This window comes from Coffea arabica, chromosome 10c (genome assembly GCF_036785885.1).
Source record: "Coffea arabica cultivar ET-39 chromosome 10c, Coffea Arabica ET-39 HiFi, whole genome shotgun sequence".
Classification (NCBI taxonomy): Eukaryota; Viridiplantae; Streptophyta; class Magnoliopsida; order Gentianales; family Rubiaceae; genus Coffea; species Coffea arabica.
The window spans coordinates 22,899,443-22,971,531 of record NC_092329.1 but is presented as its reverse complement, the minus strand read 5'-3'; the positions used below and the strand labels follow the sequence as shown (position 1 = coordinate 22,971,531).

The following is a 72,089-nucleotide window of genomic DNA, read 5'->3' as shown; positions in this document are numbered from 1 at the left end:
AATGCCAAAAGGTGAGAGGGACTTGAAAATGAAGGGGAAGGGGCTGACCGAATTTGGCTGTCTTGTTTCCCTGCTTTAATTTCTAATTTTGCAGCTCAAATGGCTGAAAAAATGCTTGTTTTATGTTGTATTGTGTGGGTAAAAATTATCTTTCAAAAATCATTTCAATTGGTTGGGTAAAACTTAAGTTTTGAAGAAAGAAAGAAAACTGGAAAAAGTAGCCCAGGTCAGCCGACCAGGGGCTCTTTAATTGCACATAAATCCTTGTACAAAGGTCAAAATCCAATGCCATTTGCGGCATTTCAAACTAGATACCAAGAGCTTTCCAATGGTATAAAATTTCCCTACTAATTCGTTTTGAGTGAGCCGTAGCGAACCGGCAAAGTGGACTGATTTACTTCACCTGTTTACCCGAGAAAATCATACAGCAGCATCTTGTGGCTCAATTTTGTCCCTCTTGTGAAAAGAGTTTGAACACGATGGTAATGAGCCATTGCAGATGCGCCATCCGGTGGTCTGTTATCGAGAGGGGCCTGGGGGTGCTCGTTGGAGTTGGAACCCAATTCGTCAAACTAGACCTCCGTGTGACTGTCGGAGAATTTACTCGTATCCTAATCATATGGTGCTAGGAGTAATCGATGATCAAAGGCGGGTATCCGAGGAGAATAGGGTAGTTCGAGAGGATAATCGAGAATTGAGGGCAACTGTAGATGCCCAGACTGCTAGAATTCATGAACTAGAGACGGATGTACTTGAGGAGCGGAAAAAGGCTAAGCCTCGTCGTGAGCAACTTCAAGAGGCTAAGAGCCGACTTACTAGGATAGTATATGAGATTAGAGACCAGACTGAGGGGCTGATGGCTGAGTGTGTTACTTTGGTCGACCAAGTAATGGATGGCAAGATACTCGACGAGAAAAATGAAGAAGAAACTCCTAGTGCTAAAGAGGAAGATGATCCTACTGAAGTAGCAGAGACTTCTGACTCCGCCAATCACTAAGCTAGTGATTTAGTCTACTTTAGTAATTTTTGTCTAGAATCGTCAGGGTGGTACTTGCTCAAAGGCCATTGTATTTTGCTTAACTGTGCTACCTACCTTTTGAAGCACTTGAACGTTACTTATGATATGCTTGACTTTGTTGCTCTATGACTTCTAATCTATGTTATAGATTGTGCATAATTGCAATTATTTTGGTCTCTCCCTTACTTATTTTTCGTCTTGTACAATTAAAGTGTCATTTTAAACTCCGCTTATGCATATTTATCTTACGTTTATGCCTTTAGAAAATTACTAAAACTATGGAAGGCCGAAAAAGTGATAGGGGCCGTAGACGTGGGGTTAGGCAACCCCAAACTCAAGGAGACGATTAAGAATCGACAACTGGACCGAGTCAAGGGCAAGTAAACGAAGAGGATAACCAAGTAGCTACTGCTATTAACTATATGATTGATATCTTAGAACGGTTAGTAGAGTGTCAAGATCCAGGACCTGTTAATCAGCTTGGGGCTCAGGAGAGAAGGGATGATAGAGTCTTGGAGCGATTTTTGAAATTTGCCCAGCCTAAATTTCTTGGGGGACTTGATCCCGAAATAGTGGAGAATTGGTTGGAGAGAGTGACTAACATCTTTGCCGTTTTAGACTGCACTAAGGAGAGGTGAGTGAATTTCGCTGTCTTTCAATTTGAGGGTGTGGCACGTGCTTGGTGGAACATGGTTAAGGAAAAATGGAAAAAAGTACAAACACCTTGGATCCGAAAAAATTTTGTGAGAGAATTTAATGAGAAGTTTCTCCCGCCCATGATTCAAGAGAAAAGGGAGGATGAATTTATAAAATTGAAACAGGGGACTTGTAGCGTGGCTGACTATGAGGAGCGATTCACTCAATTTTCTAGGTTTGCTCCGGAGTTAGTGGCCACTGAAAGGAGAAGGATATGGCTATTCGTACAAGGGTTAAATGTGGAGATTCAAGAGATGCTAGTGGCAGCCCAAATCCCTACTTTCACTGAGACCCTAGAGAATGCGCAGCGAGTCGAGAGTGCAAAATTGCAAGTTAGAGATTTTCGTACAAAAAAAAGGGGCGCTCCCAGTAACCCTCCTAGTTAACTAAATAAGAGTGCTCCACCTCCAATAATGGGAAGAGGAACAAGAGGAGTAAAGACATCTGGAACACCAAGAAGGGCTATATCAAGAGAAGACCACAGTGGATGAGGTCAATCGAGAGGAACATCTCCTAGTGGACAGGCCGTAGCTCCTCAAGTTGTTTGTGACTATTGTGGTAAGCCCAACCACACGGAGAATGAATATTGGAGGAAATCGAGAAAGTGTCTGTATTGTGGCAGCACCAAGCATCAGCTCTCAAGATGTCCAAGTGTGCCGAAGGAGGGAGGTGATACTCAATGGTTACAAAAGTCAGCATTTAAACAATCTAGTGTTGGAGAGCGAAAATTTTTTGCCGATTTGATGGGTTTAACTATTAAGGGATATGATATAATCCTAGATATGGATTGGTTAGTTTGCTACCATGCTCAATTGAATTGTAAGACGAAAACGGTAGAGTTATGTATTCCAGGGGAGACAACCCTAAAATTGGATATAAGGGGTAGACTAACCTCATCTGCCTTTATTTCAAGAATTCGAGTTAGAAAAATATTGAGTAAGGGAGGGAGCTCAAGGATATTTGGCTTCTCTTATAAATACTCCTAGTGATAAGGTGAGCTTGGAGGATGTGCTAGTGGTAAAGGACTATCCAGATGTGTTTCCCGAGAAACTAGAGTCATTGCCACCGGAAAGAGAGATATCAGTTAAAATTGATGTGACTCAAGGGTAGCACCTATCTCTAAGACACCTTATAAAATGGCTCCAACTAAATTGAAAGAATTGAAGTTGCAATTATAGGATTTACTAGAGCGAAACTTTATAAGAGAAAGTGATTCTCTATGGGGAGCTCTAGTATTATTTGTTAAAAAGAAGGATGGGAGCTTAAAATTGTGTATAGACTACCGAGACTTGAATGATGTTATCGTTAAAAACAAGTACCCTTTACCTCACATTGATGAATTGTTTGACCAATTGCAAGGGGCAGTAGTATTCTCAAAGTTGGATCTCAAGGTTATTAGTAATTGAGGATTTTCGAAAAAGATATACCTAAAACTGCCTTTAATTCAAGGTACGGGCACTTTGAGTTTGCGGTGATGCCGTTTGGATTAACTAATGCTCCTGCAACTTTCATGGATTTAATGCATCGAATCTTTAAACCCTATTTAGATCAATTTGTGGTGGTGTTCATTGACGATATACTGGTATACTCTAAGACTGTGGAGGATCATGAGAAACATTTGAAGATTGTCTTGCAAATTTTCAGAGAACATCAACTGTATGCTAAGTTCAATAATGTGAATTCTGATTGAAGGAAATAACTTTCTTAGGTCACATAATCTCCAAGGAAGGAATTAAGGTAGATCTAATCAAAGTTGAAGCAGTTTCTAAGTAGAAACAATCGGAAAACCCTACTGAAATTCTAAGTTTCTTAGGGTTATGGGGCATTACCGGAGGTTTATCAAAGATTTTTCTAAAATTGCGAGACCCCTGACTGAGTTGACTAAGAAGAATGGAAAGTTTATATGGAGTTCTAAGTATGAAGAGAGTTTTCAAGAGTTGAAAAGACGTTTGATAAGGGCACCTATCTTAGCCTTACCTAATGGGAAAGATAGTTTTGTGGTTTATACGGATGCTTCAAAAGAAGGTTTGGGGTGTTTATTGATGCAAAATGAGAGGGTGATTGCTTATGCCTCTAGAAAGTTAAAACCTCACGAGAGAAATTACCTAACTCATGATTTGGAATTAACGGCAGTAGTGTTTGCATTGAAGAAGTGGAGACATTACCTATATGGGGTAACATTTGAGGTTTTTACAAACCACAAGAGCCTTAAATACTTGTTTTCCCAAAAAGAGTTAAACTTGAAACAACGTAGATGAGTGGAGTTTTTGGAAGATTATGATTGTACAATTAATTATCACCTGGAAAAAACTAATGTGGATCCCTCGTTAGAAGATTATGATTGCACTTGTTAGAAGAAGTCAGTGTTTGGATCCCTCATCTTGCACCAAGAAAGGTAATCCTTGGGAACATTATTGTGAAATCTACTTTATTATATCATATCAAGGAGGCACAAGAGAAAGATTCAGAGGTACAAAAGTGTTTGGAGAAAGTTAAAAAGGGGAACAAGTCAGATTTTAATTTGGGATCGAATGGTGTACTAAGGTTTTGAAATCGAATAGTAGTGCCAAAAGATGAAGGGCTAAAAAGGGAAATCTTAAAAGAAACTCACCGTTCTAAATATACGGTATATCTTGGAGGAAATAAAATGTACCAAGAATTGAAGAGTTTGTATTGGTGGGAAAATATGAAAAAGGAAATTGTTCAATATGTTCAAACTTGTTTGATTTATCAGCAGGTTAAAGCCGAGTATCAAAAACCATCTGTCCTATTGCAGCCTTTGGAGATACCCGAGTGGAAATGGGAAAGTATTACCATAGATTTTGTATCTGGATTACCAAGGACATAAAGAGATCACGACGCCATTTTGGTGATAGTGGATAGATTGACCAAATCTACTCATTTTCTGCCGATTAGTATGAAGTACTCACTGGAGAGATTAGGTAAGTTATATTTGGATGAAATTATAAGGTTACATGGAATACCAGTGAGTATTCGGTCCGATCGAGACCCTCAATTTGTTTCTCGATTCTGGCAGAAGATACAAAAAATGTTAGGAACTAAATTGAGTTTTAGTACCACCTACCATCCACAGACGGATGGATAGTTAGAGAGGACAATTCAGACTCTTGAAGACATGTTAAGATCATGTATTTTGGATTTTGGAGAAAGTTGGAGTAAGTACTTAACATTGGTGGAGTTTGCTTATAATAATAGCTTCCATTCATCCATTCAAATGATTCCTTATGAGGCTCTTTATGGCTGGAAGTGTAGATCTCTGATTTATTTGTTGGAATGAAATAGGTGAAAGGAAGATCTTAGACCCAACTGCAGTACCATGGATTGAGCAGGCGCACCAAAAGGTGAAATTGATACGTCAAAGGATTCAAACAACTCAGAGCCGTCAAAGGAGTTATGCAGATAATTGAAGGAAGGATTTGGAGTTTACGGTTAGAGATCAAGTTTTCCTTAAGATCACTCCTCTAAAAGCGAGTTTGATAGCAGGAAAAGGAATGAAGTTACAACCAAGATTTGTAGGACCCTATAAGATTCTCCAATGTGTAGAAAACGCGGCCTATAAGTTAGAACTACCACCCAATTTGTCTCGAATCCATAATATTTTTCATGTATCTATACTCAAGAAACATCATCCAAATCCCTCCCATGTACTGCAACAAAAAATATCGAGATTGATGAGGCACTAACGTATGAGGAGAAACCAGTGAAACTTTTGGATCGCAAAGTGAAAGAACTGAGGAATAAGCAAATCCCTTTGGTAAAAGTTCTATGGAGGAATCATGGAATAGAGAAAGCAACTTGGGAGGTAGAAGAAGAGATTCGAGAGAAATATCCAGACCTATTTTCAAATCAAGATATGAATTTCATGGATGAAATTCTTTTAAGGGGGAGAGGATGTAAGGACTCATATTTTTATTCTTAATTTAGGCTATTTTAAAATTATTTGCATTTGGTGTTAGATAATTTTATTATTTTAGCATGAATTTTTCTTAAATTATACGTTTATCGTTTATGTGTTAAAATTTTTCAAAAGTTGCGCTGGCAAAACTAGTCGGAGATTTGGAGAATTAATTTTAGACTAATAAGAATGGGTAATTGTAGTGCTAGAGAAACTATCATGGAAGATTAGTATTTAAGGGTAGTAAACAATAAAGAAATTGGTAGGGCATGACAATATTACCCCACTAATCAAAGTTGACTTTCTCACCTACCAAAAAGCTACCTTTCTTCTTACTTTTTCACCACAAATCAAAAACTTCAACTCCCTCACTCTCTCTCTCTCTACCTTGCCCGAATTTCGAAGACCAAAAGGAGGAAGAAAAAGCTTCAATCTTTGGCCTTAATCTTGCTCAAAGATCCATACCCAACCCTCAAGACCTTTAGTTATTGCTTTAACTAGAGGAAATGTGCTATATTGTGGTGGATTTTGGTTGAGTGTTGGTGAAAAATCTTGCCTTCAACTAGAGTTCAAGAAACCTTCAAGAGGTAACAAATTTTACTCCCTTTGACCTTTAATTTTTCAAATAACAGTAATGGTTAGTGGTTGTTACTCGGATTTGGAAACCCTAACCAAAACCTAAGCTAGAGGACTTGAGGAAAACCCTTGTTTCTTGCTTTATATTCTAGGTTGTGGCCTTGAGGTGAACTTTTAGGTAGAGGACTTGAGGATTCTTGCTTGTTTGGTTATATTCTCGTGGATTATAACTTGGTTGTTGGCTTGAAAATTGGACTTGAGCCATGGAAATTAGATTTTGTTGAAGACATCTCTTGTTTCCCAATTATTTCTTTGATGCCAGCTTTATTCCAGATTTGCACTCACCATTTGAACTGCATATTCGTCTATGATAAAGGCCAAATCGGTTCTTGTTCAAAACATGAAAGTTGTTGGGATTTGATTTAGCTTTCTACCCAAAAAATTTCAACTCAATCGGAGTACTGTACCTTGTGAAATGACTAAAATACCCCTGACTGCCCAAATGCCCTGTTTAATCGACAGCTTTTTGTTTTCTCTGAGATTTCAATTTTTGACCATGAAAATGTATGATTTGGCTTTGGAGATCTTCATAATAAATGTAGCCTATGTCTTAACTTCGAAACACCATAAGATTTATCTTAATCTGATAAGTGTAACTTTAGTTGTGATTAAAATGTCAAAAGGTGAGAGGGATTTGAAAATGAAGAGGAAGGGGCTGACCAAATTTGGCTGTCTTGTTTCCTTGCTTTAATTTCTAATTTTGTCACTCAAATGGCTACAAAAATTCTTTTTATATGTGGGTAAAAATTATCTTTGAAAAATCATTTCAATTGGTTGGGTAAAACTTAAGTTTTGAAGAAAGAAAGAAAACTGGAAAAAGTAGCCCAGGTCAGCCAACTAGGGGCTCTTTAATTGCATATACATTTTTGTACAAAAGTCAAAATCAAGTGCTGTTTGCGGCATTTGAAACTAGACACCAAGAACTTTCAAATGGTATAAAATTGCCTTACTAATTCATTTTGAGTGAGCCGTAGCGAACCGGCAAAGTGGACTAATTTACTTCACCTGTTTAACCGAGAAAATCATACAGCTGCATCTTGTGGCTCAATTTCGTCCCTCTTGTGAAAAGAGTTTGAACACGATTTCTTCTGATGATTTATCGAATTTTGAATCTAGTTGTCAATGCCATAAACCATTTCCAATTTTGATTTCTGTAGCGTTAGTTATAGCCTGATTTCAAAACTGTGCCAGTGCTTTATGATTGAGAACTCGCGGAACAGGTTGCCAGAAACAAGTTTTCTTAAAACTGTTTTATCTTAGTGTTGGAAAATCCAAATTCTGCTTGTTGTGTTTGAAACTTGACTTGAATTTCTATCTGTGTTATAAATTTCAGAGGTTAATTCAATTCCTGTGAATTTTGCCGCATTTTCAAACTTTACGGAAAACCAAGACTGCTTTTGCCATGTTTTAATAAAATAGCAAGTTTGAGCCGAGATTCGAATGGTTTCTGATTGGAATCTGAGAAAAGCATCTTATAGAAAGTTTTAGTACTTTGAATCTAGTTTCCAACAGTGTAAAATTTCCAATTTTTGGACGTACCGAACTCAAAGATATGAATTTTCAAGTGTTGTCGCGTAAAGCTGCAAAATTCTGATTCCAACAAAATGAACTTTTATGAACTTCTGACTTCCTTTTGAGATTGATAGTTCATTTCAAACTTGATTTCATGGATGATACATGTTTTCTTGTGACTTTAAACTTTCATTTTGAATCTCGATTTTTGATGGGATAAAACAGGTGCTTTACGCGAGTGATGATTGGTTATATTTCTTCAAGTGCTCAAGAGGATTTCGAAAGGAATCCCGGCGAGGAACTTTAAAGGAATTTCTTGCTCACTTGTTTTTGAATTTGGCGAGTGTCAAGTACATGATTTGTTGCGTAATACTTGAACTACTTTTTGTTGAATATGTGAATTGCATTTGTCGAGACAAGTGTGTACTTTATCGTACTCATTCTGTTTTACTTGACTTGATAATTGATCTGCTCGTACTTGACAATTATACCTGTGATTGACTTGGCGTCGATTTGAGAGCAATCTCATCGACCACTCATACTCGTGGGGACTTCCAAACCCAATGGCTAGCCATTCAACTCAAGCCAGTAAGGACTTGGTTGAGGAGTTAGGTGAACCTTGGGCTCATACACTACTTGTCTCAATATACTCAAGTAATATCAAAACTTTCGACGTTCGGGCCCGATAAAGAGGTGTAACGGTGGACGGAAATTGGTAAAAAATGGGGTTCTACGGACTTGTTACTTGCTCGGTTGACGAAGTGTAACTTGAAAATTATGGATCAAGATTATCGATGAAGCAGTGTGGATTTAACTCCTAAGAGCTCTCGTATCCTTCAATGATTGTGTTTTTAATTCCTTTTGTGATTTTATATGAATATTATGGCTGCCTTTTATTTATATGTTATTATTGCTAGATGTACGTGCTTGTTGACTGCTTTTCTTGGCCTCACTGAGTGTTAGCTCACCTCCTTATGTTTGTTTTTCTTAGCAGGAACTTGAAGTGAAAAGATTTTTGAGAAGCTGGTTTTGATTGTCTTTTGGTCCAATTGTGGATGTAAATGATTTAGTCAACTTTTGGTGGTTGTATTTTTGAGAAAATTTGATGTAACTTTTGGAAATATTATGATGTAGTATTGGACGACTATAGAAGGAAGTGACTTTTCTTTATATTAGTTTTCTTATAGGTTGTTTCGTTCTCAGATATAATCTTGACTTGTATCGAGTCCTGGCGAGAGTTAGGCAGGCGGCCTGTCGAAATCCTATGATTCCCCCTAATGAGAAGTGGGGTCGTCACAGTCTGTGAGGACCCAAAAATTTTCACATTTTCTCAACACTATTTTATTTCTTTGATTATATTTTATACTTTCCTTGGAAATATTGAATTTTCTATGCATTTTTACAAGTAAGTACAGTTTTAAAATCATCTTCCTAATATGTGTTAGTGTACGTTAATTTGAAGTGTATTATTGACGTGGGACCCGCTAGTGCGGTAAATACGTTATATTTTGGCAACTTGTTGGAATTTTGTATTAAATGATATTATTTTACAAGGTGCTAGGAGACAATTGAAAGTTAGCTAGATAAATTACCATTGGTAGACAAAAGGATAAGCTTAAAACCCTAAAAGGAGCCAAGTGTCACTAAGCTATTAGAAGTTGGACTTTTGACCAAGATTGGTAACTTTACTAAAATCAGATTTTTGACCAAAATTCATTCATTTTCTTGTCTCCTTTGGCTGAAATTAGTGAGAGAGAAACCAAGAGAGCTCTTCAAGTTCTAGCTTCCAAATTTGCTCAAATCTTGAGTTTCAACCAACCAAATCACAAACTACACCATACAAGTGATCATTAGAGAAGGTTAAAGGTGTTGGTGGAGTTGTTTTGGAGGAGGAAAGATTAAGCTCCTACCTTTCTTGTGGTTTCAAGGTATTTTTCCAAGAACATCCTCTTTACTTCAATTAATTGCTTATTAGTGGTTTTTAATTGCTTTAGATGTTGTTTTGTGGAAGATTAGCACTTGAATGCATGAATTCCAGCTTGGATGATAACCTGCCCTGCTTCTGCCTGGTTCTATTTCACCTTGTTAGAGGCCGAACTAGCCTTATCACAAAACATAAAAGTTGTATAGAATGATGTTTTATAGTTTCCTACAAAAATTTAACTCAATCAGAGCAACGCATCCTATGAAAAGACCGAAATACCCCTGCTGCCCTGTTTCTGTCCGAAAATGAAAATCAGCCTCTGTACGTGGTTAGTTTGACCAGGAGTATTACCGAATTGGTTGATGATGTCTTCTTCAGAATTATAGCCTTGTCTCTTAGCTTTCAAATGGCTTTAGAATTACCTAAATTGGAGTTGTGTGTGCTGAGATATGAGTGAATAAAGCAGGACTGCTAGTTGATATCTGCAGTGAATTTTGAACTGGAAAATCTGGAGATGTTTTGGTGAATTTGACCTAGTTAGGGTGAGAACTGGACTGAGTGGTCTTCATGAAAGTTGTAGGTCTTTGTTTTAGCTTTTAAACTCCTCCAAGAACGCCTTAAACGGACTTTGGTAGGCTGCGATATGGCCATTTAAAGGTAGTATGGTTAATTAGCCAATTAGTTGGAACTTGGTTCTGGGAATTGGGAATTTGACTAGGTTACACTGGAATTTGGACTAAGTGGTCTTCATCAAAATTGTAGCCATCTGTCTTAGCTTCGAAACGGTATAAATTACATCCCAATCCGATAAGCGTAGCTTTGGATGTGTCCGTTACGTAAAACCATCAAATCTGTCTTTTGTTAAACTTCATTTCCGCACAAGTTGTTAGCTTGATTTTGTACTTATATGACTTTGAGCCTATGAAATGGCTATTGAAATGCGATGATATTGTGTTAGACTTTGGGAGTGATGGAGGAAAACAATGAAGCCATAAATCGATGGAAAAATAGGTAAATACAAAGGGCGTTCTGCCCAAATTTTCGCTCGATGGCTAAGTTTCTATTTGAATTTGTATATTTTCGTTTGGCAAATACTATGACCGTTTTCCATCTTAAAACATGATCCTTCTTCAATTGGAAACTCCAAATGTTTACTTATGTTTACCAAATAAAAAGGAGCGGTTTAGGGTTTTCTTGGGTATTTTTGTCCTCCCTTTTACATGAATTTCGTTAAGACATTTAGTCTATAATATCTACTTGAATATGAGATGATTTTGATCCATATAAATGATCCCGAAAATAGTATTTCTTAGCCTATCTAGTTGGATTTCAACTTGTCTTTGGTTCAAGTGTTTCCATTGGAAAATTTTATAACCCTTTTGAGTTGGGTTTTACGTTTGGACTATGAAACCCTAGTTATTTTTGTCCACGGGTCCAAATGTTCTCGTTTCACTTTAAAGTCTTTTATACATTCTACTCATCAATTGTCGAGTTCTTTAATTTCACCTAATTGTTTGTGTTAGATGAGCTGTAATATTTTTTTCTTGTTTAATCTTAGGTTTTCTTGGTGACTAAAGATAATATCCGGAAGGATATTTTGCATGTTGTTTTGCGTATATAGGTGAGTGCTCCTTGTTTGTTATATTTCCTTGACTTATTGGCTTGTTATTATTGATTGATAATGTGTTAAGTGCTTTCAATGATTGTTAAAACGAGATTTCTAGGCGAGTGTGTACTTTTTCGCACTCGACCTAAATAAATGTGAAATTTTCAATGATTAAATGATTAAATGCTAATTGCGCATGAATGTTAGCCGTTTGGCTGAACTGGGCCCTGCCCTTCATTACCGATTGACTCGAGCCAGAAGCGGACTCGGTCGGGCGATATGGTGACCCTGAGTGTGAATGTTGGTATACTCGAGTATTACCTTATAGGTTGGTGGAGCCTGGCCAACATCCTGGAGGGGGTGAATGAAATGAAACGAACGAACAAATGATGGTTTTACTTACAAAAATGCATTTTCAAACGATTGGAGGAATAAGGGGAAATGTCAGGAGAACGAATGAACGAACGAAAGCATGGCTCCCTGTGAGCCCGTATCCTTTTAATGAATGTGTTATTACCGCTTTCCATTGTAAATGTTTCTTGAATTATTGATACTCTATGTTTAATGTATTGGATTGATTGTTTGGTTATGTGTTCGGAACCTCACTGAACTTTTAGCTCATCCCTTTAGTTTTGTTTTCCTTAACAGGGAATGCGAGCCAGGACGGGAGTTTTGGATAGACTAGCCTAGACTAGTTTCTTGGTTTTCTTTTGTAATGGTTCTCGCCCTAGTGCTTGGCACAGGTTGGATGTATGAAGAATTGAGAACCTTTGTATATTCGATGTTTGTACTCTAATGTACATAAGTTTTGCGTTAAGTTTTGGATTGTCGTTATATTTATTCCTGTGTTTTATTTCGATTTTAATTGAGGACTGAAGTGAACGACTGAGTCCCGGCGAGAGCTGGGCAGACGGTCCGCCGAACCCTCTGGTTCGCCTTAGGGGGAGGTGGGGCTGTCACAGTTGGTATCAGAGCCTGCTTCGCGTGGTCTCTGCGAGGAATGAGCCTGGACTGAGTAGTGAATAGGTATGAAGGATTAAGTACTCGTTCGAGCATAAGCTATGAGTTGCGAATGTTATAGGCCTTAAATCTTTCCCGTGGTATCTGAGGATCATAGATAGGTACGTCGGGTAGGAATTTCGATTGTAGATAGTTTACTTTTGGGACTGGCCAGCTCGAGATGTGAATTGTCTTATTTTGGATTCTTGTGCCCGAGTACTCCAAAGTTGAGGTGGCGTTCAGTACTAGAAAATTGCATTTTGGGAACATGAACAGGCTTTGTCTGGCTAGAATGAGCATAAGAGATCAATGGATATCTAGTTTGGATAGTAAGTGACGTGAGAGACCGGACGGGGTTATTCAACTGAAACCAGGACGATATCGCCTTTTCTTTTGATTTGTCCTTATATTATTATTACATGACGTTAGTTGGTGTATTTGTGCATATGATTATCTATCTAATTTGATATGTCTTTGTGTATTTGATCATCTGTCTTCTTGATATATGGTGTGTTATATGCGTATTTGGTATGCTGGAATTTATTACTTTAGTCAATTTACAATGTTTATTCACTAAATTACCTTTTTGGGGGGAAAAGAAAAGAAAAGAGAGAGGGAAAACATATATATGGACGGGAGACGTAGTCGTGGACGTGGACGTGGCCGTGGGAATAAACGAGCTCAACAGCCAAGAGAGGAAAGGGAAACAACAGCTGCACAAGAGCAAGGACCGAGGGTTGAAGTCGGGGACCAAATGGCGAAGGCAATTCAACAAATGACAAACATTTTAGCAAGATTGGTGGACCAACAAGGTCAAATACCTATGAATCAACCTCCGAACCCTGAAATAGGAGAATATCGGGCTCTTGAGAGGTTTCAGAAGTTTGCTCCTCCGAAATTCCTTGGAGGGTCTGATCCGGATGTAGCCGAACAGTGGCTGGAGGCCATGATCAATATCTTTGCAGCTTTGAACTATACCGAACAAAGGCAAGTGAACTTTGCGGTATTTCAATTTGAAGGACCGGCCCGAGTATGGTGGAACGTGATTAAGGCAAAGTGGGAAACATAACAAATTGGATGGACATGGGCTAACTTCCTAAGGGAATTTAACGAGAAGTATTTCCCACCTTTAGTCCAAGAAAGGAGAGAGGACGAGTTTATTGGGCTCCGCCAGGGAACTTTAAGTGTGGCTGAATATGAAACGAAATTTACCAAACTATTCAAGTTTGCTTTCGAATTAGTGGCCACGGAACCGAGAAGAGTAAGACGATTTATACAGGGATTGAATCTAGAAATTCAAGAAGCACTAGCGGCGGTTCAAGTGAATACGTTTACGGAGGCCCTTAAGAAAGCCCAACGAATCGAGAATGCAAAAGCACAGATAAAAGCCTCCCAAAACCGAAAAAAGGGTACACCTGGTAGTGTAACTGAGGAACCAAGTGAATCAATAGTCCCTTCCAAAGTGCAAAAAGTGAACTTTTTGTCCCACCCACCATGGACAATAGGGGCGTTAGATGAACGATCTACAAAAAGAAGTCAAGTAGGCCATGGGGAGATTTTTCAAAAAAGCCAACAAGCGGCTTCTTCCTTGACTTGTGGCTACTGTGGAAAGGCCAATCACACTGACAGTGATTGTTGGAGGAAAGGGTGGAAGTGTTTGATTTGCGGGAGTGGTGACCACCAGGTTAGCAACTGTCCGAGGAAACAATCACGTGAAAGTAGTACCCAACAACTGGAGGGCACCAAAACAAAACAAGCGAATGAAAGAGGGAACCGAACAAAAGTACCGGCAAGGGTATATGCTTTAGACAACCAACAAACTCCTGAGCCATCTGAAGGTAAAAATTTCGATGACGAAATTTCTTAAGGGGGAGAGAGTGTGAGGACCCAAAAATTTTCACATTTTCTCAACATTATTTTATTTCTTTGATTATATTTTATACTTTCCTTGGAAATATTGAATTTTCTATGCATTTTTACAAGTAAGTACAGTTTTAAAATCATCTTCCTAATATGTGTTAGTGTACGTTAATTTGAAGTGTATTATTGACGTGGGACCCGCAAGTGCGATAAATGCGTTATATTTTGGCAACTTGTTGGAGTTTTATATTAAGTGATAATATTTTACAAGGTGTTAGGAGACAATTGAAAGTTAGCTAGATAAATTACCATTGGTAGACAAAAGGATAAGCTTAAAACCCTAAAAGGAGCCATGTGTCACTAGGCTATTAGAAGTTAGACTTTTGACCAAGATTGATAACTTTACTAAAATCAAATTATTGATCAACATCCATTCATTTTCTTGTCTCCTTTGGCTGAAATTAGTGAGAGAGAAACCAAGAGAGCTCTTCAAGTTCTAGCTTCCAAATTTGATCAAATCTTGAGTTTCAACCAACCAAATCACAAACTACACCATACAAGTAATCATTAGGGAAAGTTAAAGGTGTTGGTGGAGTTGTTTTGGAGGAGGAAAGATTAAGCTCCGACCTTTCTTATGGTTTTAAGGTATTTTGCCAAGAACATCCTCTTTACTTCAATTAATTGCTTATTAGTAGTTTTTAGTTGCTTTAGATGTTATTTTGTGGAAGATTAGCACTTGAATGCATGAATTCCAGCTTGGATGATAACCTGCCCTGCTTCTGCCCGGTTCTATTTCACCTTGTTAGAGGCCGAACTAGCCTTATCACAAAACCTGAAAGTTGTAGATAATGATGTTTTATAGTTTTCTAAAAAATTTCAGCTCAATCAGAGCAACGCATCCTATGAAAAGACCGAAATACCCCTGCTGCCCTGTTTTTGTCCGAAAATGAAAATCAGCCTCTGTAAGTGGTTAGTTTGACCAAGAATATTACCGAATTGGTTGATGATGTCTTCTTAAGAATTATAGCCTTGTATCTTAGCTTTCAAATGGCTTTAGAATTACCTGAATTGGAGTTGTGTGTGCTGAGACATAAGTGAATAAAGCAGTACTGCTAGTCGATTTCCGCAGTGAATTTTGAACTGGAAAATCTGGAGATGTTTTGGTAAATTTGACCTAGTTAGGGTGAGAACTGGACTGAGTGGTCTTCATGAAAGTTGTAGGTCTTTGTCTTACCTTTTCAACACCTCCAAGAATGTCTTAAATGGACTTTGGTAGCCTGCGATATGGTCATTTAAAGGTAGTACGGTTAATTAGCCGATTAGTTGGAACTTGGTTCTGGGAATTGGGAATTTGACTAGGTTACACTAGAATTTGGACTAAGTGGTCTTCATCAAAATTGTAGCCCTCTGTCTTAGCTTCGAAATAGTACAAATTACATCCTAATCTGATAAGCGTAGCTTTGGATGTGTCCGTTACGTAAAACCCGTCAAATCTGTCTTTTGTCAAATTTCATTTCCGCACATGTTGTTAGCTTGATTTTGTACTTATATGACTTTGAGCCTATGGAATGGCTATTGAAATGAGATGATATTATGTGTGACTTTGGGAGTGATTGAGGAAAATAATGAAGTCATAAATGGCTGAAAAAATAGGTAAATACAAAGGGCGTGCTACCCAAATTTTCGCTCGAGGGCTAAGTTTCTATTTGAATTTGTATATTTTCGTTTGGCAAATACTATGACCGTTTTCCATCTTAAAACATGATCCTTCTTCAATTGAAAACTCCAAATGTTTACTTACGCTTACCAAATAAAAAGGAGTGGTTTAGGGTTTTCTTGGGTATTTTGTCCTCCCTTTTACATGGATTTCGTTAAGACATTTAGTCTATAATATCTACTTGAATATGAGATGATTTTGAACCATATAAATGATCCAAAAAATAGTATTTCTTAGCCTATCTAGTTGGATTCCAACTTGTCTTTAGTTCAAGTGTTTCCATTGGAAAATTTTATATCCCTTTTGAGTTGGGTTTTACGTTTGGACTATGAAACCCTAGTTTTTTTTGTCCACGGGTCCAAATGTCCTCGTTTCACTTTAAAGTCTTTTATACGTTTTACTCATCAATTGTCGAGTTCTTTGATTTCACCTAATTGTTTGTGTTAGATGAGCTGTAATATTTTTTTCTTGTTTAATCTTAGGTTTTCTTGGTGACTAAAGATAATATCCGGAAGGATATTTTGCATGTTGTTTCGCATATATAGGTGAGTGTTCCTTGTTTGTTATATTTCCTTGACTTATTGGCTTGTTATTATTAATTGATAATGTGTTAAGTGCTTTCAATGATTGTTAAAACGAGATTTCTAGGCGAGTGTGTGTACTTTTTCGCACTCGACCTAAATAAATATCAAATTTTCAATGATTAAATAATTAAATGCTAGTTGCGTATGAATGTAAGCCGTTTGGCTGAACTGGGCCCTGCCCTTCGTTACCGATCGACTCAAGCCAGAAGCGGACTCGGTTGGGCGATATGGTGTCCCTGGTGTGAACGTTGGTATACTCGAGTATTACCTTGTAGGTTGGTGGATCCTAGCCAACATCCAGGAGGGGGTGAATGAAATGAAACGAACGAACGAACGAGGGTTTTACTTACAAAAATGCATTTTCAAACGATTGGAGGAATAAGGGGAAATGTCAGGAGAACGAATGAACGAACGAAAGCATGGCTCCCTGTGAGCCCGTATCCTTTTAATGAATGTGTTATTACCGCTTTCCATTGTAAATGTTTCTTGAATTATTCATACTCTATGTTTAATGTATTGGATTGATTGATTGGTTATGTGTTCGGAACCTTACTGAACTTTTATCTCATCCCTTTAGTTTTGTTTTCCTTAACAGGGACGGGAGTTTTGGATAGACTAGCCTAGACTAGTTTCTTGGTTTTCTTTTCTAATGGTTCTTGCCCTAGTGCTTGGCACGGGTTGGATGTATGAAGAATTGAGAACCTTTGTATATTCGATGTTTGTACTCTAATGTACATAAGTTTTGCGTTAAGTTTTGGATTGTCGTTATATTTATTCCTGTGTTTTATTTCGATTTTAATTGAGGACTGAAGTGAACGACTGAGTCCCGGCGAGAGCTGGGCAGGCGGTCCGCCAAACCTTTTGGTTCGCCTTAGGGGGAGGTAGGGCTGTCACACAGCCTAACCTCGAAATAGTAGAAAGTTGGTTTGAGAGGATAAAATAAGGCACTAGTGAGAGCAAGAGGTTAGGGATTCTTCTTGAGCAACTTTGTAAGTGAGTATTGGAGAATGAGTTAGGGTGTGGAACTTTTATATTAAGAAATAAGATTTCCGTATTTTGTTATATGTATAAGTGATGATAGTAATTCTCGTGGAAAGACCTAAGAACTCATCCATATTAAGCAGAGAATAGTTAAGATTTATATTCTGGGATAACCTGTAAGCAAAAGAATAGAAGAGTAATATGGCTAGAATTTCCATTGTGAATAGTTACTCATTTTGATTCTCTATTTGCCTGGCAGGCTAGGATTTGATTTAAGTCAACCGGTGAGATGACAAATTTGGGAGAGATACATAAGGAAATAGAAATTCTTCGAAAGGAGGTAGAATTTCAAAAGAAATTGGCTAACTACTTGAAAGGACAATGAAAACAAGAATATGCAGAGAAAATTGAGTTGCTACAAAAAGAATGTGGAACTGGAAAAGAAATACAAAGGAAATTCTCAAGCAAATCAGGCCGTAACTTCTCGTGTGACTTGTGGATACTGTGGCAAGCCTAACCACACTAAAACCGAGTGCTGGAGAAAGCAAGAAAAATGTCTGATCTGCGGTAGTGCCGAACATCAGGTTTCAAGTTGCCCTAGTACCTCTAAGAAAAGGAGGAAATACTCAGCAGCCTGCTAGATCCGCTACAAAGCAATCAAGTGCCAGAAGGAGTGATTCATGCTAATGACTATAAGAGGAATCCAAGTAGTGGAAGCTTTACGAGTAGGGATGAATCTGACTCCACTCGAGGGATAGGGGTTGTAGTTTTAACCTAGTCTAGACTAGTACTTTTAGAGGTTGTAATCTTTTGTATAGGTGTCGCGCCCCATTTTTTGATAAATAAATAAATTGTTTTAAAAAATGTATTTTTGTGATTGAAAAATGAATTTTGATTTAAAAGAAAAGTGGGTCTAAATGGGGGTTTGAGAATGCGACGATTTGACCCAAAATTATAGTTTAAAAAGAGTTTTTTGAAATGAAGAACGGAGTCGCCACTTGGTAATGAGTTAAGGTGTACCAAGTCACCTAAAAAATGAATTTTTTAAGAAAAATGAGAAAAAATTAGTAAGAAACCCCTTTTAAACGACTCCTAATCCACGTAAACCAAGAAAAAAGGTTCGGGAGTCACATTTGACAAAGGGGAAGGCAAGGATACAATCCAAGGCACCCCTTTGACCTAGCCAAGGCTAGTTGCGTGATTTAATCAAAGATTTTCTTGTTTTAACCAAAGAATTTATTACATTTGGATGCACTACATGAATGCAAAACCCTAGACCTAGGGGTATTGGGGGAAATTTCTCTTCAAAGGTTGAGTGGTGCCAATCACATTAATTGTGAAGCCCAATAACGATCCTTTGAAGAAGTAACGAATAATGCGAGTGGGATGCAAATGAATGGAATGCATGTATGCAATGTGAGGATATGAGTTTGAAAAAGTAATAAAAAACAATAAATATGTAAATGAAAATGTGCACGTGAGTGGGCAAGGTACGGTATGTGAAATGATAATATGAAGTGCATGTGTGCAAGTGATGATAAAAGTGTTCATGTGCAAGTGAAGAAACATAAAGGTGCACGTGTGCGAAATGGGAGGAAAAATGAAAGTGTGATGAGAGTATAAAATGGTAGAGTGGATTTAAAAATGCATGAGCCTAGGGAATTCATGCATATTGGGTACGGGGAGACCTAAATCGTGACTCAATTTGCCCTTTTATAGAGAGGATACAAGCGTGCTAAGGTTTAGAAAAAGCCACACTCGTCTATATCCCATATTTAAGGGGACTCTTCAGGCAAATGTACCCTAACTAGCATGAAATGCAAAAATCCTAAAATGGAGGGAAAAGGGGTTCGAGGGGCATGCAAAATGATAAAACTAAGAAGAATGCATGACATGTAATGAACATGCAAACATGTACTAACGAGGGGAAATCCCTAAGGGTCTAGCGTTGGACTAGCCCATTCTATGAATTCCGACTAGCGTTGGACTAGCGGAAACGTACATTCATCCATCACATTCATTCATGGCTATGGAAAGCGAGTAGACATGCCAAACACTCATAAACACATAGCACATAACATTTTGCATGCTCGACTAGATGCAAGGCCCTAACAAAGCAAATTAACACTTAACACGTAGGCATGCAACCAAGCTAATGAACCTATTACATTCACTAACTAAAACAAAAGGGGAAAGGGAAAATGGACCAAATTGCTCGCCACAGCCCTATCTATTACAAGCCAAGAGGTGTACACATACCCCATTAAAAGAATAACTTAATGAAAACACAAAGTAAATGACATAAGTAAAAGGAATTAAAGAAAAGCTAGGAAAGCAAAGCAGACATGCAATTCACTTAGCACGTTGAGTCACAGAGGAGAGACGCAAAAAGGGATAAAAGAAATTATACCGCCCCCTTTGAATGATATCCAAATGAAAGAAAAATGGCTTCAAAACAATAAAAATGTCACGGCACCTCAAATAGTAAAATATAACAAAGTCACCAAATCTCTCCTAATTGCAATTTAAATGAAATCAAACAATACATAGTTTCCAATAAAGGGGTCCACCAAGGACCCAAATGCAAGCATTAATCAACCATTCAAAGCCAATTGAAACATTTTAGAAACTTTGAAAGTCAAAGAGCAAGAAAAAGGTCAAGGCCCATTTATTTCAGAAAATTCAAGAAATAGGCAACCACATACTCATTTAGACACCAAGTTTCACAATCCATGCATTAAGCATCACCTTAGCAAAACATGATAATCAATGAAGGCAAGCAAGCAATTGAATTGAAACATTAGTGCTGCCAAAGACTCAATTGTGAACACTATCCAAGCATTCAAGCTTAATCAAACACTTTAAGAACTTCAAAGGTCCGAAGGCAAAGAAAAGGTCAAGTAAACACAAATAATCACATACCTATTGGAGCAATTAAATAACTCAAACAGCCATGTTCACAAATCTAGGGCCTAATTGAAAGGAAAAAGGAAGTTGGAGGGACCAATTTGATTAGCCTTTTCAATTACTCGGGCCAAATTAGCATTATGGGAGACTTGGGGGGCCAAAGTGCAATTTTTGGAAATCATTTTCATGCAAACTCATGCAAACAACGTAGGAAGACAATTTCTGCAGCTGAAAACTTCTACAAACAACATGAATGTGCGCTGCATTTTACTTCCAAACTTGGATTTCATATTCCAAAACCCCCAAATTTGATCAAGACCTTTCAACCAAACATCACAAAACTAATCTAAACCTCATGACATACAATTTTAAGATTCAAACAACCCAAAATATAGCAGGAAACTGATGCAAAATTCTGAAAAAAAACATTCATGCAAAGACAGCTTAGCCACCTAAAATTCAAATTCCAGCCAAGTGTTCGACCATTGCTCCCGTATTTCAGACTTTAATCATCCAAACGCAAAAACCAAACCTCCCATTTCCTTCCCTTCAACACAGATTAAACATGCAACTTAAATGTGAAGACTTGATGAACAACCACGGAATAGAAAAACCGAACAGAAATTGCAACTTCCTTTTGTTCTTGCTGCGAAATTGCAGCTTATCAAAACACGACCAATATACAGCAAGAAATCTTATTATTTTTGCTAGAAAACATTAAGCTACAACATTCAAGAAAGCATCTCCATCCTAAGCCAAGCCATGAGCTCCTCAAAGACAGCTTGGAACAAACATTTACTGCTGGAAAACACTCGCACAAACAGCGAAGGATTGGGAAGAAAAGATTGTGTGCCCTTGGTTCAAAGCTAAAAGCTTTTCTACATGCAAGTGTTAACAAAAAAACATTATTGTTTATTGCTTCATATAAACAGCAAACAATCAAAGGAAAAGGACAGCTGCTGCAACAAGTCGATTACTTTAAGCTTATTGCAGCCAAAACTACAAAGAAAGAAACTTGCAGCAATCCCAACGTGGTATAACAATCAATACGACAAGCAAACTCCAAACTTCAGACAGACTACAAACTTCAGCACCCCAAAACAGCATCAAGTTGAAATCTTAAACCAGAAAAACAAAGTTCAACATCCTAACCTACAAACAACAAAAGAAAAAGGAACAGCAATCCACGAAGTATTAGCAAAAATCAGCCCGAAACTTTTCATTTCTCTGAAATTTTCCATGCACCAGGTTCGGATGACATGTATTTCCTTACTCGGCTTTGTCAAAACACATACAAAATCTAAACACTCCAGCCCATGAGATCAATATCAACTGATGTAAAAGAGAGCAAGCAACAGAGAGCGAATCGATCAACCATGAGCCAAACACTCAAACAAGCAGCCACAGAAACAAAACGCAGCGGCAAAGATTCCCTATATCCTGATCTACATCTCATGATACTTGACTGGAAAAGAAATGAAAATATTACCTTAATCACCCAATGAAGCGCAGAATGATCAAGGATGAGGGCTAACAGATTCACCAGATCTTCGGGGAAGCACCAGTGGAAAACAGCGCCGCTGACCCGGTCACTTGGAGCTCCGATCCTTCCTTCCCTTCCAGATTTTCTTTCGGTTTCAACTCTCTCTCCAACCAGCCATTGTTACCCACTCTCCTTCTGTTTTTGCTTTCCCTTTTGTTGCCTCAACCGTCAGCTCCTAGATGAAGCCCTCTGTTTTTCTTACAGTCGTCCCTTTCTAGCCTCTCTCTCGGTTTTTTTCTGTTTTTGCCGTCAACCTCACGGCCGCCTCCCTCTCTGTTTCCTCCCCCCCTTCTTGCCGTAAACTCTCTATCCCCCTCAAAGATTCTAGCCGTCCCTTTTCCTTCGTTCCCTCTCTCTCTCTTTCACTCCCCTCCTATCTCTGGTATTTCTTTTCTTGTCTCCTCCTCCGATGTGCAGCCGCCTCCCTTTTCTTTCTCTTTTTTTTTCACTTCCCGTAACCCTCCCCTCTCTCTTGCTCAATACCCTAGCTCCCTTCTAGAATCCCCCCTCCAGGTGTCCTAGACACCTGGCCATTCGTAGCTCAATTTTTTCCCCCAAGGACCTCCTGCAATCTTATTTGCAAGCTGCGTTTCCGCAGCTTGCTGTCGCGGGTTTGCTTCTTCTTTTTTTTTTTTTTAATAACTTAATTACAGAAATGATAAAATAAAATATAAATAATAATAATAACAAAATTTCACAAACTAGGTAATAATAATAATAACAAAACAAAAATAATTTTAAACAAAAAAAAAACTAAACAAAATGGCCATTTTTTTAATTTTTTAATTTTTTAATTTTTCATTTTTCATCATTTTATTTTTCTCAAAATAACTTAATAAAAATAACTAAAGTGCCCAAAGATTGAATTTAAAGAAATAAACATATTTTTGTGAACAAATTTTCCTTTTTCTTTCTTTCCATTTTTCCAAGCCAACTAAAGCCTATTTTTTTGAATTTTTCTTCTTTTTCCTCTTTTTCTTTAATTTTCTCTTTTCTCTTTTTTTTCGATTTCTCATTTTCATTTTTCCTTCAAGAAAGCATTGAATAAAAATAAAATGACTAAAACATATTTTTGATGTTTTTCTTTTCTTTTTCTAAAAACTCTATGCTAATCTTAAACTTAAAAGCTAAAACTAAAAACTAAAACTAAAAGTAAATAAGAATAAAAAGCAAATGAAATAGGTCAACTAAAAGGGCGAAAATGAATAAAACTAAAATATCATGACAACTAATAGTGCAAAACACACAATAACGAACTAAAATGCAAGCAATCTAAAATGAAAATCATGAAATAGATGATACATACAAATTATTCAAAATTTGGTGTCTACAGTTTGCCCCTCTTTGTCTGAGTTTTGAAAAAACTTGAGACAAAGAAGTAGACACCAAATACTTACCTGTGTTATTCGGTTGCAAAAATGATCCGAACGGACAGGAATTCTAAAACGGGACTGACCCGAACAGGAAATTTAAAATTGGGATAGATCCACGGGATAGACCCGAACAGAAATGTAAAATTGGGATAGACCCACGGGATAGACCCGAACAGAAATTTAAAATTGGGATAGAACCACGGGATAGACCCGAACAGAAATGTAAAATTGGGATAGACCCGGACAGAAATGTAAGATTGGGATAGACCCACGGGATAGATCCGAACAGAAATGTAAAATTGGGATAGACCCACGGGATAGACCCGAACAGAAATTTAAAATTGGGATAGACCAACGGGATAGACCCGAACAGAAATGTAAAATTGGGATAGACCCACGGGATAGACCCGAACAGAAATTTAAAATTGGGATAGATCCGGACAGAAATGTAAGATTGGGATAGACCCACGGGATAGATCCGGACAGAAATGTAAAATTGGGATAGACCCACTGTGAAGACCCGAAAAATTTCTTATTTTATCGAATATTAATGGTTTAATTAAGTATTTATCCACCTGTTTTCCCCAAATAATTTATTACGACCATTTTAAATCCATTCGTATGGAATAATGTCTTCATTATGTTTTTAAAATGTCCTGTTAACAACTTCAATTTTCGGAAGGATTGGTTAGGCGAGAAATAGTGAACACGAGTGTTTCGAGGTGATATTATATTCGAAAGTATGATTATCCTGGGAAATTAAGAACGGACAATAGCAGATTAAGAAAAGTTAATCGAGAATTAAAGGTGAATAAGTTCTAAGTGAGCATATACTACTCACGCGTGGATAGTTTTCCAAAAGATGTATGGATACAATTATTGGAGATTTGAGGAGTTAATACTCGACTCATGTGAGGACTCGTAAAAACTATTATTTTATTTAAACCTAAATTTATGGCTTAATAAATTATTTAATTGGATTTTTGCCACGAGAAATATTTTCTAGACTTATTAGACCTAAATACATGATAATATAACTTCGTTATATTTTAAAAGTGACTCGTTTCAAAAATTAAGTTCTTGGAGTGCGTTTAGTAAAAATAGTGAATAGTGCTTGGAGATTTTACCGCGTAGAAACACAATAAGTTTGGAATACTGGAAACTTGTACTGTGGTTCTAAAATAGGTAATATTATGAATAAACACTCAAGTGATGGTTAGTAGTGCAATCGTTATAAGAATTTCTCGGAGGTTTCGCGTTATAGCGTTAAAATTTGACGGTACGCGTTTTCACACGCGCGACTTCATTTGAGGGACTTTAGACCCTTATTTCGGGACAATTAAGAGTGAAGAATATTTACATGAATATATATGCATTAGAGGCTTAGTGCACTAGTGAACCAAACGCGCGAGAAAATCGAGCCTAAAACGTGCCAAACGAGCCTTAATGAGAGTTGACTTTGGGGATAATTTGCACCACACATTGTGTCTTCCTTAAGAAGCTAAATTTGGACCAAACACTCTCTCTCTTAGTCTCTCTCTTGGCCGAATTCTCTGCAGCAAAAACACAACACAAAGTTGCCATTTTCATCTTCAATTCTTGCACAAAACCTTCATAGATTCACACCAAATTTGAACTACACTTAGTTTGTTGCTTGGAGAGTTCATCTAGCTAGCAAAAGGAGGAGTTTTTCGCGGTTTCTTGGAGCACTAGAGGACCGAAAATTTCTGGTTTAAGACACCAAGGAGGTATAACATCATCCTACACCTTAAAACTTGGATTATGATGGTAGAAATGCATCTTTAAGCTATTGCATGTGTATGGGTGTCTTGACATTGGTGTAAAATTTGAAAAGTGGGCTCTATGGATTCCCACACTTGGGTTGTTGCTGATTTGATGATTGATGGTGGTTATATTGTTGGTTTAGTGGTTAAAATGATGGATTAGTGGTGGGTAATTGATAGAAACTTCATTGGGTGCAAGAAGCAAAAATTTCCGAAAATACCCCTGTTTTGTTCGGCCACTATAAGGCCAATTTTTGGTGAATTATTGGCATGAACCTGATGCTTATATGTTATATTAGATGTGTGAAAAGTTTCATTGAAAAATAATAAGGTTTGGTTGGGCAAATGAATTTTTTTTGGGAAACTAGCAAATCTGGAAACTGTTCCCGTATGGCTCAGACCAGCTGTGGTATTTCGACTATAACTCTGTCCTCGGATGTCGAAATCATGTGCCGTCAGTGGCGTTTGAAACTAGACATCCCAGGCTTTAATTTGAGATAAAATATATGTTCTGATTCTTTGTGAGTGAGCCGGACCAAACGTTTTAAGATCACTGTCCTGTTTCTCGGAACTGCTGGAATGGTCTGTAGAGGCAGCAACTTGAGGCTCAATTTCGAGCTGGTTGCTTGCCAAATTTTGAAACGATTTCTTCTGTGAACTTTTAGTCCTATGAATGTATTTTCCAACGCCATAAACCACGCTCAATTCCAAGCTAAATTGACTGAGTTGTGACCAAAATAAGAGGACTGCCCTGTTTTGGAAAAACGTATTATTTGGACTGGTTTCGGACAAAAACCCGTGAGTAATCTTATTAATTGAAATTTTGATGCTAAACCATTACCAAAGGTATCATGGTTGTATCTTAGACCTTTATTTCACAAATGAACCATGGTTGGATAGCTTTCTTGGTTAAACGATTTGAATTTGGAAAATGAAAGTCAAAAGGCAGATTGCCTTAGGAATTTTCTGGAACTTTGGGTGATTAGTTCACCACCTTCCCGAGGGTATTTTTCCCTGAAAATTGACAGAGAGATACCTTCCATATAGTATCGAAATACTGCCAATTTTGGTATCAATCCAAGTTCGTTTCGATACCTAATTAAATTTCTAGTGTTGGAGGTTCAAATCTGGAAATTCTTCTCCAGTCTTGAATTTGCCTAACTTTGAGCTACCGTATCTCGGTACTCGAAACTCCGATTCTTGATCCGCTTGTTTTGTTATAAACTTCACTTGCAACACTACTTGAGTGACAAATTTCAGAGGCTGGTTTGCAACGTACGAATCGTGCCGAATTTTCAAAGTTGGCCAAAATCCAACTTCATTCTGCCTTGTGAACCAATTCTGTACCTTCAAGCTCATTTTTGAGCACTTTCCACTTCGATTCATGGAAAAGTGTCTTCTAGGAACTTATAGTACTTTCTAAGAGGTTTTCAACGGTATAAAGTTTTCCAATTCTCGACTTGTACCGAGTGAGTTACGATTTTTCAAAGATTCATAACAAAACTGAATTTTTCAAATTTCAAGGCAAAGGAGTTTTCCAAAAACTCTTAATTCTCTTAGTAATATTCAAACGTTTTGCCCTCGATTTTCATGATAAAAACTCAATTAATATTGTACTTAATAAAACGCAAGTTGAACCTCGATTTACGAGTAATTGAGGTTCATTTTTGTGAAATATTCCTTAGATTGTACTAATGTACAATCTTACTTGATAATTGAGATACTTGAGTAATTATCCACCATTAACTGCCAGGCACACAAGGAGACCTTCAAGAGGATCTCACCGTGGACACTTGAACTCCAGCGAATAATCTTTATTAAATTGCTCGGTGAGTGTCAAGTGTGTGAATCTTTGATACTTGCTTAATTGTGATAATTATTAGAGATTTTAAAAATAAGGGCGGGTGTGTACTTTATCGCATCCGTCCTGATTTCAAATGAATGAATGAAATGTATTGAATGAATGAAATGCAATGCTATGTAATGGTTACATATGTCGTTGGAGTGAACCTCCTCGACTTTCAAATGAATGGGGGACGCCCAAACTCATAGGCCGACCTTGAACTCGAGCCGGCAATGGGCTTGGTCGGGAACTTGGGCGAGCCATGAGATTATAAGCTCGACCTAATAAGAGGTCTTGCTTGGCATACTCGTCGAGTATCGCCCTAAAAATAGACTTGTGGGCCCTTGGGGTGTACGGTGGACGGAGGGAAGTAAGTGGTGATCTACGGAAATGGAAATACCAACCCGGTTGACAGGAGGGTCAATGCGGGAAAGTATACGAATGACATCGACAGAGCGAGTGGAACTTAACTCCTGAGAGCTACTATATCCTTGAATTGTTTCTGATTTACTTTTCCGGCTCGAATGATTGACTAATGAAATGTCCTGGTTTTGTTTAATGAATTTGGGATTGCTATTTGAACAAAGTGCTTGCATGTGTGTTCTTGGCCTCACGAGCGTTTTGCTCACCCTGTAAATTTGTTTTCCTTAACAGGACTGGAAATGGAGTTAACGCGGAGAAATCTCCTTTTAGATATATTGTGTTTTAGGGTTTCAAGTGTATTTTGGCTCGACCCCTTTATGATTGTACTTTTGGAAGTTTAATGTATCATTCGGATATATGGGGTGTATATTTTGGAATTTAAGTTGTATTATGAACGCACGACGTGCGGGTGGCAAGCTGATAGGTACCTTGTGATGTGACCCTGAGAACTATATGGATATTGTTAAGCATGAACGTTTCCGCACTATATGTATTTGCACTAATTTGATTGTGGTATCTAGTATAGCTTTAAGCTTGAACGTTTATTGCTTGAGTCCTGGCGAGAGCTAGGCAGGCGTTCCGCGGATACCCTTTGGTGCGCCTTAGGGAGAAGTGGGGGCGTCACAGTTGGTATCAGAGCTTAGGCTTTAGATCTCTGTAGTGTATCCTAGGCTTAAATGTTTAGGATGCCGGACTGTGGAATTTGATTGAAAGTTAAGTGACTGCTTGTGAAAATGAAAAATTAGAACCTAAGTTCGAATTAGTGGATGACAAGGAGTCTTGATATGGTGTGATTCATGTGGGATAGTATGAAGTGATCAAATCTTGTTTATTTCGTGTATCTGGACCTACCTAAGCTTTTACTCTTAAGTGTAAACTACAGAAGGTAATGGTGATATTAAATTGTCTCGGGGGCGCCTTCCGGTGGTCCACTATCGAGAGAGTGAACTAAAAGAGCATTGGATAAATGGTCCGATTTACTGGACTAGGACTTCATGTGAATTCCAAAGGACTTGCCCGAGCCCAAATAGTGGGGTGTTAATAGTGGTCGATCATTTGAAGTGGCTATCCGAAGAAAATGGAGTGATTCGAAGGGATGATCGAGAACTGAGGACAATTGCGGATGCCTAGACTACTAGAATTCCTGAAATTGAAGTTGAAGTACTTCTGGAGCGAGGGAGACAAAGGCTCTTAGTGAGAAGCTTTAAAAGCTAAGAACCGACTTGTTAGATTAGTGCCGAAATTAAAGACAGAATGGATGAGTCGGTGGCTAGGTGTGTTACCTTGGTTGAATGAGTGGAGAATGACAAGATATTTGATAAGGGACATGAGATCTAAAACTCCTAGTGCTGGAAATGAAACTGATCCTAGGGAGGTAGTGAAGACTTTTGGGTTCTGCCAATCACTAATTTAGCGATTTAAACTATTTTAATAGTTTTGCCAAAGATAGACAGGGTGACGCTCGCTTAAAGGCCGTTGTATTTTGTATCTTGTTTCAATATGTTTCTACCTTTTGAGGCAATTAAACATTTCTCATGACATGTTTAACCTTACTACTTTATGATTTCAAATCCATGATTGGGGTTATACGTATTTACGATTATCTCAGCGTTTTCCCTTTTATTCTCATATTTGTTTAGCATGATCAAAGTCTCACTTTTAAACTTCGTTTGGGTGCTGTCGCGCCCCATTTTTTGATAAATAAAAATAAATGGTTTGAGAAAGATGTTTTTGATTCAATTGTGATTGGAGAATGATTTTTGTGAGTTGAAAAGACATGGGTCTCAATGGGACTTGGGAAAAAGCGACGATTTGACCCAAAAAATAGTTTTTTTTTAAAAAGGTTTTTGAATGAGAAATTGGAGTCGCCACTTGGTAATGATTAAGGTGTACCAAGTCACCTAAAAAATAAATTTTTAAAGACAAAGTAGTAAAACCCTTTTAAAAAACGACTCCTAGTCCACGTAAGCCAAAGAAAAAGGTTCGGGAGTCACGTTTGACAAAGGGGAAGGCAAGGATAGAATCCAAGGCACCCCTTTGACCTAGCCAAGGCTAGTTGCGCGACTTAACCTTACCTTTCCTAATTTTCTACCCAATGTATGTATTGCACGTTGGATATGACTATATGAATGCAAAACGGAAAGGAAAATGCAATCCTAAATTCTACGATGTCTCTTGTGAGGCTTTTGGTCCCAAACCACATGAATTGTGGCGGCCAACAAAGGAAAACCTCATAGAGGTCGATTAATGCAAATGAGAGTTCAAATTTAAGTGTGCAAGTGTGAAAGTGTATGAAAGATGCAAGAAATGTAAGTGCAAGTGTGCGAATGTATAAAAAGGTGCATGTGTGAAATTGTATAAAATTCAAATGTTTTTTGTGTGCAAGTGTGTAAAAATAGAATAATAGATATATAAGGTAAGGTGGAATTCCATTTGTGAGGTGAAATTGAGCACGTGATGAGAAAAATGTAGTGAGAAAGTATGGTTTAAGAAATGTGAAAAAATGTGGTTAAAATAGTATGTAGGTGATAAAAATGAAAGTATGACCCTAGAGGAATGCAACAAGTCGGGTACGGGGGTTGACTCCTAACTTTTCGACTTCGATTTTCCCTTTGATTAGAAGGTGAAACTAGCGTGCTAAGGCTATCGAGTAGCCACACTCGCTCGTTTCCCTTATCGGAAGGGATTTTCACGAAAATGAACCCTAACTAGCATGAGATGCAAGTCCTAAAATGAAGGGGAAGGGGTTTGAGGAACATACCAAATGACAAACTAAGGAAAAATGCGTGATATGTGGTGATCATGCACTTAATGAAAAAAGGAAAAAAGAACCTATTGGGTCTAGCATTGGACTAGCCCATTCTATGAATTCCGACTAGCGTTGGACTAGTGGAAACGATAAAAGAAGCCACAACTAGCGTTGGACTAGTGTGGTGACGTACATTCATCCATTCCATTCATCTATACTACAAAAAGCGAGTAGACATGCGAATCACTTATAAACACGTAGCACATAACACTTAGCATGCTTGACTAGATGTAAAATCCTAATAAAGCATTTAACATATAACACATAGGCATGCAACCATTACATTTGCTAACTAAAACAAAAGGGAAAGGGAAAATGGACCAAATTACTTGCTATGCCCTATCTATTACAAGCCAAGAGGTGTACACATACCCCATAATGAATAACTTAAATAAAAGTAAAAGTAAATGAAATATATGCAAGGAATTAAGAAAAGCAAAGTAGACATGCATATTCACGTAACACGTAGGAGCACGTAGGAGAGACAAACAAAGATAAGAGAAATTATACCTTCTCCTAATGGTAAGCAAATGAAGGAAAATGGCTTCAAAACAATAAAGGGGTCAAGGCATCAATTTAAAAGTAAAGTATAAGCAAAAACACCAAAACCCACCTAATTGCAACTTGAATGAGCTCAAAAAGTGCTTAAAGACCAACAAAACGGAATAACCCGTTCAATTTCCAAATATAGCATCTACTAAAGACCCAAAACAAGCATTACTCAAACATTCAAGTCCAAATAAATCGTTTAAGCACTTCAAAGATTCCAAAAATAAAGAAAAAAGCCAAATAATGATTGAAGTTGCAATAATTTTAGGACTTAATTACAAGATACTAAAACATGCTTGGGCTTTTGTGGCACAAAGAGAAACTTAGAAGGATCAAATTGATTAAATGTTCCAACTACTTGGGCCTTAGTAGAACAAAAAGGGACTTGGGGGGGCAAAAGCCAATTTTGAAAGTTTTCCATGCAGAATTCATGCAAAGTTACGTAGCTTATATTTTGCAATTTTCCAGCAGCCATTCCTTCAGCAATCTTTCATTTGTACAAAGCATTTTAACCCCAAATGGATTTGTGCAAAACAAACCAATGGATTCAACAACTCAACTTGCATGTAACAACTTAGAAGAAGGTTATGCAAAATCTGGAAAAAAGCTTTCATGCAAGGCTCATGAAGAAACTGAGATTTCTGCAATTTTCCAGCCAATGTTGCTTCGGCAACCTTTAAGCTTTCAAATGCAATGCAGATTTCATGCAAGATTTAGGACCCAAAGCGCACAGCTTTGCTTGAAAATTTTTTAGCCAAAATCATGATTTGAAACCAAACAACAAGACATATAATTTTAAACCTCCAAACCAGCAAGAGACGTAAAACGAGCTGATGCAAAAATCTGGAATAAAGCTCATACGAAAAAGATGGTTTGTTCTTTTCCAGCAAGCACTTGAACGTGATTCAAACATTTCAGCCCCTAAACATACACACCCAACACTCTTGTCCAATTCCTTTTCAACCCGTACCCCAACACCTCAAAACATGCAAACCCAGCTAGCAAAAAAAAAATGGATGGCTGAGGCTTTAATCAGAAAATGCAGGTAAAAGAAAACAGCCAAGCATGAGATGCAGCAAAAGAGAAAGGTGAAGCTTGCGGCAATATTCATCCAGAATTTTTGCAACTTCAAGCTTTCAAATGCAGGTTTCAAGTAAACTTCAAACAAAACCAGCAAAGACTATCACTTGACCACATTTAACATCTGGATACTTTGATTAACACAACAAAACTGAATATGCAACAAAAAGAGCAGCAAAACCACCCCCCAAAAACTCATGCAACTCAGCCAAAGCTGCCACGAATATCCACAGATACTGTTGCCTTTTGTTGCCAAGCTCGCTTCAAGCGTGGCTTGTTGCAGCAGGTTTGTATGCGCAGCAGGTTTGTATGCGCAGAAACTCAGTCCAAGGCAAAAACTAAGACAAGCAGGAGGATCATCAAGCATGCGATTTTTCCATGATCCCGGGAGTTTAGCACATGCAGATTTCCTTTTTTATTCAATCATTTAATACTTTACCCATTCAAAACTAGAATAAAAACCTCAAAGTATAGGTTTTTCTTTTGCATTTTTCGAGACAAAACCGTGACAAAGATTTTAGCAAATCAGGCATGCTTAGGAGCAGAGAATGGGCATGGACGTTCACATGCTTCACCAGCCAAATGACTGTCTGCAGACTTGATTCAAGCAAAACACAATAGGAGGAACAAGACCAAAAAGCAAGTTCTAATATGCTTCAAATCCTAAATGCAAGAGCTCGAGACAGAAAGGAAAAGGACATCCAGCAAAATTTTTAGGTACCAAATAAAAATGACTTGAATGTCTACTAATCTTGGACCCAACATCGCAGTCGAACATCACATAAAACATACGTTAGCCAAGACATAACTTCAGCCATAAAAATCCAATCTTTGAGGCTTATCAAAAATCACAGAAGGAGAAACCGTAGATGCCATTCATTTCATTTTTGTACGCAAGAGAGGAGACACGAAAGCCAACAGCTTTTAGTTCATAAAAGCACACAAATTCTAAACAGAGCCACTGGAATCACAGCTCATTTACCCGATCATGCCCAGCATACAACTATGAAGATCTGTGGTTTCTAACTCACAAACTAAGGACAAGATTCAATGACTTAAAGGGAAGAAGGCGCAACTTACAGTGATGATGCTTTCCCTCGATGAAGGCAGTGACGGACGTAAGGATGAACAGCTCCAGTGACTTTTTCCTTTTTCTTTTTCTTTTTTTTTCCGCCTGAAGCTCTTCCTCTCCTCTGATTTGTTCAGCCGTCAAGTCCTCCGCTTGTCTCTTTTCTGGTTTCCTCTCCAGCCCATTCACCAAACCCCAGCCGTTAAAAGCCTTCAGATTTTTCTCACTCAGCCGTTATCTTCCCAAAAAAACTCTCTCTCTCGCTCTCCTTCTCAATTCTTTCTCAGCCCTCCTTATACTTTCCTTTAGCCGTCTGTAATCCTTTTCTCAGTCTCTCTTGCTTTCTCTTTGTTTTCCAGATTCCACCTAAGCCCACCCTTTCTCTCGGCCGCTGTTTTCTGTTCTTTTCTCTCCCCAGATTTTCAGCCGTTCCCTTCTCTCTCTCCCTTACGGCTGAGCCTTCTTATCCATTTTATAACCACTTCCCAATCTCCTAAACCCTCACCTCAATGGTGAGGATGAAGGCTTACCTCTCGCCTTCATATCCAGCCATCCAATGGCTGTTGAGGCTGTCCTTTGCACGCTGCAAAAAATTGCAGCGTGCATGCCGCGACGTTTTTTTTTTTTTTTTATAAATTTTTTTAATTAATTAATTAAACAACAAAAATGATAATAATAAAACAATAATAATGAATGATGAAAACAACTTAATTAACATTAGATAAAAATAAACTAAAAACAACAAAAAATGCAATTTTCCATTTTTTCATTTTTCTCATTTTTCACTTTTTTTTTTTAAAAATAACTTAAAAATGCCAAAAAGCTGAATTTAATAGAAATAAACATATTTTTGTGAACAAATTTTCCTTTTTTTCCTTTTTTCATTTTTCAAATCCAACTAAAGCCTATTTATTTTTATTTTTATTTTTCTTTTGAATTTTTCTTCTTTTTCTTCTTTTCCTTTAATTTTCTCTTTTCTCCCTTTTTTATAATTTTCATTTTCATTTTTCCTTCGAGAAAGCATTGAATAAAAACAAAATGACTAAAACATATTTTTGATGCTTTCCTTTTCTTTTTTCTAAAAACTCTATGCTAATCTTAAACTTAAAAGCTAAAACTAAAAACTAAAAGTAAAAGTAAATAAGAATAAATAGCAAATGAAATAGGTCAACTAAAAGGGTGAAAATGAATAAAACCAAAATATCATAACAACTAATAGTGCAAAACACACAATAACGAACTAAAATGCAAGCAATATAAAATGAAAATCAAGAAATAGATGCTACATAAAATTATTCAAAATTTGGTGTCTACAGGTGCGTTCATTTCATACCATGTTTATATGACTGTTAAAGTTACGAGTGACCAAATAAGCAAAAAGGGATTGAGGGCGAGGGGGTTAGACCACCCCAAGCTCCAGGGGATAGTTAGGGAACGATTGCTGGATTGAACCGAAACCCTAGAAATAAAGGAGAACACTTACATAGCTCCTACTATTGGCCATACGACTGATATCCTAGAACAGTTGGTTGAGTACCAAAGCTCCGGACCAATAAGCCAACCTAAGGACCAGGAGAGGTGTGAAAATGAAATGATTCTTGGAGGTCGTCTATCTAGGTTTCACAGGGGACCTAACCTTGAAACAGTAAGATTGATTTGAAAAGATACATAAGGCACTAATGGGACTGCGAGATTTTGATCTCTTTTCGAACAAACTTCATAGACAAATATCGAAGATTGAAGTAAGACACGAAAAACTTTATATCAAGGAATAGAGTCCCCGTATCTGGTTGTAATTGGAATTAATGGTAGTAATTTTATGGAGACTTAAGAACTCACCCATGTTCGGCAGAGAATAACTAAGATTTATATTTCGGGGTGACCTATAAACAAAAGAATGAAAGAGTAATCTGGCTCGAACTTCCATTATGCATGGCTACTCTTTTGATCCTTCGATTTGCCTGACAGGTTAGCATTTGACTTAAGCCAACTGGTAAGATGACAACTTTGGAAGAAATGCGTAAGGAATTGAACCTTCTTCGAAACGAGGTAGAATTTCAAAGGAAATTAGCTGACTACTGGGAAGAACGGTGGAAACAAGAATATGCAGAGAAAATTGAATTACTACGCCAAAATGTAGGATTAGAGAAGAAATGCAAAGAAAAGCCTCGAACTGGCCAAGCCGCCACTTCTCATGCACATTGCGGATACTGCGGCAAGGTTAACCACGTTGAGGCCGAGTGCTGGATGAAGCAAGGAAAGTGTCTGGGGTGCGGTAGTACCAAGCATAGGATTTCAGATTGCCCTAAAACTTTTAAAAAGAGGAAGTACTCAATAGCCAACTAGGTCCACCGCAAAGCGATCAAGTGCCAGATGGGAGTAATTAGTACTAATGGCTATGAACGGGGTCCTAGTAGTGAAGGTTTCACAGATTGAGATGGTTTGACTTCACTCGAGGAATAGAGGTTGTAGTTTTACCCTAGACTAGGCTAGCACCTTTGGAGGTTGTGATCTTTTGAAAAGAGAAAAAGTCTTTTGTTGTTTTGTATCCTGACAACTTGACATGTTTTGCTACAATCCTGTCGTTTCTCCTTTCCTTTTTGAGAGGAGTCCATAAACCTCTTCCAACTGGATGTAATTATTATGATCTTTATGACTCATGAAAATTTACTTCGCTTTTAATTGTTTTTATGACCTACGCGTATGTTTAAATCCTGTTCCACGCCCTTAGAATTATAATAAGACACGAAAGGTATTGGATGTGATCGAGATTTTTCTTGAGAATATAGACCACCTGAGGTCTTGATAGTGACTAGAGATCGGGATCGAAGTGAGGACTTAGTGTTGAAATGGAATTCAATGATTGAAATGCCAATTTGAGATATTAAAATCGGAGGATGTGAGTTAGTGAAAGGAAATAATTAATGGATTCAATGTGCATAACGATTAAGGACTAGATATCGTATTTGGAATGAAGGCTAGAAGCTATGTATTGATAGATTATGGAGTCTGGAGCGATGTGACCATTAAGAGCAACCACCATTTTTCTTACATGGATAAGAATTCAATAATTTGTAAGGAGCCGTGATCCTATTTAAGTTGGATTTAAAGAAGAGATATTACCCATTTGGGAACCCTAGGAACTAATGTGGTTAATACCACTTTCAAATTAAGACATGGACACTCTAAAATTTTCGGTACACCCTTCGAGTTGACAGATGCACTAGAAGTATTTATGGACCCAAGGTATCGGAGTTAAACCGTATTTGGACAAATCAGTGGAGGCATTTATTGATGATATATCGATATACTCTAGTGTTGAGAAGGTCATGAAAGACACTTGATGGTAATTTTACGAACCTCGAGAGAACGCCAACTTTTGTTAAGTTCAATAACTGTGAGTTCGATTGGAAGAAATAATCTTTCTACGTTATACAGTATCTAAGGAAGGAATTATTATTGACTCAGCTAAAATGAAAGATTGTATAAGAGGAAACGACCAGAAAAGCATATTGAAATTTGGAATTCTCGGAGTTAGTCGAATACTACCTTTGGTTTATCAAGGATTTTTGTAAGAGTGCAAGACTTGGCAAACCATTTGAGGTTCTAAATATAAGGAAAAATCTTGAGATGAAGAATGTTAATTGGTGTATAGGTGTAGGGGGTAATCTTGTGCTTTTTACAGATGACTCAAAGGATGGTTTAGAATGTATATTAATAAAACATGAAAAGGTGTTTGTATATGCCTCTAGGAAGTTAAAATATTACGAGATGAAGTAGCCAACTCCTGATTGGGAGTAAATAACTACAATATTTGCTTTAAAGAAGTTAAGATATTGCCTATATGAGGTAGACATGAGGCCGATTAAGTTGCTCTATGACTCGGAAGTTGAAACGCCTAAAAAAAAAAAAAAAGGGTTTGATTGCTAGTCGAAAGAATGGAATCTGTCATGCATAAGTTGGAAGAACGTAAGTTGGTGATCGATCTGATAGGCTTAACCATGAGGGGAATGATATTTCCTCAGGTGTGAATTTCGAGGACGAAATTCTGTTAAGGAGGGGAGGATGTGAAGACCCGAAAAATTTCTTATTTTATCGAATATTAATGGTTTAATTAAGTATTTATCCACCTGTTTTCCCCAAATAATTTATTACGACCATTTTAAATCCATTCGTATGGAATAATGTCTTCATTATGTTTTTAAAATGTCCTGTTAACAACTTCAATTTTCGGAAGGATTGGTTAGGCGAGAAATAGTGAACACGAGTGTTTCGAGGTGATATTATATTCGAAAGTATGATTATCCTGGGAAATTAAGAACGGACAATAGCAGATTAAGAAAAGTTAATCGAGAATTAAAGGTGAATAAGTTCTAAGTGAGCATATACTACTCACGCGTGGATAGTTTTCCAAAAGATGTATGGATACAATTATTGGAGATTTGAGGAGTTAATACTCGACTCATGTGAGGACTCGTAAAAACTATTATTTTATTTAAACCTAAATTTATGGCTTAATAAATTATTTAATTGGATTTTTGCCACGAGAAATATTTTCTAGACTTATTAGACCTAAATACATGATAATATAACTTCGTTATATTTTAAAAGTGACTCGTTTCAAAAATTAATTTCTTGGAGTGCGTTTAGTAAAAATAGTGAATAGTGCTTGGAGATTTTACCGCGTAGAAACACAATAAGTTTGGAATACTGGAAACTTGTACTGTGGTTCTAAAATAGGTAATATTATGAATAAACACTCAAGTGATAGTTAGTAGTGCAATCGTTATAAGAATTTCTCGGAGGTTTCGCGTTATAGCGTTAAAATTTGACGGTACGCGTTTTCACACGCGCGACTTCATTTGAGGGACTTTAGACCCTTATTTCGGGACAATTAAGAGTGAAGAATATTTACATGAATATATATGCATTAGAGGCTTAGTGCACTAGTGAACCAAACGCGCGAGAAAATCGAGCCTAAAACGTGCCAAACGAGCCTTAATGAGAGTTGACTTTGGGGATAATTTGCACCACACATTGTGTCTTCCTTAAGAAGCTAAATTTGGACCAAACACTCTCTCTCTTAGTCTCTCTCTTGGCCGAATTCTCTGCAGCAAAAACACAACACAAAGTTGCCATTTTCATCTTCAATTCTTGCACAAAACCTTCATAGATTCACACCAAATTTGAACTACACTTAGTTTGTTGCTTGGAGAGTTCATCTAGCTAGCAAAAGGAGGAGTTTTTCGCGGTTTCTTGGAGCACTAGAGGACCGAAAATTTCTGGTTTAAGACACCAAGGAGGTATAACATCATCCTACACCTTAAAACTTGGATTATGATGGTAGAAATGCATCTTTAAGCTATTGCATGTGTATGGGTGTCTTGACATTGGTGTAAAATTTGAAAAGTGGGCTCTATGGATTCCCACACTTGGGTTGTTGCTGATTTGATGATTGATGGTGGTTATATTGTTGGTTTAGTGGTTAAAATGATGGATTAGTGGTGGGTAATTGATAGAAACTTCATTGGGTGCAAGAAGCAAAAATTTCCGAAAATACCCCTGTTTTGTTCGGCCACTATAAGGCCAATTTTTGGTGAATTATTGGCATGAACCTGATGCTTATATGTTATATTAGATGTGTGAAAAGTTTCATTGAAAAATAATAAGGTTTGGTTGGGCAAATGAATTTTTTTTGGGAAACTAGCAAATCTGGAAACTGTTCCCGTATGGCTCAGACCAGCTGTGGTATTTCGACTATAACTCTGTCCTCGGATGTCGAAATCATGTGCCGTCAGTGGCGTTTGAAACTAGACATCCCAGGCTTTAATTTGAGATAAAATATATGTTCTGATTCTTTGTGAGTGAGCCGGACCAAACGTTTTAAGATCACTGTCCTGTTTCTCGGAACTGCTGGAATGGTCTGTAGAGGCAGCAACTTGAGGCTCAATTTCGAGCTGGTTGCTTGCCAAATTTTGAAACGATTTCTTCTGTGAACTTTTAGTCCTATGAATGTATTTTCCAACGCCATAAACCACGCTCAATTCCAAGCTAAATTGACTGAGTTGTGACCAAAATAAGAGGACTGCCCTGTTTTGGAAAAACGTATTATTTGGACTGGTTTCGGACAAAAACCCGTGAGTAATCTTATTAATTGAAATTTTGATGCTAAACCATTACCAAAGGTATCATGGTTGTATCTTAGACCTTTATTTCACAAATGAACCATGGTTGGATAGCTTTCTTGGTTAAACGATTTGAATTTGGAAAATGAAAGTCAAAAGGCAGATTGCCTTAGGAATTTTCCGGAACTTTGGGTGATTAGTTCACCACCTTCCCGAGGGTATTTTTCCCTGAAAATTGACAGAGAGATACCTTCCATATAGTATCGAAATACTGCCAATTTTGGTATCAATCCAAGTTCGTTTCGATACCTAATTAAATTTCTAGTGTTGGAGGTTCAAATCTGGAAATTCTTCTCCAGTCTTGAATTTGCCTAACTTTGAGCTACCGTATCTCGGTACTCGAAACTCCGATTCTTGATCCGCTTGTTTTGTTATAAACTTCACTTGCAACACTACTTGAGTGACAAATTTCAGAGGCTGGTTTGCAACGTACGAATCGTGCCGAATTTTCAAAGTTGGCCAAAATCCAACTTCATTCTGCCTTGTGAACCAATTCTGTACCTTCAAGCTCATTTTTGAGCACTTTCCACTTCGATTCATGGAAAAGTGTCTTCTAGGAACTTATAGTACTTTCTAAGAGGTTTCCAACGGTATAAAGTTTTCCAATTCTCGACTTGTACCGAGTGAGTTACGATTTTTCAAAGATTCATAACAAAACTGAATTTTTCAAATTTCAAGGCAAAGGAGTTTTCCAAAAACTCTTAATTCTCTTAGTAATATTCAAACGTTTTGCCCTCGATTTTCATGATAAAAACTCAATTAATATTGTACTTAATAAAACGCAAGTTGAACCTCGATTTACGAGTAATTGAGGTTCATTTTTGTGAAATATTCCTTAGATTGTACTAATGTACAATCTTACTTGATAATTGAGATACTTGAGTAATTATCCACCATTAACTGCCAGGCACACAAGGAGACCTTCAAGAGGATCTCACCGTGGACACTTGAACTCCAGCGAATAATCTTTATTAAATTGCTCGGTGAGTGTCAAGTGTGTGAATCTTTGATACTTGCTTAATTGTGATAATTATTAGAGATTTTAAAAATAAGGGCGGGTGTGTACTTTATCGCATCCGTCCTGATTTCAAATGAATGAATGAAATGTATTGAATGAATGAAATGCAATGCTATGTAATGGTTACATATGTCGTTGGAGTGAACCTCCTCGACTTTCAAATGAATGGGGGACGCCCAAACTCATAGGCCGACCTTGAACTCGAGCCGGCAATGGGCTTGGTCGGGAACTTGGGCGAGCCATGAGATTATAAGCTCGACCTAATAAGAGGTCTTGCTTGGCATACTCGTCGAGTATCGCCCTAAAAATAGACTTGTGGGCCCTTGGGGTGTACGGTGGACGGAGGGAAGTAAGTGGTGATCTACGGAAATGGAAATACCAACCCGGTTGACAGGAGGGTCAATGCGGGAAAGTATACGAATGACATCGACAGAGCGAGTGGAACTTAACTCCTGAGAGCTACTATATCCTTGAATTGTTTCTGATTTACTTTTCCGGCTCGAATGATTGACTAATGAAATGTCCTGGTTTTGTTTAATGAATTTGGGATTGCTATTTGAACAAAGTGCTTGCATGTGTGTTCTTGGCCTCACGAGCGTTTTGCTCACCCTGTAAATTTGTTTTCCTTAACAGGACTGGAAATGGAGTTAACGCGGAGAAATCTCCTTTTAGATATATTGTGTTTTAGGGTTTCAAGTGTATTTTGGCTCGACCCCTTTATGATTGTACTTTTGGAAGTTTAATGTATCATTCGGATATATGGGGTGTATATTTTGGAATTTAAGTTGTATTATGAACGCACGACGTGCGGGTGGCAAGCTGATAGGTACCTTGTGATGTGACCCTGAGAACTATATGGATATTGTTAAGCATGAACGTTTCCGCACTATATGTATTTGCACTAATTTGATTGTGGTATCTAGTATAGCTTTAAGCTTGAACGTTTATTGCTTGAGTCCTGGCGAGAGCTAGGCAGGCGTTCCGCGGATACCCTTTGGTGCGCCTTAGGGAGAAGTGGGGGCGTCACAGTTGGTATCAGAGCTTAGGCTTTAGATCTCTGTAGTGTATCCTAGGCTTAAATGTTTAGGATGCCGGACTGTGGAATTTGATTGAAAGTTAAGTGACTGCTTGTGAAAATGAAAAATTAGAACCTAAGTTCGAATTAGTGGATGACAAGGAGTCTTGATATGGTGTGATTCATGTGGGATAGTATGAAGTGATCAAATCTTGTTTATTTCGTGTATCTGGACCTACCTAAGCTTTTACTCTTAAGTGTAAACTACAGAAGGTAATGGTGATATTAAATTGTCTCGGGGGCGCCTTCCGGTGGTCCACTATCGAGAGAGTGAACTAAAAGAGCATTGGATAAATGGTCCGATTTACTGGACTAGGACTTCATGTGAATTCCAAAGGACTTGCCCGAGCCCAAATAGTGGGGTGTTAATAGTGGTCGATCATTTGAAGTGGCTATCCGAAGAAAATGGAGTGATTCGAAGGGATGATCGAGAACTGAGGACAATTGCGGATGCCTAGACTACTAGAATTCCTGAAATTGAAGTTGAAGTACTTCTGGAGCGAGGGAGACAAAGGCTCTTAGTGAGAAGCTTTAAAAGCTAAGAACCGACTTGTTAGGTTAGTGCCGAAATTAAAGACAGAATGGATGAGTCGGTGGCTAGGTGTGTTACCTTGGTTGAATGAGTGGAGAATGACAAGATATTTGATAAGGGACATGAGATCTAAAACTCCTAGTGCTGGAAATGAAACTGATCCTAGGGAGGTAGTGAAGACTTTTGGGTTCTGCCAATCACTAATTTAGCGATTTAAACTATTTTAATAGTTTTGCCAAAGATAGACAGGGTGACGCTCGCTTAAAGGCCGTTGTATTTTGTATCTTGTTTCAATATGTTTCTACCTTTTGAGGCAATTAAACATTTCTCATGACATGTTTAACCTTACTACTTTATGATTTCAAATCCATGATTGGGGTTATACGTATTTACGATTATCTCAGCGTTTTCCCTTTTATTCTCATATTTGTTTAGCATGATCAAAGTCTCACTTTTAAACTTCGTTTGGGTGCTGTCGCGCCCCATTTTTTGATAAATAAAAATAAATGGTTTGAGAAAGATGTTTTTGATTCAATTGTGATTGGAGAATGATTTTTGTGAGTTGAAAAGACATGGGTCTCAATGGGACTTGGGAAAAAGCGACGATTTGACCCAAAAAATAGTTTTTTTTAAAAAAGGTTTTTGAATGAGAAATTGGAGTCGCCACTTGGTAATGATTAAGGTGTACCAAGTCACCTAAAAAATAAATTTTTAAAGACAAAGTAGTAAAACCCTTTTAAAAAACGACTCCTAGTCCACGTAAGCCAAAGAAAAAGGTTCGGGAGTCACGTTTGACAAAGGGGAAGGCAAGGATAGAATCCAAGGCACCCCTTTGACCTAGCCAAGGCTAGTTGCGCGACTTAACCTTACCTTTCCTAATTTTCTACCCAATGTATGTATTGCACGTTGGATATGACTATATGAATGCAAAACGGAAAGGAAAATGCAATCCTAAATTCTACGATGTCTCTTGTGAGGCTTTTGGTCCCAAACCACATGAATTGTGGCGGCCAACAAAGGAAAACCTCATAGAGGTCGATTAATGCAAATGAGAGTTCAAATTTAAGTGTGCAAGTGTGAAAGTGTATGAAAGATGCAAGAAATGTAAGTGCAAGTGTGCGAATGTATAAAAAGGTGCATGTGTGAAATTGTATAAAATTCAAATGTTTTTTGTGTGCAAGTGTGTAAAAATAGAATAATAGATATATAAGGTAAGGTGGAATTCCATTTGTGAGGTGAAATTGAGCACGTGATGAGAAAAATGTAGTGAGAAAGTATGGTTTAAGAAATGTGAAAAAATGTGGTTAAAATAGTATGTAGGTGATAAAAATGAAAGTATGACCCTAGAGGAATGCAACAAGTCGGGTACGGGGGTTGACTCCTAACTTTTCGACTTCGATTTTCCCTTTGATTAGAAGGTGAAACTAGCGTGCTAAGGCTATCGAGTAGCCACACTCGCTCGTTTCCCTTATCGGAAGGGATTTTCACGAAAATGAACCCTAACTAGCATGAGATGCAAGTCCTAAAATGAAGGGGAAGGGGTTTGAGGAACATACCAAATGACAAACTAAGGAAAAATGCGTGATATGTGGTGATCATGCACTTAATGAAAAAAGGAAAAAAGAACCTATTGGGTCTAGCATTGGACTAGCCCATTCTATGAATTCCGACTAGCGTTGGACTAGTGGAAACGATAAAAGAAGCCACAACTAGCGTTGGACTAGTGTGGTGACGTACATTCATCCATTCCATTCATCTATACTACAAAAAGCGAGTAGACATGCGAATCACTTATAAACACGTAGCACATAACACTTAGCATGCTTGACTAGATGTAAAATCCTAATAAAGCATTTAACATATAACACATAGGCATGCAACCATTACATTTGCTAACTAAAACAAAAGGGAAAGGGAAAATGGACCAAATTACTTGCTATGCCCTATCTATTACAAGCCAAGAGGTGTACACATACCCCATAATGAATAACTTAAATAAAAGTAAAAGTAAATGAAATATATGCAAGGAATTAAGAAAAGCAAAGTAGACATGCATATTCACGTAACACGTAGGAGCACGTAGGAGAGACAAACAAAGATAAGAGAAATTATACCTTCTCCTAATGGTAAGCAAATGAAGGAAAATGGCTTCAAAACAATAAAGGGGTCAAGGCATCAATTTAAAAGTAAAGTATAAGCAAAAACACCAAAACCCACCTAATTGCAACTTGAATGAGCTCAAAAAGTGCTTAAAGACCAACAAAACGGAATAACCCGTTCAATTTCCAAATATAGCATCTACTAAAGACCCAAAACAAGCATTACTCAAACATTCAAGTCCAAATAAATCGTTTAAGCACTTCAAAGATTCCAAAAATAAAGAAAAAAGCCAAATAATGATTGAAGTTGCAATAATTTTAGGACTTAATTACAAGATACTAAAACATGCTTGGGCTTTTGTGGCACAAAGAGAAACTTAGAAGGATCAAATTGATTAAATGTTCCAACTACTTGGGCCTTAGTAGAACAAAAAGGGACTTGGGGGGGCAAAAGCCAATTTTGAAAGTTTTCCATGCAGAATTCATGCAAAGTTACGTAGCTTATATTTTGCAATTTTCCAGCAGCCATTCCTTCAGCAATCTTTCATTTGTACAAAGCATTTTAACCCCAAATGGATTTGTGCAAAACAAACCAATGGATTCAACAACTCAACTTGCATGTAACAACTTAGAAGAAGGTTATGCAAAATCTGGAAAAAAGCTTTCATGCAAGGCTCATGAAGAAACTGAGATTTCTGCAATTTTCCAGCCAATGTTGCTTCGGCAACCTTTAAGCTTTCAAATGCAATGCAGATTTCATGCAAGATTTAGGACCCAAAGCGCACAGCTTTGCTTGAAAATTTTTTAGCCAAAATCATGATTTGAAACCAAACAACAAGACATATAATTTTAAACCTCCAAACCAGCAAGAGACGTAAAACGAGCTGATGCAAAAATCTGGAATAAAGCTCATACGAAAAAGATGGTTTGTTCTTTTCCAGCAAGCACTTGAACGTGATTCAAACATTTCAGCCCCTAAACATACACACCCAACACTCTTGTCCAATTCCTTTTCAACCCGTACCCCAACACCTCAAAACATGCAAACCCAGCTAGCAAAAAAAAAATGGATGGCTGAGGCTTTAATCAGAAAATGCAGGTAAAAGAAAACAGCCAAGCATGAGATGCAGCAAAAGAGAAAGGTGAAGCTTGCGGCAATATTCATCCAGAATTTTTGCAACTTCAAGCTTTCAAATGCAGGTTTCAAGTAAACTTCAAACAAAACCAGCAAAGACTATCACTTGACCACATTTAACATCTGGATACTTTGATTAACACAACAAAACTGAATATGCAACAAAAAGAGCAGCAAAACCACCCCCCAAAAACTCATGCAACTCAGCCAAAGCTGCCACGAATATCCACAGATACTGTTGCCTTTTGTTGCCAAGCTCGCTTCAAGCGTGGCTTGTTGCAGCAGGTTTGTATGCGCAGAAACTCAGTCCAAGGCAAAAACTAAGACAAGCAGGAGGATCATCAAGCATGCGATTTTTCCATGATCCCGGGAGTTTAGCACATGCAGATTTCCTTTTTTATTCAATCATTTAATACTTTACCCATTCAAAACTAGAATAAAAACCTCAAAGTATAGGTTTTTCTTTTGCATTTTTCGAGACAAAACCGTGACAAAGATTTTAGCAAATCAGGCATGCTTAGGAGCAGAGAATGGGCATGGACGTTCACATGCTTCACCAGCCAAATGACTGTCTGCAGACTTGATTCAAGCAAAACACAATAGGAGGAACAAGACCAAAAAGCAAGTTCTAATATGCTTCAAATCCTAAATGCAAGAGCTCGAGACAGAAAGGAAAAGGACATCCAGCAAAATTTTTAGGTACCAAATAAAAATGACTTGAATGTCTACTAATCTTGGACCCAACATCGCAGTCGAACATCACATAAAACATACGTTAGCCAAGACATAACTTCAGCCATAAAAATCCAATCTTTGAGGCTTATCAAAAATCACAGAAGGAGAAACCGTAGATGCCATTCATTTCATTTTTGTACGCAAGAGAGGAGACACGAAAGCCAACAGCTTTTAGTTCATAAAAGCACACAAATTCTAAACAGAGCCACTGGAATCACAGCTCATTTACCCGATCATGCCCAGCATACAACTATGAAGATCTGTGGTTTCTAACTCACAAACTAAGGACAAGATTCAATGACTTAAAGGGAAGAAGGCGCAACTTACAGTGATGATGCTTTCCCTCGATGAAGGCAGTGACGGACGTAAGGATGAACAGCTCCAGTGACTTTTTCCTTTTTCTTTTTCTTTTTTTTTCCGCCTGAAGCTCTTCCTCTCCTCTGATTTGTTCAGCCGTCAAGTCCTCCGCTTGTCTCTTTTCTGGTTTCCTCTCCAGCCCATTCACCAAACCCCAGCCGTTAAAAGCCTTCAGATTTTTCTCACTCAGCCGTTATCTTCCCAAAAAAACTCTCTCTCTCGCTCTCCTTCTCAATTCTTTCTCAGCCCTCCTTATACTTTCCTTTAGCCGTCTGTAATCCTTTTCTCAGTCTCTCTTGCTTTCTCTTTGTTTTCCAGATTCCACCTAAGCCCACCCTTTCTCTCGGCCGCTGTTTTCTGTTCTTTTCTCTCCCCAGATTTTCAGCCGTTCCCTTCTCTCTCTCCCTTACGGCTGAGCCTTCTTATCCATTTTATAACCACTTCCCAATCTCCTAAACCCTCACCTCAATGGTGAGGATGAAGGCTTACCTCTCGCCTTCATATCCAGCCATCCAATGGCTGTTGAGGCTGTCCTTTGCACGCTGCAAAAAATTGCAGCGTGCATGCCGCGACGTTTTTTTTTTTTTTTTATAAATTTTTTTAATTAATTAATTAAACAACAAAAATGATAATAATAAAACAATAATAATGAATGATGAAAACAACTTAATTAACATTAGATAAAAATAAACTAAAAACAACAAAAAATGCAATTTTCCATTTTTTCATTTTTCTCATTTTTCACTTTTTTTTTTTAAAAATAACTTAAAAATGCCAAAAAGCTGAATTTAATAGAAATAAACATATTTTTGTGAACAAATTTTCCTTTTTTTCCTTTTTTCATTTTTCAAATCCAACTAAAGCCTATTTATTTTTATTTTTATTTTTCTTTTGAATTTTTCTTCTTTTTCTTCTTTTCCTTTAATTTTCTCTTTTCTCCCTTTTTTATAATTTTCATTTTCATTTTTCCTTCGAGAAAGCATTGAATAAAAACAAAATGACTAAAACATATTTTTGATGCTTTCCTTTTCTTTTTTCTAAAAACTCTATGCTAATCTTAAACTTAAAAGCTAAAACTAAAAACTAAAAGTAAAAGTAAATAAGAATAAATAGCAAATGAAATAGGTCAACTAAAAGGGCGAAAATGAATAAAACCAAAATATCATAACAACTAATAGTGCAAAACACACAATAACGAACTAAAATGCAAGCAATATAAAATGAAAATCAAGAAATAGATGCTACATAAAATTATTCAAAATTTGGTGTCTACAGGTGCGTTCATTTCATACCATGTTTATATGACTGTTAAAGTTACGAGTGACCAAATAAGCAAAAAGGGATTGAGGGCGAGGGGGTTAGACCACCCCAAGCTCCAGGGGATAGTTAGGGAACGATTGCTGGATTGAACCGAAACCCTAGAAATAAAGGAGAACACTTACATAGCTCCTACTATTGGCCATACGACTGATATCCTAGAACAGTTGGTTGAGTACCAAAGCTCCGGACCAATAAGCCAACCTAAGGACCAGGAGAGGTGTGAAAATGAAATGATTCTTGGAGGTCGTCTATCTAGGTTTCACAGGGGACCTAACCTTGAAACAGTAAGATTGATTTGAAAAGATACATAAGGCACTAATGGGACTGCGAGATTTTGATCTCTTTTCGAACAAACTTCATAGACAAATATCGAAGATTGAAGTAAGACACGAAAAACTTTATATCAAGGAATAGAGTCCCCGTATCTGGTTGTAATTGGAATTAATGGTAGTAATTTTATGGAGACTTAAGAACTCACCCATGTTCGGCAGAGAATAACTAAGATTTATATTTCGGGGTGACCTATAAACAAAAGAATGAAAGAGTAATCTGGCTCGAACTTCCATTATGCATGGCTACTCTTTTGATCCTTCGATTTGCCTGACAGGTTAGCATTTGACTTAAGCCAACTGGTAAGATGACAACTTTGGAAGAAATGCGTAAGGAATTGAACCTTCTTCGAAACGAGGTAGAATTTCAAAGGAAATTAGCTGACTACTGGGAAGAACGGTGGAAACAAGAATATGCAGAGAAAATTGAATTACTACGCCAAAATGTAGGATTAGAGAAGAAATGCAAAGAAAAGCCTCGAACTGGCCAAGCCGCCACTTCTCATGCACATTGCGGATACTGCGGCAAGGTTAACCACGTTGAGGCCGAGTGCTGGATGAAGCAAGGAAAGTGTCTGGGGTGCGGTAGTACCAAGCATAGGATTTCAGATTGCCCTAAAACTTTTAAAAAGAGGAAGTACTCAATAGCCAACTAGGTCCACCGCAAAGCGATCAAGTGCCAGATGGGAGTAATTAGTACTAATGGCTATGAACGGGGTCCTAGTAGTGAAGGTTTCACAGATTGAGATGGTTTGACTTCACTCGAGGAATAGAGGTTGTAGTTTTACCCTAGACTAGGCTAGCACCTTTGGAGGTTGTGATCTTTTGAAAAGAGAAAAAGTCTTTTGTTGTTTTGTATCCTGACAACTTGACATGTTTTGCTACAATCCTGTCGTTTCTCCTTTCCTTTTTGAGAGGAGTCCATAAACCTCTTCCAACTGGATGTAATTATTATGATCTTTATGACTCATGAAAATTTACTTCGCTTTTAATTGTTTTTATGACCTACGCGTATGTTTAAATCCTGTTCCACGCCCTTAGAATTATAATAAGACACGAAAGGTATTGGATGTGATCGAGATTTTTCTTGAGAATATAGACCACCTGAGGTCTTGATAGTGACTAGAGATCGGGATCGAAGTGAGGACTTAGTGTTGAAATGGAATTCAATGATTGAAATGCCAATTTGAGATATTAAAATCGGAGGATGTGAGTTAGTGAAAGGAAATAATTAATGGATTCAATGTGCATAACGATTAAGGACTAGATATCGTATTTGGAATGAAGGCTAGAAGCTATGTATTGATAGATTATGGAGTCTGGAGCGATGTGACCATTAAGAGCAACCACCATTTTTCTTACATGGATAAGAATTCAATAATTTGTAAGGAGCCGTGATCCTATTTAAGTTGGATTTAAAGAAGAGATATTACCCATTTGGGAACCCTAGGAACTAATGTGGTTAATACCACTTTCAAATTAAGACATGGACACTCTAAAATTTTCGGTACACCCTTCGAGTTGACAGATGCACTAGAAGTATTTATGGACCCAAGGTATCGGAGTTAAACCGTATTTGGACAAATCAGTGGAGGCATTTATTGATGATATATCGATATACTCTAGTGTTGAGAAGGTCATGAAAGACACTTGATGGTAATTTTACGAACCTCGAGAGAACGCCAACTTTTGTTAAGTTCAATAACTGTGAGTTCGATTGGAAGAAATAATCTTTCTACGTTATACAGTATCTAAGGAAGGAATTATTATTGACTCAGCTAAAATGAAAGATTGTATAAGAGGAAACGACCAGAAAAGCATATTGAAATTTGGAATTCTCGGAGTTAGTCGAATACTACCTTTGGTTTATCAAGGATTTTTGTAAGAGTGCAAGACTTGGCAAACCATTTGAGGTTCTAAATATAAGGAAAAATCTTGAGATGAAGAATGTTAATTGGTGTATAGGTGTAGGGGGTAATCTTGTGCTTTTTACAGATGACTCAAAGGATGGTTTAGAATGTATATTAATAAAACATGAAAAGGTGTTTGTATATGCCTCTAGGAAGTTAAAATATTACGAGATGAAGTAGCCAACTCCTGATTGGGAGTAAATAACTACAATATTTGCTTTAAAGAAGTTAAGATATTGCCTATATGAGGTAGACATGAGGCCGATTAAGTTGCTCTATGACTCGGAAGTTGAAACGCCTAAAAAAAAAAAAAAAGGGTTTGATTGCTAGTCGAAAGAATGGAATCTGTCATGCATAAGTTGGAAGAACGTAAGTTGGTGATCGATCTGATAGGCTTAACCATGAGGGGAATGATATTTCCTCAGGTGTGAATTTCGAGGACGAAATTCTGTTAAGGAGGGGAGGATGTGAAGACCCGAAAAATTTCTTATTTTATCGAATATTAATGGTTTAATTAAGTATTTATCCACCTGTTTTCCCCAAATAATTTATTACGACCATTTTAAATCCATTCGTATGGAATAATGTCTTCATTATGTTTTTAAAATGTCCTGTTAACAACTTCAATTTTCGGAAGGATTGGTTAGGCGAGAAATAGTGAACACGAGTGTTTCGAGGTGATATTATATTCGAAAGTATGATTATCCTGGGAAATTAAGAACGGACAATAGCAGATTAAGAAAAGTTAATCGAGAATTAAAGGTGAATAAGTTCTAAGTGAGCATATACTACTCACGCGTGGATAGTTTTCCAAAAGATGTATGGATACAATTATTGGAGATTTGAGGAGTTAATACTCGACTCATGTGAGGACTCGTAAAAACTATTATTTTATTTAAACCTAAATTTATGGCTTAATAAATTATTTAATTGGATTTTTGCCACGAGAAATATTTTCTAGACTTATTAGACCTAAATACATGATAATATAACTTCGTTATATTTTAAAAGTGACTCGTTTCAAAAATTAATTTCTTGGAGTGCGTTTAGTAAAAATAGTGAATAGTGCTTGGAGATTTTACCGCGTAGAAACACAATAAGTTTGGAATACTGGAAACTTGTACTGTGGTTCTAAAATAGGTAATATTATGAATAAACACTCAAGTGATAGTTAGTAGTGCAATCGTTATAAGAATTTCTCGGAGGTTTCGCGTTATAGCGTTAAAATTTGACGGTACGCGTTTTCACACGCGCGACTTCATTTGAGGGACTTTAGACCCTTATTTCGGGACAATTAAGAGTGAAGAATATTTACATGAATATATATGCATTAGAGGCTTAGTGCACTAGTGAACCAAACGCGCGAGAAAATCGAGCCTAAAACGTGCCAAACGAGCCTTAATGAGAGTTGACTTTGGGGATAATTTGCACCACACATTGTGTCTTCCTTAAGAAGCTAAATTTGGACCAAACACTCTCTCTCTTAGTCTCTCTCTTGGCCGAATTCTCTGCAGCAAAAACACAACACAAAGTTGCCATTTTCATCTTCAATTCTTGCACAAAACCTTCATAGATTCACACCAAATTTGAACTACACTTAGTTTGTTGCTTGGAGAGTTCATCTAGCTAGCAAAAGGAGGAGTTTTTCGCGGTTTCTTGGAGCACTAGAGGACCGAAAATTTCTGGTTTAAGACACCAAGGAGGTATAACATCATCCTACACCTTAAAACTTGGATTATGATGGTAGAAATGCATCTTTAAGCTATTGCATGTGTATGGGTGTCTTGACATTGGTGTAAAATTTGAAAAGTGGGCTCTATGGATTCCCACACTTGGGTTGTTGCTGATTTGATGATTGATGGTGGTTATATTGTTGGTTTAGTGGTTAAAATGATGGATTAGTGGTGGGTAATTGATAGAAACTTCATTGGGTGCAAGAAGCAAAAATTTCCGAAAATACCCCTGTTTTGTTCGGCCACTATAAGGCCAATTTTTGGTGAATTATTGGCATGAACCTGATGCTTATATGTTATATTAGATGTGTGAAAAGTTTCATTGAAAAATAATAAGGTTTGGTTGGGCAAATGAATTTTTTTTGGGAAACTAGCAAATCTGGAAACTGTTCCCGTATGGCTCAGACCAGCTGTGGTATTTCGACTATAACTCTGTCCTCGGATGTCGAAATCATGTGCCGTCAGTGGCGTTTGAAACTAGACATCCCAGGCTTTAATTTGAGATAAAATATATGTTCTGATTCTTTGTGAGTGAGCCGGACCAAACGTTTTAAGATCACTGTCCTGTTTCTCGGAACTGCTGGAATGGTCTGTAGAGGCAGCAACTTGAGGCTCAATTTCGAGCTGGTTGCTTGCCAAATTTTGAAACGATTTCTTCTGTGAACTTTTATTCCTATGAATGTATTTTCCAACGCCATAAACCACGCTCAATTCCAAGCTAAATTGACTGAGTTGTGACCAAAATAAGAGGACTGCCCTGTTTTGGAAAAACGTATTATTTGGACTGGTTTCGGACAAAAACCCGTGAGTAATCTTATTAATTGAAATTTTGATGCTAAACCATTACCAAAGGTATCATGGTTGTATCTTAGACCTTTATTTCACAAATGAACCATGGTTGGATAGCTTTCTTGGTTAAACGATTTGAATTTGGAAAATGAAAGTCAAAAGGCAGATTGCCTTAGGAATTTTCCGGAACTTTGGGTGATTAGTTCACCACCTTCCCGAGGGTATTTTTCCCTGAAAATTGACAGAGAGATACCTTCCATATAGTATCGAAATACTGCCAATTTTGGTATCAATCCAAGTTCGTTTCGATACCTAATTAAATTTCTAGTGTTGGAGGTTCAAATCTGGAAATTCTTCTCCAGTCTTGAATTTGCCTAACTTTGAGCTACCGTATCTCGGTACTCGAAACTCCGATTCTTGATCCGCTTGTTTTGTTATAAACTTCACTTGCAACACTACTTGAGTGACAAATTTCAGAGGCTGGTTTGCAACGTACGAATCGTGCCGAATTTTCAAAGTTGGCCAAAATCCAACTTCATTCTGCCTTGTGAACCAATTCTGTACCTTCAAGCTCATTTTTGAGCACTTTCCACTTCGATTCATGGAAAAGTGTCTTCTAGGAACTTATAGTACTTTCTAAGAGGTTTCCAACGGTATAAAGTTTTCCAATTCTCGACTTGTACCGAGTGAGTTACGATTTTTCAAAGATTCATAACAAAACTGAATTTTTCAAATTTCAAGGCAAAGGAGTTTTCCAAAAACTCTTAATTCTCTTAGTAATATTCAAACGTTTTGCCCTCGATTTTCATGATAAAAACTCAATTAATATTGTACTTAATAAAACGCAAGTTGAACCTCGATTTACGAGTAATTGAGGTTCATTTTTGTGAAATATTCCTTAGATTGTACTAATGTACAATCTTACTTGATAATTGAGATACTTGAGTAATTATCCACCATTAACTGCCAGGCACACAAGGAGACCTTCAAGAGGATCTCACCGTGGACACTTGAACTCCAGCGAATAATCTTTATTAAATTGCTCGGTGAGTGTCAAGTGTGTGAATCTTTGATACTTGCTTAATTGTGGTAATTATTAGAGATTTTAAAAATAAGGGCGGGTGTGTACTTTATCGCATCCGTCCTGATTTCAAATGAATGAATGAAATGTATTGAATGAATGAAATGCAATGCTATGTAATGGTTACATATGTCGTTGGAGTGAACCTCCTCGACTTTCAAATGAATGGGGGACGCCCAAACTCATAGGCCGACCTTGAACTCGAGCCGGCAATGGGCTTGGTCGGGAACTTGGGCGAGCCATGAGATTATAAGCTCGACCTAATAAGAGGTCTTGCTTGGCATACTCGTCGAGTATCGCCCTAAAAATAGACTTGTGGGCCCTTGGGGTGTACGGTGGACGGAGGGAAGTAAGTGGTGATCTACGGAAATGGAAATACCAACCCGGTTGACAGGAGGGTCAATGCGGGAAAGTATACGAATGACATCGACAGAGCGAGTGGAACTTAGCTCCTGAGAGCTACTATATCCTTGAATTGTTTCTGATTTACTTTTCCGGCTCGAATGATTGACTAATGAAATGTCCTGGTTTTGTTTAATGAATTTGGGATTGCTATTTGAACAAAGTGCTTGCATGTGTGTTCTTGGCCTCACGAGCGTTTTGCTCACCCTGTAAATTTGTTTTCCTTAACAGGACTGGAAATGGAGTTAACGCGGAGAAATCTCCTTTTAGATATATTGTGTTTTAGGGTTTCAAGTGTATTTTGGCTCGACCCCTTTATGATTGTACTTTTGGAAGTTTAATGTATCATTCGGATATATGGGGTGTATATTTTGGAATTTAAGTTGTATTATGAACGCACGACGTGCGGGTGGCAAGCTGATAGGTACCTTGTGATGTGACCCTGAGAACTATATGGATATTGTTAAGCATGAACGTTTCCGCACTATATGTATTTGCACTAATTTGATTGTGGTATCTAGTATAGCTTTAAGCTTGAACGTTTATTGCTTGAGTCCTGGCGAGAGCTAGGCAGGCGTTCCGCGGATACCCTTTGGTGCGCCTTAGGGAGAAGTGGGGGCGTCACACCCACGGGATAGACCCGAACAGAAATGTAAAATTGGGATAGACCCACGGGATGTTGTGAAGTTAGCGGCACGAAATCCAGGCCCAACGGGATCTTGTGAAGTTGGCGGCACGAAATCCAGGCCCAATGTGAACTTTGCGATGTTGGCGGCACAAAATCCAGGCCCAACGTGATATTGTGAATGTTGGCGGCACAAAATCCAGGCCCAACGTGATCTTTGGAATGTTGGCGGCACGAAATCCAGGCCCAACGTGATTTTTGGAATGTTGGCGGCACGAAGTCCAGGCCCAACGTGATCCTTGGAATGTTGGCGGCACCAAGTCCAGGCCCAACGTGATCCTTGGAATGTTGGCGGCACGAAACTCAGGCCCAACTTAACTTTTGGAATGTTGGCGGCACAAAGTCCAGGCCCAACGTGATTTTTGAAATGTTGGCGGCACAAAGTCCAGGCCCAACGTGATTTTTGGAATGTTGGCGGCACGAAACCCAGGCCCAACTTGACTTTTGGAATGTTGGCGGCACAAAATCCAGGCCCAACTTGATCTTTGTGAGGTTGGCGGCACGAAATCCAGGCCCAACAGGATTTTTGGAACGTTGGCGGCACAAAATCCAGGCCCAACAGGATTTTTGGAACAAGAAATTGAATTGGATTTGTCAAGAAACAAGACATTAAATTTGATTTTCCAAGAAACAAGAATTTGATTTTGATTTTTGATTTTTGATTTTTCTGAATTTTCCCCTTCCTTTCGGATTTTTCCGAGAGAATTTTTCAACAAAATTTGCCCCAGTGTCGGGTCCATTTTTCCTCCTTCTTCTTGCTTCTCTTTGCAGTATCGGCCTTCCGCCTTACTGGATGCTTTTCGTCATTTTGAATCATGAATACCTGCACAGGGGTCTTAACAAAGCATGACATGCACTTAAATTTCATGAAAAGAGCAACGTGATTGATTCGAAAATGTATCATTTTGACTTTTGAACGAAATCCTCAAATGTATTGCGGAAAATTTTGCCCCAGTGTGGGCTTATTTTATGAAATCTCATGAACAAAAATTTGCCCCAATGTGGGCTTATTTTACAAAATCCCTCCAATGAAAACTTGCCCCAGTGTGGGCACATCTAATTGCAAAAATGTGTTTGGATGAAGCTTCATCTATTTGAACAAAGTAAGGAACTGTGTTTCCTATACAATGTGAAGAAATCTAAAATGTCTTGCTTAAACTCATACAGAAAATTTCGTGATAAATTTCTCAAAAATAATGGCCAATTACAAAAGATTTCTTCCTCACTTTAGCATCGATGCTTTGGGTAATGGGTCACCATTTCCTGTTAGCTCAATCTTTCAGGATCACCGAGTGGGTATTATTTCTGCTTTTGAAATGGTTAAGGAAAATGAGAAATCAAGATTTGTCTTATTTTGTGCCCCAATTGTATGTAATCCATTCAATATCACATCTTAGTGAAAGCAAAGAGTTTGTCACCCTTATTTCTTGAGAAAACTTAGTCAACATATAAGCTTTTATAAGCTTGCAATGTATGGGCAAAAACGATAGCTAAACATGTGAAAATTGGTTAACCCTTATGATCACAAATGATTGATGAATTTTTAAAAGCATAGCCTTCACTTCAATTTGTCATGAAAGATAAGTCAACGATGGACTTTATGAGCTTGTAATGTGGTTTGAAACGATAGTTAAAGAAATGAGATTTTCAAGGACATTGCATTGAAGATCGCTCTTTTCCAAAATTGCCTCTATTTTGAATTTGCAAATCTGAACTTTGTCTGACTTTTATCATCACTCAACAGGGAATTTCAGCATTGAATGTTTTTGCACTTTTCCTTTGCATTTATTTTCCTTGCTTTTCTTTCTTTTTCCAAAAATGCTCTTTGCGGGTTTTCACATGATAAGTAGCGTCAACCCCATACCCAAGCAATTCAAAAATACAGCTAAAATTTTCGACATCAGAAATTTTCTGGACAGGGCTATTACAGAGAACAGAAGTCAGGACTTTCGGCTTTTGTAATGGGATCAGGTGGAGTGCTCAGAAAAGTTAAGGCTTGAAAGCAGATTTCAAAAGCTGTTTAAATGATCTAAGATCGCATCATTGTGCCAACCCTCTTTTTAGGGTTAAATCATAACTCGCCCCAGTTTATTCTCAACTTGAGGCTCTTTCATCATTTTCTTTTCTGATTGAATTTTCTTTTGGCCTTTTGCCATTTCTTTGAGATTTTTCAAAATTGGCCCCAGTTTATACTCAACCGAGGTTCTCTTTTCTTTTCCCTTTTGATTTTTCTTTATCACATTTCACCTCTTGAGGCTTTTCTTTTCTTTTCAACTCAAACTTACCCCAGTGTGGGGTTTGCAATTCTCAGGGGTTGCCAAACGAAATAATTCATTCTGAAGGCTCAAAAGGGATAACTAAGGATAGAATGTTCTCTTGGAAAAGAAGAGGGCCTGACCTTTATCCCGTTCTTTACATTAACTCTGAAAGGAAACTTTCATTAATGACGAAATTTCTCGCATGTATTTGAATTAATTGACTGAGGAAGACGCCTGTGAAGCATAGATGATCCGCCAGATGAAATTCTTCCTTTTCTTTTTTCAACATTGGAACCCAAGTGGAATCAAATTTCCAATTTGCGGTTCTCTCCCTTTTAGCCTTAGCATTTTGGCTTTTCTCCCTCTTTTGGAAAATTCTCCAATCTTCTTCCCCAGTGTGGGGGGCGATCATAAGTGCTTTGAAAAGAACCAGCAATTTTGGCTCAAATGAGGATGCAAGGGATAAAGCAGTGTTTAAGTGGTAGAAACGATGGCCAAAGCATCATTCTTACGCTTCATGACAAACCAAAGTAAAGAAATGCTCATTGAGAATCCATTCCCCTTTTTGATATTCGAAAATTTTCCCATGTAGGGTTGTGATCATCAAGGCGCTTATTTTAAACGAAGTTATTCTTTTAAAGGCTCAAACGGGAGAGCAAATGATAAAATCTGTATGGGTAGAGAAACGAATGCTCAAAGTATCATTCCAAATTTTCAAAACAAATAAGAATAATGCACCCTTTCGCTTTCACTTAGATGTGATTTCAGTCTAATTAGACACCATGGACATTTTTCCAAGTAAAGGTTGCCCCAATGGGGTCAATAGAAGTGGCAAAACATGAATTGTTCAGCGAAGGAGAAAAGGTATCTCATTGGGCCTTTTGAAGGACCTCTCTTATTTTTGAGCACTTTTATTGTACAACTCGGATCACCCACCTGGTATGCATGAAGATTTTAAAAAGTGTATACTTGTGAAATTCAGGCTAGAGGTTGAAAAAAAACCTCAATTTGGTCTTATTTCTCAAAATTCATCATGAACTCTCCAAGGAGTAAGAATAAAGAATGAAATGTACATAAATATACACAAAACAAAAATTGTCCAAAAATTTTATTGCTGAAAAAGTTTGAAACAAAATTTCTCATTCAATTATGATACAAATGAGAAGAGAGAAACTTGTAAAGAGCTTCACATATACACTTTTGCCTCCTTTTCTTTTGGAACAAAATGTACTAACAAATCAAATAAACAGAATTTCCCTTTGGAAAACAATTACAAAATCTCCCAGAGGTTTTAGCGTAGAGCTTCCAGATAGATCATTTATATTTTCATTGTAGGATCTGCCCAAAAATCACACAATACTTGCAATTTTGATACCTTATTAGATCAGAAGTGTCATCAGATATAGAAAAATATTTTTCCTTTTATTGAAGTGTTTTTTATGAATGCAAGGGAAGGGGGAAAACAAAAGAAAAATACCCCGAGTTAGTAAACAGAATATAAAATCGGTATGCATGTCCTATGGGGGAACCCTTTTATGCCAAGGGTAGGTCTAGCATGAAAATGCAATCCTCTAAGGTAGGCACTATACCATACCTGATGGATCTGATCAACTCATTTAAGTGAAAAATAATTTTGAAAAATTTGGTCAATTGGAGTGACGAGAGACATTTGTCAAATGATGTCAACGTCCAAATGGATTGATCACTTTTGATCGATACAAGAGTTTGCAAAAACGCACGGTTTGACCTTGACGAACTTCCTATTGAAGAGATTGAAATTTGTTTTGACAACTTTTCTCAGTGAAGCACGGGTCAAAACTCCAACTGATCAAATGGCTGGATGCAATGGATGTTTTTCTCAAAATCGACTAGGTTTTCCATTTTGAAATTCGACATTGAAATCCTAATTGGTCAAATGAAATTGACAATTTATTAAAAATCGATCGGATTACCCTAAAAAGGGAAACAGGTCAAATGAATTGAATGAAATTTAATTTATCCAAAATTAATCAGATCACCCTAAAAAGGGTAAATTGATCAAATAGATTGAACGAAACTTGATTTATTCAAAATCGGCTCGGTTGCCCTAAAAATGAGTAAATTGGCCAAATGAATGAAATTGAATTAGTGATTTATTCAAAAATCGGCCGAATGACCCTAAAAAGGGTAAATTGGTCAAATGAATTGACGATTTATTCAAAATCGACCGGGTGACCCTAAAAAGGGTAAATTGGTCAAATGAATTGACGATTTATTCAAAATCGACCGGGTGACCCTAAAAAGGGTAAATTGGTCAAAGGAATTGATTGAAATTTGATTTATTTCAAAAAATCGACCAGATCACCCTAAAAAGGGTAAATTGGTCAAATGAATTCGAAATCGACTAGATTGCCCTAAGAATGAACAAATTAATGAAATGGCTTGGATGAAATTGATGAATGAAATTATCCAATGGATTGAATGGAATTGGGAGCTTTTTAAACAATCAAGCTATCCACTGGTAGTTTCAAAAATTTATTATGATGCATTGGCCTATGAGCCTTCTAAAATCAAATTTTGGCCTCAATTTATTTATCGTCTCAATAAGAAGAATCATTTGAAATTTCTTCAAATTAATGTCCTTTGCGCAAGGGATTTTTACCAATTTTTGATAAAATGGCCAAAAGGTGATTTTAGACGCTCATATTCCAAAGATCACTCTATGAAAATGATTGGATCCTACCTTACCTTGTGCACTACCCCCTTTGGATGGTACAAAATGTAAACGTGCAAGTCTCGTTGGATTAAGTATCCGAGACACAAGGTGGCTTATCCCTAACACGGGATCCCCTAAATGGCATTCCCTTTCTAGGGTTTAATGCATGATGCCAGTTATTAAAGCAATGTAAATATGTGACAAATACGGCCTAAAGGACATAAATAATGCATCGGGGGGAAAAGGTCTAAAAAAATGAAATGTATTTATTGAAAATTAAGTGTAATAACTGAAATTTAAACATGTGAGCTATCTAGTGGGTAGGCCACTAAAAGAGTGCCAAAGTGGCCTCTTATTGCTAAGGCACATGAATGCAAGCCAAGAAAACAAAAGAATGGTTAGTGCAATTGATAGTACACATAACATATTGGGAGCAATTAAGAAAAGAAATACAATAAAAGCCAATAAAAGGGGTGGAACCCCTTCCCTCGTGCCTAATTGTGCTTAAAAGAGGGTGAGGTTGACTCTAACCTAGGAAAACGCTAATATGGATGCATGAGGCTGGGGCTCACTACTGCAACTAGACTCGATAAGGCTTCGGCTCCCAAGCCTTCAGACCTAAAGGCAAAGGGTCATCACTCCCAAGGCCTTCGATCAGTGGCTCGAGTGATCCCTTAGGTAGCGCTATGGGCGCAGCGCACACCATCCGCCTACCCAAGGCGATCGATCCTAATCCTACAAGGCGGTGTGGGAAACGCCCACGAAAATAAAATAAAATGGGATAACAATAAGTAAACGTGCACGTATAAAGTGCTCCCTATTTTGAGGGAAAGGATTGAGAACCACGCGAGGCTCTAAAAGGTGACACACACCCCCCCCAAATGCAATGTAAGCGCGAGACAAGTAAGTAAACATACATCCAATCAACCAATCATACATTCGTGAGCGAGGGAGTAATTTGAGACGCGAGTGATGCAAAATCCTAAAAAAGGAAAAAAATGCAACCCTAAAACACCCAAATGTGATATATGAAAAGGTTAAAAGAAGAAAAAGGTTGATTAAATCAAATTTGCTCGGACTCTCGAATGTCCCCAGTGGAGTCGCCAACTGTCGCGCCCCATTTTTTGATAAATAAATAAATTGTTTTAAAAAATGTATTTTTGTGATTGAAAAATGAATTTTGATTTAAAAGAAAAGTGGGTCTAAATGGGGGTTTGAGAATGCGACGATTTGACCCAAAATTATAGTTTAAAAAGGGTTTTTTGAAATGAAGAACGGAGTCGCCACTTGGTAATGAGTTAAGGTGTACCATGTCACCTAAAAAATGAATTTTTTAAGAAAAATGAGAAAAAATTAGTAAGAAACCCCTTTTAAACGACTCCTAGTCCACGTAAACCAAGAAAAAAGGTTCGGGAGTCACATTTGACAAAGGGGAAGGCAAGGATACAATCCAAGGCACCCCTTTGACCTAGCCAAGGCTAGTTGCGTGATTTAATCAAAGATTTTCTTGTTTTAACCAAAGAATTTATTACATTTGGATGCACTACATGAATGCAAAACCCTAGACCTAGGGGTATTGGGGGAAATTTCTCTTCAAAGGTTGAGTGGTGCCAATCACATTAATTGTGAAGCCCAATAACGATCCTTTGAAGAAGTCACGAATAATGCGAGTGGGATGCAAATGAATGGAATGCATGTATGCAATGTGACGATATGAGTTTGAAAAAGTAATAAAAAATAATAAATATGTAAATGAAAATGTGCACGTGAGTGGGCAAGATACGGTATGTGAAATGATAATATGAAGTGCATGTGTGCAAGTGATGATAAAAGTGTTCGTGTGCAAGTGAAGAAACATAAAGGTGCACGTGTGCGAAATGGGAGGAAAAATGAAAGTGTGATGAGAGTATAAAATGGTAGAGTGGATTTAAAAATGCATGAGCCTAGGGAATTCATGCATATTGGGTACGGGAAGACCTAAATCGTGACTCAATTTGCCCTTTTATAGAGAGGATACAAGCGTGCTAAGGTTTAGAAAAAGTCACACTCGTCTATATCCCATATTTAAGGGGACTCTTCAGGCAAATGTACCCTAACTAGCATGAAATGCAAAAATCCTAAAATGGAGGGAAAAGGGGTTCGAGGGGCATGCAAAATGATAAAACTAAGAAGAATGCATGACATGTAATGAACATGCAAACATGTACTAACGAGGGGAAATCCCTAAGGGTCTAGCGTTGGACTAGCCCATTCTATGAATTCCGACTAGCGTTGGACTAGCGGAAACGTACATTCATCCATCACATTCATTCATGGCTATGGAAAGCGAGTAGACATGCCAAACACTCATAAACACATAGCACATAACATTTAGCATGCTCGACTAGATGCAAGGCCCTAACAAAGCAAATTAACACTTAACACGTAGGCATGCAACCAAGCTAATGAACCTATTACATTCACTAACTAAAACAAAAGGGGAAAGGGAAAATGGACCAAATTGCTCGCCACAGCCCTATCTATTACAAGCCAAGAGGTGTACACATACCCCATTAAAAGAATAACTTAATGAAAACACAAAGTAAATGACATAAGTAAAAGGAATTAAAGAAAAGCTAGGAAAGCAAAGCAGACATGCAATTCACTTAGCACGTTGAGTCACAGAGGAGAGATGCAAAAAGGGATAAAAGAAATTATACCGCCCCCTTTGAATGATATCCAAATGAAAGAAAAATGGCTTCAAAACAATAAAAATGTCACGGCACCTCAAATAGTAAAATATAACAAAGTCACCAAATCTCTCCTAATTGCAATTTAAATGAAATCAAACAATACATAGTTTCCAATAAAGGGGTCCACCAAGGACCCAAATGCAAGCATTAATCAACCATTCAAAGTCAATTGAAACATTTTAGAAACTTTGAAAGTCAAAGAGCAAGAAAAAGGTCAAGGCCCATTTATTTCAGAAAATTCAAGAAATAGGCAACCACATACTCATTTAGACACCAAGTTTCACAATCCATGCATTAAGCATCACCTTAGCAAAACATGATAATCAATGAAGGCAAGCAAGCAATTGAATTGAAACATTAGTGCTGCCAAAGACTCAATTGTGAACACTATCCAAGCATTCAAGCTTAATCAAACACTTTAAGAACTTCAAAGGTCCGAAGGCAAAGAAAAGGTCAAGTAAACACAAATAATCACATACCTATTGGAGCAATTAAATAACTCAAACAGCCATGTTCACAAATCTAGGGCCTAATTGAAAGGAAAAAGGAAGTTGGAGGGACCAATTTGATTAGCCTTTTCAATTACTCGGGCCAAATTAGCATTATGGGAGACTTGGGGGGCCAAAGTGCAATTTTTGGAAATCATTTTCATGCAAACTCATGCAAACAACGTAGGAAGACAATTTCTGCAGCTGAAAACTTCTACAAACAACATGAATGTGCGCTGCATTTTACTTCCAAACTTGGATTTCATATTCCAAAACCCCCAAATTTGATCAAGACCTTTCAACCAAACATCACAAAACTAATCTAAACCTCATGACATACAATTTTAAGATTCAAACAACCCAAAATATAGCAGGAAACTGATGCAAAATTCTGAAAAAAAACATTCATGCAAAGACAGCTTAGCCACCTAAAATTCAAATTCCAGCCAAGTGTTTGACCATTGCTCCCGTATTTCAGACTTTAATCATCCAAACGCAAAAACCAAACCTCCCATTTCCTTCCCTTCAACACAGATTAAACATGCAACTTAAATGTGAAGACTTGATGAACAACCACGGAATAGAAAAACCGAACAGAAATTGCAACTTCCTTTTGTTCTTGCTGCGAAATTGCAGCTTATCAAAACACGACCAATATACAGCAAGAAATCTTATTATTTTTGCTAGAAAACATTAAGCTACAACATTCAAGAAAGCATCTCCATCCTAAGCCAAGCCATGAGCTCCTCAAAGACAGCTTGGAACAAACATTTACTGCTGGAAAACACTCGCACAAACAGCGAAGGATTGGGAAGAAAAGATTGTGTGCCCTTGGTTCAAAGCTAAAAGCTTTTCTACATGCAAGTGTTAACAAAAAAACATTGTTTATTGCTTCATATAAACAGCAAACAATCAAAGGAAAAGGACAGCTGCTGCAACAAGTCGATTACTTTAAGCTTATTGCAGCCAAAACTACAAAGAAAGAAACTTGCAGCAATCCCAACGTGGTATAACAATCAATACGACAAGCAAACTCCAAACTTCAGACAGACTACAAACTTCAGCACCCCAAAACAGCATCAAGTTGAAATCTTAAACCAGAAAAACAAAGTTCAACATCCTAACCTACAAACAACAAAAGAAAAAGGAACAGCAATCCACGAAGTATTAGCAAAAATCAGCCCGAAACTTTTCATTTCTCTGAAATTTTCCATGCACCAGGTTCGGATGACATGTATTTCCTTACTCGGCTTTGTCAAAACACATACAAAATCTAAACACTCCAGCCCATGAGATCAATATCAACTGATGTAAAAGAGAGCAAGCAACAGAGAGCGAATCGATCAACCATGAGCCAAACACTCAAACAAGCAGCCACAGAAACAAAACGCAGCGGCAAAGATTCCCTATATCCTGATCTACATCTCATGATACTTGACTGGAAAAGAAATGAAAATATTACCTTAATCACCCAATGAAGCGCAGAATGATCAAGGATGAGGGCTAACAGATTCACCAGATCTTCGGGGAAGCACCAGTGGAAAACAGCGCCGCTGACCCGGTCACTTGGAGCTCCGATCCTTCCTTCCCTTCCAGATTTTCTTTCGGTTTCAACTCTCTCTCCAACCAGCCATTGTTACCCACTCTCCTTCTGTTTTTGCTTTCCCTTTTGTTGCCTCAACCGTCAGCTCCTAGATGAAGCCCTCTGTTTTTCTTACAGTCGTCCCTTTCTAGCCTCTCTCTCGGTTTTTTTCTGTTTTTGCCGTCAACCTCACGGCCGCCTCCCTCTCTGTTTCCTCCCCCCCTTCTTGCCGTAAACTCTCTATCCCCCTCAAAGATTCTAGCCGTCCCTTTTCCTTCGTTCCCTCTCTCTCTCTTTCACTCCCCTCCTATCTCTGGTATTTCTTTTCTTGTCTCCTCCTCCGATGTGCAGCTGCCTCCCTTTTCTTTCTCTTTTTTTTTCACTTCCCGTAACCCTCCCCTCTCTCTTGCTCAATACCCTAGCTCCCTTCTAGAATCCCCCCTCCAGGTGTCCTAGACACCTGGCCATTCGTAGCTCAATTTTTCCCCCAAGGACCTCCTGCAATCTTATTTGCAAGCTGCGTTTCCGCAGCTTGCTGTCGCGGGTTTGCTTCTTCTTTTTTTTTTTTTTTAATAACTTAATTACAGAAATGATAAAATAAAATATAAATAATAATAATAACAAAATTTCACAAACTAGGTAATAATAATAATAACAAAACAAAAATAATTTTAAACAAAAAAAAACTAAACAAAATGGCCATTTTTTTAATTTTTTAATTTTTTAATTTTTAATTTTTCATCATTTTCTTTTTCTCAAAATAACTTAATAAAAATAACTAAAGTGCCCAAAGATTGAATTTAAAGAAATAAACATATTTTTGTGAACAAATTTTCCTTTTTCTTTCTTTCCATTTTTCCAAGCCAACTAAAGCCTATTTTTTTGAATTTTTCTTCTTTTTCCTCTTTTTCTTTAATTTTCTCTTTTCTCTTTTTTTTCGATTTTTCATTTTCATTTTTCCTTCAAGAAAGCATTGAATAAAAACAAAATGACTAAAACATATTTTTGATGTTTGTCTTTTCTTTTTCTAAAAACTCTATGCTAATCTTAAACTTAAAAGCTAAAACTAAAAACTAAAAGTAAAAGTAAATAAGAATAAAAAGCAAATGAAATAGGTCAACTAAAAGGGCGAAAATGAATAAAACTAAAATATCATGACAACTAATAGTGCAAAACACACAATAACGAACTAAAATGTAAGCAATCTAAAATGAAAATCATGAAATAGATGATACATACAAATTATTCAAAATTTGGTGTCTACAATAGGAAATAAAGTTCTTTTGTTGTTTTGTACATTTGCGACTTAGCACGTTTTCCTATGATTTTGTTTGTCTCCCCTTTCTTTTGAAATGATTTGATGAATTTATCCTCACTTGGTGTAACTATTGTGATCTTTTATGACAAAAAAAATTTTACTTTGCTTTAATTGATTTTTCGGGTTATATGTATATTTAATCATTGTCTCACACCTTTAGACCTGCAATAAGATCATGAACAACACTTCAGGATAGTTTTACAAACCCTGAGAAAGCACCAACTTTTTGCTAAGTTTAATAAATGTGAGTTTTAGTTTAAAGAAATATCCTTTCTAGGTCATATAATCTCTAAGGAAGGAATTATTGTGGACCCAACTAAGGTAGAAGTTGTTTCTAAGTGGAAACGACTAGAAAATCCTACCGAAAATCGGAGTTTCTTAGGGTTAGTCGGATATTACCGTCGGTTTGTCAAGAACTTTTCTAAGACTACAAGATCCTTAACCGAATTGACTAAGATGCATGGCAATTTCATATGGGATTCAAAATGCGAGAAAGGGTTTCAAGAGTTGAAAAAGTGTTTGATTGAAACACCATATTAGCATTGCCAAGCAGAGGAGATGGTTTTGTGGTTTATACAGATGTTTCAATTGATGGTTTAGGATACGTATTAATACAAAATAAAAAAGTGATTGCGTATGCCTCCCGTAAGTTGAAACCCTCATGAGCAGAATTATCCGACCCATGACTTGGAGTTAGCGGCAATAGTGTTCGCCTTTAAATGTGGAGATATTATTTATATGGAGTGACTTTCGAGATTTTCACTGATCACAAGAGTCTTAGTATTTATTTTCCAGAAAGAGTTGAATTTGAGACAACGTAGATGGGTGAAAGTTGTTGGCCGATTTCATTGGCCTAACTATTAAGGGGTATGATGTTATCCTAGATATGGATTGGTTAGCTTGCTACCATGCTCAGTTAAATTGTAAGACGAAAACGGTAGAGTTGTGATTCTAAGGGTAGCACATATCTCTAAGACACCGTATAGAATGGTTCCAACCGAATTGAAAGAACTGAGGAATAAGCAAATCCCTTTGGTAAAAATTCTATGGAGGAATCACGGAATAAGGGAAGCAACTTAGGAAGTAGAGGAAAAGATTCGAGAGAAAAGTCCAAGCTTATTTTCGAATCAAAGTATGAATTTCGTGGACGAAATTCTTTTAAGGGGGAGAGGATGTGAGGGCTCGTACTTTTATTCTTAATTTCACCTATTTTAAAAATTATTTGCATTGGTTTTACTTAGTTTTATTATTTTAGCATGAATTTTACTTATATTACACTTTTTATCATTTACGCGTCAAAAATTTCAAAAGTCGCGCCAACACGACTAATTGGAGATTTGGAGAATTAATTTTAGACTAGTAAGAAGGAGTATTAGTGGTGCAAGAGGAACTACCTTGGAGGATTAGTATTTAAGTGTAGCAAACAAGAAGGAAACTAGTAGTGCTTGGCACTGTATGGGCTACTATTCCTAGTTGACTTTCCCCCCCCCCAAAAGCTACCTTTCACCTCACTTTCCCATCACATTTCAAAGTTCACTTTCTCTCCTTTTCTCTCCCTAAGTGGCCGGCTCTCTCTAGCTCAAGAAGAAGGGAGAAAAGCTCCAATTTTTCTTCACCAATCTTGCTCCAAGATCCATACAAAATCCTCCAAACCTTTAGTAGTTGATCTAACTTGAAAGAAACTTCCATCTTCTGGTGAATTCTTGGTGATTTAGTGGTGCATAACTTGGCTCTACCTAGGGTTCAAGAAACCTTCAAGAGGTAACCAATTTCACTCCCTTTGATCTTTAATTTTTCAAAGATTAGTAGTGGTTAGTGGTTGCTGCATGGATTTGAAAACCCTAACCAATAACCTAAGCTAGAGGACTTGAGGATTCTTGCTTGTTTGATTGTATTCCTATGGATTATAGTTTGGTTGTTGGCTTGAAAGTTGGATTTGAGCCATGGAAGTTAGGTTTTGTTGAAGACATCTCTTGTTTCCCAATTATTTCTTTGCTGCCAGCTCTATTCCAGATTTGCACTCACCACTTGAACTGCATATTCGTCCATGATAAAGGCCAAATTAGTTCTTGCTCAAAACATGAAAGTTGTATGGATTTGAGAAAATTTCAGCTCAATTAGATCACTGTAGCTTGTGAAATGACTAAAATACCCCTAACTACCCAAATGCCCTGTTTAACTGACAGCTTTCTGTTTTCTCTGAGATTTCAATTTTTTACCATGAAAATGCATGATTTGGCTTTGGAGGTCTTCATAATAAATGTAGGACTATGTCTTAACTTTGAAATTCTATAAAATTCATCTCAATCCGATAAGTGTACCTTTAGTTGTGATTAAAATGCCAAAATGTGAGAGGAACTTGAAGATGAAGGGGAAGCGTGCTGCCGAAATTTTGCTAAGTTATCTCCTTGCTTTAATTTCAAATTTTGTTTCTCAAATGGTTGCAAAAATGTTTTTATATGTTGTATTATGTGTGTAGAAATTATCTTTCAAAAATTGTTTCGATTCATTGGGTAAAACTTGAGTTTTGAGAAAATAAGGAAGACTGGAAAAGTTGCCCAGGCCAGCTAACCAGGGGATCTTTGATTACGTATAAATCTTTGTACAAAAATTGAAATCAAGTGTCACTTATGGCATTTGAAACTAGACACCAAAAGCTTTCCAACGGCATAAAATTCCCCTGCTAATTCGTTTTGAGTGAGCCGGCAAAATGGACTGATTTGTTTCACCTGTTTACCCGAGAAAATTATACAGTTACATCTTGTGGCTCAATTTCGCCCCTCTTGTGAAAAGAGTTTGAACACAATTTCTTCTTATGATTTATAGAATTTTGAATCTAGTTTTCAACACCATAAGCCATTTCCAATTTTGACTTGTTTAGCGTTAGTTATGGCCTGATTTCAAAACTGTGCCGAAGCTTTATGACTGGAAATCTGTAGAACAGGTTGTAAAAACCAGTTTTCTTAAAACTATTATATCTTGGAGTTAGAAAATCGAAATTGAGTTCTGCTTATTGTGTTTGAAACTCAACTTGAAGTTCTTTCGGTGTTATGAATTTCAGAGGCTAATTCAATTCTTGTGAATTTTACCGCATTTTCAAACTTACTGAAAATCAAGACTGTTTCTGCCCTATTTTAATAAAATAGAAAGTTTGAGCTGAGATTTGAATCATTTCTGATTAGAATCTGAGAAAAGTGTCTTCTGGAAATTTTTAGCACATTGAATCTAATTTCGAACGGTATAAATTTTCCAATTTTTGGACTTACCAAACTCAGGATATGATTTTTCAAGTGTTGTCACGTAAAGCTGGAAATTTCTAATTTCCAGCAAGATGAACCTTTGAGAAATTTCCAGCAAGATGAACCTTTGAGAACTTCCAACTTCCTTTTGAGATTGATAGTCCGTTTCAAACTTCATTTCATGGATGGAATTGTGACTTTAAACCTTCAATTTTGAATCTCGATTTTGGATGGATTAAAACACTTTTGAGGCATTGTCCTAAGTTCTAAGCAAATGAATTTTCTTCCTTGTATGCCAAGTGATCTAGGATATCCGTGAGTGATGGTTGGTTAATATTTTTTGAGGTGCTCAAGAGGGGTTTGAAAAGAATCCTGGCGGGGAACTTTAAAGGAATTTCTTGCTCACTTGCTTTTGAAATTAGTGAGTGTCAAGTGCATGATTTGTTGCATTGTACCATGACTTGTTGCATAATACTTGAACTACTTCTTGTTGAATATGTGAATTGGACTTGTCGAGATGAATGTGTACTTTATCACACTCGTTATCTTTTACTTGACTTGATAATTGATCTGCTCGTACTTGACAATTATACCTGTGTTTGACTTGGCGTCGATTTGAGAGCAATCTCATCGACTACTCATACTCGTGGGGACGCCCAAACCCAATGGCTAGCCATTCAACTCAAGCCAGCAAGGGATTGGTTGAGGAGTTTGGTGAACCTTAGGCTCATACACTTTACTCGCCTCGATATACTTGAACAATATCAAAACTTTTGACGTTTGAGCCCGGTAAGGGGGTGTAACGGTGGACGAAAATTAGTGAAAAATGGGGTTCTACGGACTTGTTACTTGCTCAGTTGACGGAGTGTCAACTTGAAAATTACGGATCAAGATTATCGATGAAGCAGTGTGGAATTAGCTCCTAAGAGCTCCCGTATCCTTCATTGATTGTGTTTTTAATTCCTTTTGTGAGTTTACATGAATATTATGGCTGCCTTTTAATTATATGTTACTATTGCTAGATGTACCTGCTTGCTGCCTGCTTTTCTTGGCCTCACTGAGCATTAGCTCACCCCCTTAAGTTTGTTTTCCTTTGCAGGAACTTAAAGTGGAAAGCTTTTGAAGAAGTTGGCTTTGATTATCTTTTGGTCCAATTATGGATGTAAATGATTTAGTCAACTTTTGATGGTTGTATTTCTAGGGAAATTTGAAGTAACTTTTGGATATATTAGGATGTAGAATTGGATGTCTATTGAAGGAAGTGACTTTTCTTTATATTAGTGTTCTTATTGGTTGTTTAGTTCTAAGTTATAATCTTGACTTGTATTGAGTCCTGGCGAGAGTTAAGCAGGTGGCTCACCGAAACCCTAGGGTTCGCCCTAAGGAGAAGTGTGATCATCACATCCTTTTTGTTGTTTCTTTTCTGATCTGCCCCACCCCTCTCTCTTGTTCCTCCTTTTTGTTCAGCCCTCACCCTCTCTCTATTTGCCCTCTCTTCTCTCGATTTCTTCTTTTTTCCTTCTCTTTTCTCCTCTTTCCCAGTTTCTCTAGTTTTTTCTATCTCCCCGCAGCCTCTCTCTTTTTCTTGCTCTTTCTTTTTGTTTTTCTTTTGCCGAAGAGCTCTAGCCATCTATTTTTCATTCTTTTTTCTCTCCCAATCTCCTCTGATTTTCCCCTCCTCTTTTCTTTTCCTTCTCCCTTCCATTTTTCTCTATTCCTCCTCCCTTTCTCGATTTTTTCCTTCTTGCCCGAAGCCTTATTTCTTTCGTTTCTTGCCCGCAGCTCCCTTTCTTCTCCCCAGTCTCGTTCTCCCTTTCCTGTTCTCCCCCAGAATCTCTTTTCTTGTTTTTCTTTTCCCTGCCTTGTTTTCAGTCACCTTCCTTTCTTTTTCATCCCTTGCCTTGCTCGAAACTCCCCCCCTTGCTCGAAACTCCTCCCTTGGTTCCTGTGACAGCCCCACCTCTCCCTAAGGCGAACCAAATGATTCAGCGGACAGCCTGCCCAACTCTCACCAGAATTACGGAGTCGATTCACACAAACCCAATATAGTACGCGTGATAGGTGTGACGACCCCACCTCTCCCAAGGGCGAACCCAAGGGTATCGGCGGGCCGCCTGCCTAACTCGCGCCAAGACTCGAAACACAAAACTAATAAAACGATATTAAACCAAAAGAGAACTGCTTATAATATATACAACCACCAAAAGTTCTATTTACATCTTCAAAAGCATCAAGTCAAACCAGTCTAATATACTATAACAACAACCAGTAGAAGGTAGACCCTAAGGAGGGTCCTTATACAAACCACCAAAACAAAAACAAAAACAAACATCCTAACTGTTCAACTATTACAAACGAGACCTAACTATACTAACGGCAGAGTCCCAAAGTTCCCCGCGTCGTCCCCTGCTAAGGAAAACAAAGGAAACAGGGTAAGTTAGAAGCTTAGTAAGTAAACAGGGATAAAACGTAAATTTCACATAACCACATTTACACAGTAGGAGTAAAGTAAAAGTAGAAAAATAACATCATATGATAAGGATACATATGGCTCCAAAGCCAAGTCATTTGCCATGCGTGATCTCCTGTCGACACTCCGTCGACCATAAATAAGGTCCGTAGAACTTCGCTTGTACACCCAACTGACACCTTATCACACTCACTGGCCAGTCACCTCACAAACTTGCCCGGGCGAACGAAATCACAAACTTGAGCTTGAGTCACAAGCTCGGGCCACAAACTTGGTTCACAACTCGGTGAACCGGATTCACAAACTTGGTGACCTCAATCCAAGTTGGACTGACTTCGACCAAGCCCTAACCGGCTCGAATAGTCCCTCGAGGTATTGAGATCAGACCCAAACTCACAAATTTCACAAAATTATTCAAAAGTTACCCTGAGCCACAAGCTCAAGGGTTTTAGTTCCAAAATTGCTCATATACACAAGCCATGTACAGATATGTGCGCAAATTAGGGTCTAGGTCGAGTGCGATAAAGTACACCCTCGCCTAGGTACCCTCTTCATACAAATTGAAACACATAAGCAATGAACACACAAGAGTGGCCTGAATACTTACTCAAAATACCAAAAGTAGTACTAAAGCAAAATCGCTTCGCGCGTGTTCGCTAGTAGTGGGCCCCACCGGCTCCGCCTAGCTCACCACTGTCTGAAATAGAAGATTTTATCACATTATATCACAAACGGCTACTAACAGATCCAAAACAAGCAATACGGCAAAATTGGCACATGCGTGCACGCGGAACAGCAAATTGAAACGGCCAAATCTGCCACCTCCAACCGTTTTGACCAAAGATTAGGCTAGGAATGTCGGATCAAGGTACATGAGGTAACGTTGTGAAGCTAAGAGGAAGGGTTACAATTCTAATGAAGACACCTTAAATTAGATCCGAACCAAAACAAGTCGAAATCATGGAAAATGGTACCAGAAGTTTGCACTTTGAATGACAGACAGGGTCTGTTTACTGGACCATAACTTCTAGCTCACAAGTCCAAATCTAGAAATTCCAATGGCATTAAAAAGCTGAGACATAAGGCTAAAACT

General features: G+C 37.7%; 3 long non-coding RNA genes across 3 annotated transcripts; all 3 read left to right on the top strand.

The window, feature by feature from the left end:
- Positions 1-24,966: 24,966 nt before the first annotated feature.
- Positions 24,967-27,838, top strand: LOC140015587 (uncharacterized). Its single transcript, XR_011822231.1, has 2 exons — positions 24,967-25,020; positions 27,554-27,838. It is a non-coding gene; the product is annotated as an uncharacterized lncRNA (long non-coding RNA).
- A 10,240-nt stretch (positions 27,839-38,078) lies between these two features.
- LOC140015584 (uncharacterized) lies at positions 38,079-40,950 on the top strand. Its single transcript, XR_011822230.1, has 2 exons — positions 38,079-38,132; positions 40,666-40,950. It is a non-coding gene; the product is annotated as an uncharacterized lncRNA (long non-coding RNA).
- Positions 40,951-51,173: 10,223 nt separating this feature from the next.
- LOC140015594 (uncharacterized) lies at positions 51,174-54,045 on the top strand. Its single transcript, XR_011822236.1, has 2 exons — positions 51,174-51,227; positions 53,761-54,045. It is a non-coding gene; the product is annotated as an uncharacterized lncRNA (long non-coding RNA).
- The last annotated feature ends 18,044 nt before the right edge of the window (positions 54,046-72,089 follow it).